General features: G+C 51.1%; 4 protein-coding genes across 5 annotated transcripts; 1 reads left to right on the plus strand and 3 right to left on the minus strand.

Moving 5' to 3' along the window:
* Positions 1 to 777: 777 nt before the first annotated feature.
* LOC136336405 (neutrophil elastase-like) lies at positions 778 to 3,299 on the minus strand. The gene is made up of 5 exons (XM_066278046.1): positions 3,213 to 3,299; positions 2,623 to 2,779; positions 2,156 to 2,297; positions 1,249 to 1,479; positions 778 to 1,085 (listed from the first exon to the last, which is right to left on the minus strand). The coding sequence occupies exons 1-5, from the start codon at positions 3,277 to 3,279 to the stop codon at positions 885 to 887; spliced, it is 798 nt and encodes a 265-aa protein (XP_066134143.1). The 5' UTR covers positions 3,280 to 3,299; the 3' UTR covers positions 778 to 884.
* A 4,484-nt stretch (positions 3,300 to 7,783) lies between these two features.
* LOC136336410 (myeloblastin-like) lies at positions 7,784 to 10,593 on the minus strand. Its single transcript, XM_066278060.1, has 5 exons — positions 10,496 to 10,593; positions 10,049 to 10,205; positions 9,622 to 9,763; positions 8,641 to 8,871; positions 7,784 to 8,060 (listed from the first exon to the last, which is right to left on the minus strand). The coding sequence occupies exons 1-5, from the start codon at positions 10,560 to 10,562 to the stop codon at positions 7,890 to 7,892; spliced, it is 768 nt and encodes a 255-aa protein (XP_066134157.1). The 5' UTR covers positions 10,563 to 10,593; the 3' UTR covers positions 7,784 to 7,889.
* A 16,503-nt stretch (positions 10,594 to 27,096) lies between these two features.
* PLPPR3 (phospholipid phosphatase related 3) lies at positions 27,097 to 32,153 on the plus strand. The gene is made up of 7 exons (XM_066278084.1): positions 27,097 to 27,452; positions 29,196 to 29,381; positions 29,465 to 29,606; positions 29,714 to 29,909; positions 30,005 to 30,062; positions 30,208 to 30,381; positions 30,649 to 32,153. The coding sequence occupies exons 1-7, from the start codon at positions 27,378 to 27,380 to the stop codon at positions 31,990 to 31,992; spliced, it is 2,175 nt and encodes a 724-aa protein (XP_066134181.1). The 5' UTR covers positions 27,097 to 27,377; the 3' UTR covers positions 31,993 to 32,153.
* Positions 32,154 to 33,108: 955 nt separating this feature from the next.
* PTBP1 (polypyrimidine tract binding protein 1) lies at positions 33,109 to 47,840 on the minus strand. Of its 2 annotated transcripts, XM_066278098.1 has the most exons (15): positions 47,698 to 47,840; positions 43,485 to 43,515; positions 40,107 to 40,182; positions 39,669 to 39,841; positions 39,421 to 39,567; positions 39,152 to 39,322; positions 38,966 to 39,076; positions 38,700 to 38,874; positions 38,361 to 38,438; positions 37,522 to 37,670; positions 36,319 to 36,352; positions 35,805 to 35,897; positions 35,505 to 35,721; positions 34,777 to 34,854; positions 33,109 to 34,669 (listed from the first exon to the last, which is right to left on the minus strand). In XM_066278098.1, exons 1-15 carry the CDS (start codon positions 47,703 to 47,705, stop codon positions 34,537 to 34,539), a joined length of 1,674 nt encoding a protein of 557 aa, XP_066134195.1. In that variant the 5' UTR covers positions 47,706 to 47,840; the 3' UTR covers positions 33,109 to 34,536. The 2 variants fall into 2 exon arrangements, with proteins under 2 accessions (XP_066134195.1, XP_066134203.1); XM_066278106.1 differs by lacking the exon at positions 38,361 to 38,438 and having other exon boundaries at positions 47,698 to 47,839.
* Between the last annotated feature and the right edge of the window lie 15,269 nt (positions 47,841 to 63,109).

Consider the following 63,109-nt stretch of genomic DNA (forward strand, 5'->3'; position numbering starts at 1 on the left):
GTCCCTATCTGTCCCTCTCTCTGACTTTCTCTCTGTAAAAAAAAAAAAAAAAAAAAAGAGCTTTAAAAAAAAAGAAAGAAAGAAAGGTGAAGGATCCCATTATGCCTCAGATAAGTGACTTTGTATCAGAGACTTCCTTGTTTGTATATTGGATTAAAGGTTTTGATTTCTACACTATAGAGTGGGGCAGACCAGGAGCTTGTTCTCTTGGTTCCTGAGATTAGCATTAGAGGAGAGAGCAGAGAGGAGAGCAGAGAAAGGTCATGTGGAGGAGGCCAGGAGAAGCAGCCAAGATGGTGGAATGCTGAGGGAGAAGCCAATTTGTGCAGAGATTGTGTAGAGAGAAGGAGATGGGAAATAGAGGTGAATAAGGCTGGTGAGCTAGAAACCTTTAATTCTAGGAAACTCAGATAAGTCAGTGGCTTTGGGAGCCCTGAATGGAAAGGGAAGTGTCTTCCCACTGTGTGTATTGCTTGCCCACCGGGTGCAAGCTAGGATTAGAGCTAATGGCCCACCAGTTCTTGGCTCCGTTGTTTCATTACTGTCTGTCCAAATCTAATGTGAACCTGCACGGGCCAGGCGGCTGTGATGGTGGCTGTGGCTACTGGCTTTACAAATGGCAAATGGCATCCTTTTTGTGGCAGGTGGGGAAGGAACTTCTTACCCTAGTGCCTTGGTTTTGCTGCCACCTGGTGACAGCATACTTGTGAGATGCCCAAGACACTCTCCAGACTATTTACAATCTCTAATTGTATAACCAACAAACACCCAGACATATTCTACAAAGCAGAGAGAGTTTTTATTGTGCCAGATGCTACATAATGCAGCATGGGATGGGCCTAGCCAGGGGCAGGTGAGGTGGGGTGATCAGAGCAGCCTGACTTCTAGCAGGTCCTACTTGCAGGGTCCCTGGGGTGATGACAAGGGTGGTCATCATGGCGGCGGATTATGGAGTTGATCCAGTTTGCGAACTGTGCGACGGGGGCAAAGGCATCTGGGTAGAAGCCAGAGCCACAGCCTCCTCTGATGAAGGAGTCGATTCCATGGATCAGCCCGTTGCAGACCAAGGGCCCACCAGAGTCTCCCTGAGTGCAAAGCCAGGTAAGGTTATGAGGCTGGTCTTCTGGTCTTCCAGGGCCCCCCTACCCACCTCCCTTCAGGGTTGAGAAGTTCTCCCCGGAGTCCGGCTTTGCAGCCTGGTTGCTGCAGCCCAGGTGGGGGGATGTGAGGGGCATCACAGGTACTTACAAAGCAGATGCCAGCCCGCCGGCGTGGCACCAGTGTACACACGTTGGTGCGTGGGCAGAGGGAGGTCACCACAGTCACATTGAGCTCCTGCAGGACTCTGGGAGGTCGCTGGTTGGTGCCCAGCCGGCCCCAGCCCATAGCTAGGCACCTCACCCCATTGCCCACACCTTGGTCCTGCTCAGGCAGCCTGGCCACCTGCACATTGGTGTTGATGGTGGCTGATCCGTTGAGCTGTGATGTGCAGGACAAAGTACCAAAGAGTCACAAGGGGCAGTGAGCACCAATTCTCTCCTCTCTAGACCTGTTTCTTAATCTGAGACCCCTTGGTGGTTTTGGAATTTTATAAGATGCTCCTCACCCTGAGCCTCAGTTTCCCCATCTCTGAAGTAGGAGCAACCACAGTTGCTCAGGGCAACCCTGGACATATCTTGAGTGCAGTAAATAGTAGGTATTCAATACGCCAAACTATGGGCAACACCAATGACAACAAAACCCAAAGTTCCAGAACATTACAGGGAATACTCATAGCTCTGCAAGCATTAGGGAGGTTTCTCCCTCCAGCCTCCCACCACTCTGAATGTGAGGAATTTTGCTCCATTTCACAAAGAGAAGGACTTTCCCTGCCCTCGGGCCATGGGGCACAAATAATCACAACAGTCTGTTGAGGGACAACTACTCTGAGCTTTCTGCATCCTCTTGTTCATTTGCTCAACAAATGGTGGGGCTTATTTCCCCAGGTTACACAGGTAGACTGAGACACAGATGCCCTACCAGTTAGAGGCAGATGTGATCCCCAGTCTATAGCCCCTTCTGTACACTCCCTAAGCCCCAAGCCCCCAGGCCTTTGTACTTGCTTGGCATTCCTTCCCCACCCTGGGCGTCCCTCCCCTGCCCAGCCAGCCCACACCTGCAGAATCGCGATGTCATTCCGCAGCGTCTGGGAGTCAAAGCCATTTGTAAAGACTTGTTGTACGCCAAATAACTGCCGGGTGGGTTCCTGCTGCCTCAGGTTGTGTGCCCCGAGCACCACCTGCACCCTCCGGAAGTTTCTGTGGCAAAGTGTGTGCAGGAGGTGATTTGAGGTGGCTCCAGGGTTTGAGGGTGGCAAAGCAACCCCAGAACTCAGCCAATCCGAGCCCCATACCCACAAAGCGCCTCACCACCCAGGGCTAACCTTTGGGCCCCTTGGCTGAATGCCTGCACTTGGGCCTGATAGAAAAGGTACATTAATGGTGGCCCCCTGGGAGGAACCCAGGTCTTGGTCTCACTCCCCACTCCCCAACTTCTCCCCACACTCCTTCCACCTTCCCTCCACTTTGACAGACGTGGAAAGGGAGGGTCTGAAGAGGGAAGGTGTGCTCCGGCGTCACTCACATGCTATCCACACAATGCGCCGCTGACATGACAAAGTTCGGCGCCACCAAGGTGCCACCACAGAAGTGGCTTCCACGCTGTTGTAGGGACACCATGAAAGGCCATGCATGGGGCTGGGCCTGCCGGCCACCCACGATCTCGAAGGCCAGCACAGGGCCTGAAGACATTCAGGGGTTGGAGGATGAGTACCATGGAGGAGCCCCACCATCTGGGCCAGTTAGTCCTTGAACTGCTACCAAGAACTCATGCGTCAGAGCTCTTCATGTGTTTTTTGCCTAATGAGCAAACTGAAGCACTGAGCAGAAAGGGGGTCCTGTCATCACTGCCTGCCAGGGAACAGCTAGATATGGACTTAATTTGACTTTGGAGTCCTCAGAATGTGCCCAATGATACCCGCCCCCCCGGGTTCCAACTCCGGGCTCCAGGCTCCTCACCACTCTGAACCTCAGTCTCTTCCTCTGGAAATGGATCTCCCCATCCTAGCTGCCCCCTCCCATGAGGATAAGGGGCCACTTGGGTTTAGGGCACAATCAAGAGACAAGATGGATGCCCAGAAACAGCTGGACGGACAGACATGGTGCCCCACTCACCACCCAGCAGCATGGTCAGTATGATGGAGGCAAAGGCAGGGCTGGAGAATCTGCAGCTTTTGCTCATGGTTGGGCGGGGGCTCCAGTGTCTCTGTCCCCTATGCCCACCTGGCCCTCTTATAGCCTGAAGCCCAGGGGCCGTTGCATTGCCCCATGGCAGGACCAGTTGTCCCCACTTCCTTTCTCCACCCCCAGGAATGGATGAGGGTGATGATGGGAAGAACAGCGGGCAGTGTGTGTGCAGGGGTGCAAGAGGCCTGAGTTGGTTCCAGATAAAATTCAGGACACAGATTTGAAAGTCAGAAAAATAATTGTTTTTCTTTTTAATTAAATTTGTTGGGGTGACATTGGTTAATAAAATTATATAGGTTTCACGTCTACAATTTTATGATACATGATCTGTATATTACATTGTGTGCCCACTACCCAAAGCCAAATCTTCTTCTGTCACGATATATTTGACCCCTTTACCTTTTAGTACTTCCCACCCCCTTCCCTTTCGTAATCACCATACTGATGTCTGTGTCTATGAGGTATTTTTTGTTATTTTTTAAACAGAGACAGAGAGTCAGAGAGAGGGATAGATAGGGACAGACAGGAACAGAGAGAGATGAGAAGCATCAATCATCAGTTTTTCATTGCTACACCTTAGTTGTTCATTGATTGCTTTCTCATATGTGCCTTGACCGCGGGCCTTCAGCAGACCAAGTAACCCTTGCTCAGGCCAGCGACCTTGGGTCCAAGCTAGTGAGCTTTGCTCAAACCCGATGAGCCCGCGCTCAAGCTGGCAACCTCTGGGTCTTGAACCTGGGTCCTCTGCATCCCAGTCCAACGCTCTATCCACTGCGCCAGCACCTAGTCAGGCTATGAGTTTTTGTTTGAACATTTTTTAGGTATAACTATGTCCCAAATATTGTACTTATCTAAAAAGTTAATCATTGTTTATCTGATATTCAAATTTAACTGATGTCCTCTATTTTTGCTAAATCCGGCACCCCTGGGCCCAAAGGATGCTGGCTGGGTTCCTGTGCATGCCTCAGTTTACTCAGGGCACTGTAATAATGCCGGTACACCCAGCACTGTCCTGACATTTTACAGTGGTGATGGGGGCTGCTGAGTCTCCTTTGAGATGAGCAAACTGAGGCACAATGAGGCTTCCTCGTGAGTTTCTACATAGCAACATGGTGAGCAAGCTGGGTTTTGAACCTAGGTCGCCACAATTCACACACAGCTGGATGGTGATTTGTTGCACACCTCCCTGAGTCTTAGGTGTTTCTCTCTGGGCCTGGCCTTCTAACTTCCCTTTGGTTGTTGCTCACAATGGGGAACTCATTCCCACCTAGGACTCCATTAGTCTCTGGTCACCAGCAGAGGTTCTGGGAAAGAATCCCTCTTACCCCCAAACCTCGAGCTTCACAGAACCTCCTTCTGGCTTGGGAAAGGGATCCTGCCCAGCTTGGGGGCCGGACCATGCATGTCCATTGACGCTTTTTAAAAAAAACTGAATTTGTTGGGGTGACAAACTGATCAACAAAATTATACAGATTTCAGCCTGACCTGTGGTGGTGCAGTGGATAAAGCGTCAACCTGGAAATGCTGAGGTCGCCGGTTCGAAACCCTGGGCTTGCCTGGTCAAGGCACATATGGGAGTTGATGCTTCCAGCTCCTCCCCACCTTCTCTCTCTGTCTCTCTCTCCTCTCTCTTTCCCTCTCTGTCTCTCTCTCTCCCTTTCTCTCTCCTCTCTAAAATGAATTTAAAAAATTAAAAAAAAAAAGAAATCTTAAAAAAAATTATACAGATTTCAGAAGCACAATTCCACTACACATCATCTACACTGCACTGTGTATTCACCACCCCAATGTCTATTGAAGCCTGAGAGCTGCTGCCTGGGGCTCTGGAAGAACTCAAGCCAAACAATGGAGCAGGGGGCCCCCAGAGCCCAGCCTCCACCCCATGGCCCTGTACCTCTTCCCACCTCCCCCAGAATGCTCCAACTGCAACGGCTGTAGCCAAGGCTGTTGCAAGAAGCAACGTTCTTCTGACCTGGAGCAAGGTTCAGGGGAGGGAACCAACGGACCCATCTGCAGGAACAGGGTGGGGCTACCAAGGACACCCATAGCAAGGGCTGGAGTCCCATTTGTCCCTGGGCCCCCTTTCATGTTTGACTACAGGCAAGTGAACCCTATATCTCATCATTGAGGATGATAAATAACCTTGCTTTCCCAGAGGTTGACACACAGTAGGTGCTCAGTGTCTGCCCTTCATCCCTCCCTTCATCAGATGCACATCAACCAGTCCTGCCCCCTCCTTACTTGGCAAGGCCCCCCCCCCATTGCGTTAAATTTACCAGAGAGCACTTAGTAAGCACATACTGTAGACACAGCCTTGTTTCCAGTCCAAATATTGGAGTGAGTGGAAGAAGCCATGTGTTGGGGGATGTGTGGCTCAGGCAGGGAGACCCCACTTAACCAAAGATGCATTTATTGAACAAAATCTGTATACTAGGTTCACACATCTCAAGGTGGTCAAGCGTATCAACTCTGGGTTCACATCCTGGCCTGGCTACTTGCTCACTACATAACTTTAGGCCACTGACTTAACCTATGCTTCAGTTTCCTAGTGTGTGAAAGGGAAGTTATAATAATAGGCTCCTTCATATAGCACTATCCCAAGGAGTAAATGAATGAACATTTGTAAAGTTCTTAGATAAGAGAGTGATGTTCTGGAGAGCTTATTAACCATTAACCACCTCCAGGAGGTCAGGTGAGTGCCTAGCTGGTACACTCTGGGAGGCAAATGCTAGGCTTCTAATTCACAGAGTAGCGGTGATACTGACGATACCTATGTAATAAGCAATGAATCTTCCAAGTGAGACATGGACACTTTATAGACCTAAGTTACACTGCAGGGACAAAACAATGATTTGCATGTCTTTCTGCACTGCTGGAGGCCAGGAGACCTATGAGCTGTAGGAAGGGGCCCAACCAGCTGAGGCCCCCAGCAGCATAGACGACCCCCCCCCCCCACTTCCCACTGAATCTCTCCCTTCCTGAGGCCTCCCAAATTGCGTGTGCTGATCATTCTGCTTATTATTCCTGTGAGTTTGTCATTTTCTGAATCTGCCCAGAGCCTCCCAGTCCCCGGTCTTCAGCTCCCACTATTGGGTCTGACCTTTGCTGTGCGGAGTTTCCCTAGGTCGTCTTTAACACACAAACCCATAGAAAACAGAAAACACCCCTGGCTGTGTTTCTGTGGGTCTTTCTGTTCCCTAGCAAATCTCTTTTATCCCCAACACTGAGCAGTTTTTATATAAACCACTTCCTTATCTAGATCCCTAGGAAATTCAGGGAATACCCAGCATCTCCTTGACACTTACCAGTGTACATTTCCCAGGATTCAGCCATGTCCCCTGCCTTAGCACACACTTGTTCCTGGTGCTGCTGCTGTAAACCAGTCATAGCACTTCCCCTGGGGTGAGGTGTAAAAGAGTTGCAGAAGTGGGCAGCCCTGGGAGTTCTCACTCTTAGTTGAATTTGTTTGCTGACACCAGGTGGTGGTATAATAAATCAGTAAGGAGCATGACCTGTGGTGGTGCAGTGGTTAAAGCGTCAACCTGGAAATGCTGAGGTCGCCGGTTCGAAACCCTGGGCTTCCCTGGTCAAGGCACATATGGGAGTTGATGCTTCTGGCTCCTCCCCCCCTTCTCTCTCTCTGTCTCTCTCTCCTCTCTCTCTCTCTCTCACTGTCTCTCTCTCTCCTCTCTAAAAATGAATAAATAAATAAAAAATCAATAAATAAATCAGTAAGGAAAGAGCTGCCTTCCAGTTCCAGTATGTCCCATGAACAGTTTGTCTTTCTCTGAGCCTCAGTCCCATGGCTACTCACTCGCTGGCCAATGACCTCTTCTTTGGGGCCGCAGGCTTCTCCTCTAGACCCACCCCAATTTATATCTGTGGCCCCGCATGCTCCAGTCCCACCACATTCCTGAACTTTCCTTCCCCACTCCCTTGACTCTATTCTAGCCACACTGCATACCTTCCTGTTCCTCTATACTCTATGTGCCTCTGAGGGCTCTTCTCCTCATGTTCCTGGTCAGGCATTGCCTTCTTCTCCAGGAAGTCTCCCTAATAGCATTCTGCCTGCCCCTGGCTGGATCAGGAGCCTCACAGACCCTGGGTACTCCATGTTATGACAGCCTATCTTCCAGCATCCCCCGAGCTGGAGACACAGAGCTGGACATAATGACCCCATTGCTTAAGACCAATGTGAGACTCCTTGGTCTGTTTTGGGAAATGTCTGTGGTGGCTCCCTTTTCTAAACGAGGAAACTGAAACACAGATATGGGCATTAGCTTGCCCAGGGCCATATTGGCAGGGCTGGATTAGAACCCACGTTTATGGACACCGGGGTAGTGGGACCTACTGTGACCTGAGACCTTCAATGGCTTCTAGGCTTCTGCTCGAAACTTCATCCAGAGTCTGGGGTCTGAGGACTTGGGTGCTGGAGACTCTTGGCCATTCTCCCCCATGTCTCCCCATATGGGAAGGACAAACAAGAGCCAAAGGAGGGTTTCAATTTTTATTGACATCACCATGAGGCTGGACACCAGCCCCCTTCCCCCCACTAAGGCTTATTCTCTGGTCTCAGCCCTGGACTGGAGATCTGGAGGGAGTGACTCAGGGACTGTCCTCATCCTCCACACTTCTCAGCACAGACTGAATCCAGTCCACATAGAGCGCAACGCGAGCGAAGAAGTCAGGGTATTGGCGGGTGGCACACTCCTGGATCACGAAGGAGTCCACAGCCTGGAGGACACCGTCACAGATCAAGGGCCCTCCAGAGTCCCCCTGGGAAGGGTGAGAACAGGTTAGCAGTCACTCAGGATATGGCTGTCAGAGAAAGGGTAGCTGGTGACAGCTTAATGACATTTACTGGTAAAATGTTTCCTGTCTGGAATTTTTTTTTAGACATATGGATGAGAGAGGGAGATGAAGCCACCTTGGAGGAGAGCAGGCATTTACTGACCTCCTGCTGTATATCTGGACCCCTGGAAAGAGGTTGGGATAGTCACCCACACCTCCCTGGTGTCTAAGAAGGGGATTCAGGGTAGGAAGGTCCCTAGACTCACAAAAGCCACTGGGTATGACATGAGTGCCCCCTCTATGCCTGTGGGAGCTGAGACTATTCCACAAATTACTGCTGAACCCTCACAATGGGTGTGCCTCTCTTCCAGATGGGGAGACCAAAGCACATCCTGCAGCTTCTCAGTGAGGAGGAGGTGGATTTGATCTGCAGCTGTCAACCCACCCTCCCTCCTATGGACAATTCCTGGAGTCCTCTCTGCACCAGGGCAACCCCAGTCTCTCAGGAGGTCCCTTTAGCCATCCAAAGGTAGTTAGGGGCACTGGGAGCCAGACCAGTACATACAAAGCAGATGCCAGCTTTGCGACGGGGAACAAAGGTGCACACATTCTGTGGCCGACACAGGAAGGTGACCACGGTGACATTCAGCTCTTGCAGAAGGCTGGGTGTTGGTTCACTGGTGCCAAGGCGACCCCAGCCCATGGCCAGGCACTGGGTGCCGTGGGCCAGTAGCTGGTCCTGCTGGGGGAGCTGGGCCACTGCGACCTGGGTAGTGAGGTTGGCGGGGTGGTCCAGCTGGGGTAGAGTGAGGTGGGGTAGAGATGGACAGTGAGACCCTGTCTTTACACCCCATAACCACCCTCTTCTCATATTCACTCATGTCTTGACCACCCCAAAGAGCCTCTTTTAGGCCTGTGCTCGGTCCCCTTCCACTCACTCTCAGGTTCTACCTCAGGGGTCACCTCCTCCAGGGATCCTGCTCTGATTGACATTCCAAACCCCACCAGTTTTACATTCTCTGATACCATGTCCCCCCCCTTTGTAGCATTTGTCACTGTGGCATTCATTCACTTACAAAGCATATATTAAGTGCCAACTGTATGTTCGGTCTTCTGCTAAGCCCCAGGGGATACTACCTCTGCCCTCAGGGAGCTAATCTTTCAAGGAGAGGCTGGGAAGAGGACGACAAACATATAGTCAAGGGAATAGATAAGATGGTGAACTGTGAATCGGAAGAGATGGCTGCCTTTCCACTTGAGTGAGAGGATCTCTTGCTGAGAAGGTAAGGTTGGCACTAAGACTGGGGGGTGAAGATGTTGGGTGCATGGGTACTGGGCAGAGGGTACGCTCAGGGCAAAGGAAGGGAGGCAGGTAAGGTAGCCATTGTGGAGCTATAGTCTAAATGGCTCTCTCTTCACCAGGCCTACAGTGTACCAGGCTATGTCCCAGCATGCACTGGGGCCTGGCATACAGTAAGTGCTCAATACATGTTTGCTAAAGATAAATGAAGAGGTCCTACGGGCACTGTGGGCCCCATTCACCCACCTGCAGGAGGAGGATGTCATTGAGCTGCTTCTCTGGGTCATAGTTGTTGGTGAACAGGCGAGTGACGGAGAACCGCTGTTGGCTTGGTTCGGTGTTCTGCAGGTTGTGGGCCCCGAGCACCACCTTCACCAGGGCCAGGGGCCTGAGGGGTCAGGGTGCTTATCGCTTGGCCCCATGTTCAACCACTTCACTGCCTCCATGGGCATCCTGGGGCCCAGAGTGCAGCTTTCTTGGTGACACCCTCCTCAGACCAAAGGCCAGGCTACCTCCCCCCTCAGACCTAGGTTAGGGTCACTTTTCCCCTCAGGCCCAGGGTAAGATCACTTCTTCCTTCAGCTCTAGGGCAGGGTCATCTGCCTGCTCAGATCCATGGCACTATCTTGTTTCCCCCCCCCCAGACCTAGGGAAGGTCCACGTGGGCACTCACATGTTCTGCAAGCAGTGAGCAGCGGTCAGCACGAAGCGTGGGTGGATCAAGGTGCCCCCACAGAAGTGCTCATCTACTATCTGCAGTGATGCCATGTAGGGCCGCGAGTGGGGCTTGGCTTCCCGCCCACCCACGATCTCTGAAGCCCATGCTGTACCTGAGAATATGGGGCATCAGTGGCCATCATCTGTTTCTGCTGCGCCCATTCCCACCCACCTCCGTGGGAGGGAAACACCGGGATTTGTCCATTTTATAGGTGGAGAAACTGAGTCAAGTATCCTCGAGTTCCCCCTCTCTCACTTTGAGGGGTTTGTCCCAAGCAGTAAATGAGTCCTGCCTCAGTCTCCCCATCTGTTCAGTGAGGACAGGGCATTGGGCTAGCCGTTGTGGGTAGATATTTCCCAGAATCATCAGAGCCTAGATGGACAAAGAGATGGTGCCACTCACCTCCCAGAAGCATGGCCAGCAAGACAAGGGCCAGGGCGGGGCCGAAAGGTTGGTGGCTGCAAGTCATGGCTGTGTGGGGGCTCTGGGTCTTCCTGCCTGCCCACCTCCTCTTATAGCCCAATGCCTAGAGGCCGTTGTGGTTGCCCCATGCCTGGACTGGGTCTCCTTACTTCCTCCTTTCAACTTTGGGGCCACAGGAGTTGGGGGAGTCAAACCACACTCAAGGAGTACAGGGAGCACTGGACTCAGGGTCCTGACTCCCCTGCAAGTATGAGAAGCTACCTTTCGCCCACCGCATGCCTGGCTCTCCTGGACAAGGGCCAGCATGACACAGCCTTCAGAGAGGCACACACACCACTCTCCATGCCTCTCCCCAGGGGGTCCCTGTGGCCTGAGCAAAGGGGACTGTGGCCAGCGTGTCCAGGTGCTAGGGTGTCCACTCATGGGGACAGGAAAGGACCGGTAAAGGTGGTAAGGCTCATAAGAATTCACTGTTCCCTTTAAGGCAGAGTTCTTACCCAGGTGATTGATCCCCCAGGGGACACTGCCTAGGGATATCTGTGGTTGTCAGGACTGGGATGCTCCTGGTACAGAGAGTGTGGGGCCGGGGATAACCCTCAACCCCCCACCATGCCCAGGGTGACTCCCATTGAGATGACCTGCTCTACCCACTTCAGTGTAAACGGTGAAGAAACCCTACTTAATTATTTGGGAAAATTTTGAGTTCACTCTCAGTTCACAGTAGACACCAGAATAAATCCGTATAGTCAGACGGTATAAACCAGGGTGACCCCAGCATTTGTGAGTCACTTCCCCTCTCTATCCCATTCAGGCTATATATTTAAATGTGTGCAGCCTTCCAGGACTTCAGTAGTCAGAGCTCACTGAACTCTGTGTCTCCTGAGGTCAATGAATCCCCTGACCCAAGGGGTTAAAAGGAACGAGGCATTGGCACTCACTACAATGTGGATGAACCTTGAAAACAGGATCCCCATGAGAGAAACCAGACACAAAAAGACAAATACTGTGTGAATCCATTTATAAGAAATGTCCAGAACGGGCACATTCATAGACAGGAAGTGGGTTAGTGGTTGCCAGGGGCTGGGAGAATGACTGCTGATGAGGATGGGGGTTTCTTTTTGGAGTGATGGAGTGTTCTGGAACTAGATAGAGGTCGTGGTTACACAACATTGTAAATGCACTAAATGTCACTGAATTGTTAAATAGGCAAGAAGTGTGGTTTATAGAGTACGTTTCAATAAAGCTTAAACCAAAAAAGAAAAAGAAAAAGACACACACACACACACACACACACCCTGTTAGATAACTCACCCACCAAGGGGGAGCCTCCCTAGAGGGACCCAGGGTTGTCCTCTCCAAGTGCTGTGCTCCAGGCGTGTATCACACCACCGAGGGCTGGGGGACAGGCAGGTAAGTGCAGGAGTGGGGGTTACCTGGAGGCAGAGGGAATGGGGGATGGGAAAGCTCTCAGTTGGGGCAAAAGCTGGGACTGTGAGATCCTGGAAGGGTGTAACAGGAGGAACCGCTCTGGGGCCTCTGGGGGTCCAGCTGGCAGGTAGAGGGGAAGTGGGGGCTGGAAACTGTTGCCTTGGCCCCTTCCCATTCCAACTGTGGGTGGCACAACAGGCAACGGCCGCAGGGGCGGGGACCCAGGTCTATTGAGTCACCAGGACCCGAGCATGGAGAAAAAGAGAGGGAGCAGGAGGCCCAGCCTGTAGTGTCTCTATCTTTTTCCTCTCCTCTCCATAGGAAAGAAAAATACGATTTTCTTGAGTGTGTCAGGGTAGGGATCTCTGAACTGGGAAACTGTGTGCCCTTGGACCCCAACATCCCTTGGGCATCAGTTTCCCCATATGAACAATGAGCAGGCAGTCACTTGACCCCTCTAAGCTCTGGCCATGGCCCCTGGACTGAGCTAGGTTCCTGAGCCTCTAACACCCTCTAAGCCTCAATCTTCCCATTTATGAAGTGAGTTAACAGCAACACAAATAAACTTAGTGGTCGGTCAGTCTGGGTGAGTATTGAGGCTCCTGGGAGCAGCAGGCAGTTTTGGGAGGCACCCACGCTTGAGGCAAGGTGCTGTGGGGTCCCACAGAGCCCCCCCATGCAGCTAGATGCCCCATCTGTACTATCTGTACTGACCAAAGGTTCAAGGCCTTTGTGGGCCTGGCACAGATGCCTATCTACAAGCCTGGAACCCAGGGTGATTTGTGGCACTTTCCACGATTGAGGATTACCTCTAGCAATTTGGATTAGCAACATTAATGCTCACCTAAAATGTAGTGCTGAGGCAGGATTGTAAGAAGCTAGGAAAATTCCTGAGTAAGTAGAATGGAGAAACTGAGACAAGATAATTAAATAAGGCCTAACAATTGGACCAACTTATAAGCAGCCAGTGAATCACAAGATGTTATCTTCCCTAACCAAGGACACTTGAGAACAAGTAGTTTATACCTCTTCTCTCTGACCAAAAAATAAATAGCTTAAATCACCCTGGTCAGAGAGATAGAAGACAGAGATCCAGTTAATGCCATTTGTGCCAGCCAAATCCAAGGATGGATGAAGTCAGGGAAATAAATAACAAAAACCCAATTAGAGCCAGACAGACCCAAGATAAAAGTAAAACAGTAAGGCCAACCAAAGAATAATCCCAGACTTCCCTAGACACCCATTTTGGTGAATCAACATGTTGAAGGGTGCACCTGAAAAGCTGATGAATATTTTGCTCAAACCCTCCCCTAAGAATCTCACCTGCAGAAAAGAGATAAAAAACCCTCAAGACAGAGACGCAGTGCAGCCTGCTCTAGAGCACACCCATGCTCCTTCTTGGAAATAAACTTTTTACTTCCTTCCTCCTAAACTCTAAGGGTCCCCATGAGACTTGCAACCAAGGGAGCAGCAGGCAGTGGTAGCTCTTCTTGGGCTTATCCCCTGACCCTGTCTCCAAGGTCCTCTTTTCTGACTTTCCAGTGAGCTAAAGAGCAGCCTCACCTTCACCCCTTTCCTATAACGTTTCTAGGGAGCTAAAGCAGATAACCACCAAGGCTCTCTCCTGTTGTTTCTTCTACCCTAATTCCTTCCTTTGTTTCACTGTCCCCAGCTTTAAGAAATGTACTCTCAAAATCACCTGGACTTGTGTTGTGACATCCTTCCTGTATGAAGTCAAGAACCCACGCCCTGACCTGTGGTTGTACAGTGAATAAAGCATTGACCTGGAGTGCCAAGGTTGGTGGTTTGAAACCCCAGGCTTGCCCACCAAGGCACATACGAGTGGTAACTACTAGTTGATGCTTTCTGCTCTTCCTCCACCCCTTTCTCTTTCTCTTTCTCCTCTCTCTAAAATCAGTAAATAAAATCTTTAAGATAAAGAAAAAAGCAAATAAAAGAACCCACACACTACCGGCTGGCCTGAGGTAGACCTGTTCCTGGCCTGGTCCCCATCTGATAAAAGTGCAACACTCAAAATGGGCTCCCTCTAGCATAAACAGGTATACTGCTTTAACTTACTGTTAATTTTTATTTATTTATTTTTATTTTTTTTAGCGAGAAAGACAGGAATAGAGAGAGATGAGAAGTATCAACTCATAGTTGTGGCACTTTAGTTGTTCATTGATTGCTTCTCATATTTGCCTTGACCAGGGAGCTCCAGCTGAGCCAGTGACCCCTTGCTCAAGCCAGTGACCTTGGGTTTATGCCAGTGACTTTGGGCTCAAGCCAGGGACCATAGGGTTTCAAACCTGGGTCCTCAGCATCCCATGTCAATGCTTCATCCACTGCGCCACCACCTGGTCAGGCAACTTACTGTCTATTTTTATTTTTATTTTATTTTATTTTTTTCAGAGACAGAGAGAGAGTCAGAGAGAGGGATAGACAGGGACAGACAGGAACGGAGAGATGAGAAGCATCAATCATTAGTTTTTCATTGCGCATTTAGTTGTTCATTGATTGCTTTTTCATATGTGCCTTGACCACAGGCCTTAAGCAGACCAAGTAACCCCTTGCTCGAGCCAGCGACCTTGGGTCCAAGCTGTTGAGCTTTGCTCAAACCAGATGAGCCGGCACTCAAGCAAGCGACCTCGGGATCTCAAACCTGGGTCCTCTATATCCCAGTCTGATGCTCTATCCACTGTGCCACCGCCCAGTCAGGCTTACTGTCCATTTTTAGTTTTTTTGTTTGTTTGATTTTTATGTGCCTTGACCACGGGCCTTCAGCAGACCGAGTAACCCCTTGCTTGAGCCAGCGACGTTGGGCTCAAGCTGGTGAGCTTTTTGCTCAAACCAGATGAGCCCTCGCTCAAGCTGGCGACCTCGGGGTCTTGAACCTGGGTCCTCTGCATCCCAGTCCGACGCTCTATCCACTGCGCCACCACCTGGTTAGGCTTACTGTCCATTTTTAAGTTTAACTTCTACCCTTGCATGGTTCAACTATCTATAAGATGTGTAAAAAGTCCCCCCCAGGAAGATTGGAAGGTCTCATTGCATCCTTGGCTCTGCCATACCTAAGTAAACTGACAGATTCTCTTGGGCTTCTCAGTTCTCTGACCAGCAAATGAGAATGTGTCACTCACACATATGCACACATTGTTCTGCCCTTATGTCATCCATGTCTTAACTGTCCTGTGAAGGCCCCATGGGTCTGTGAACAGATGCCTCCACCTTTTAAAGAGCTGTGTAATATTCCCCAGGTGGGTGAACCAGACTTTGTGTATTTTCTGGTCTCCTCCTGAGGACACTGGGTTGTTTTCAGTCTCTTTTCCTTCTAGACATTGTGACAGAAACTATCTATGTACCCTGTCATCTGCATGATGCAAAGTGACAGATGGGGCAAACTCCCAGGGTGGCACTGCCGCCTCTGATGGCCCAGGTCCACTCCTGCTACTGGTGTCCCAGTTATCCACTCACTGAGGCAGACACCCACAGAGTTATCAAACTCCAGGACTTGCACACATCCCATAGGTTGAAAGAAATGGTATCTTTGAGAAAGTTTGTTCATATTTCTAGTATAATGAATGAAGATGAAGATGTTACCAGATCGTCAAGATTCATTTGTGTCTCTTTGCTATGAACTGCCAACATCCTTTACTCATTTTTTTTTTAAAGATTTTATTTATTTATTATAGAGAAGTGGGGGGAGGAGCAGGAAGCATCAACTCCCATATGTGCCTTGACCAGGCAAGCCCAGGGTTTTGAACCGGCAACCTCAGTATTTTCAGGTTGACGCCTTATCCACTGCGCCACCACAGGTCATTTTTTTTATTTATTCATTTTATTTTAGAGAGGAGAGGGAGAGAGAGAGAGAGAGAGAGGAGAGACAGAGAGAGAGAAGGGGAAGGAGCTGGAAGCATCAACTCCCATATGTGCCTTGACCAGGCAAGCCCAGGGTTTCGAACCGGCGACCTCAGCATTTCCAGGTCGACACTTTATCCACTGCACCACCACAGGTCAGGCTACTCATTTTTTTTTAACTACTAGGTTGTTGTTCCTTTCTTTCTTTTCTTTTTTTTTTTTTTTTGTATTTTTCTGAAGTTGGAAACAGGGAGGCAGTCAGACAGTCTCCTGCATGCGCCCGACTGGGATCCACCCAGCATGCCCACCAGGGGGCGATGCTCTGCCTATCTGGGGCGTTGCTCTGTTGTGACCAGAGCCATTCTAACGCCTGAGGCAGAGGCCATGGAGCCATCCTCAGTACCCAGGCCAACTTTGCTCCAGTGGAGCCTTGGCTGCGGGAAGGGAAGAGAGAAACAGAGAGGAAGGAGAGGGGGAGGGGTGGAGAAGCAGATGGGCGCTTCTCCTGTGTGCCCTGGCTGGGAATCGAACCCAGGACTCCTGCACGCCAGGCCGATGCTCTACCACTGAGCCAACCGGCCAGGGCTTGTTCCTTTCTTTTTTTTAAAAAAAATTTTTTACAGAGACAGAGAGAGAGTCAGAGGGATAGTCAGGGACAGACAGACAGGAATGGAGACAGACGAGAAGCATCAATCATTAGTTTTTCGTTGCGTGTTGCGACTTCTTGGTTGTTCATTGATTGCTTTCTCATATGTGCCTTGACTGCGGGCCTTCAGCAGACTGAGTAACCCCTTGCTGGAGCCAGCGACACTGGGTTCAAGCTGGTGAGTTTTTGCTCAAGCCAGATGAGCCCATGCTCAAGCTGGCGACCTCGGGGTCTCGAACCTGGGTCCTTCAACATCCCAGTCCAACGCTCTATCCACTGCGCCACCGCCTGGTCAGGCGCTTGTTCCTTTCTTATTGATGTTAGGTGCTCTTCATATTAGTCATAATTATATTTTATTATATTTAAATATTCAATATATAGTGATATATAATAAATAATGATGAGTTGTTTAATTTTTTTTTTTTTGTATTTTTCTGAAGTGAGAAGCAGAGGGGTGGGGAGGCACACAGACAGACTTCAGCATGTGCCCTACCGGGATCCACCCGGCATACCCACCAGGGGGCGATGCTCGGCCCCTCTGGAGTGTTGCTCCACTGCAATCGGAGCCATTCTAGCACCTGAGGTGGAGGCCATGGAGCCATCCTCAGCGCCGGGGGCCAACTTTGCTCCAGTGGAGCATTGGCTGCGGGAGGAGAAGAGATAGAGAGAAAGGAGAGGGGGTAGGATAGAGAAGCAGATGGGCGCTTCTCTTGTGTGCCCTGGCTAGGAATTGAACCTGGGACTTCCACACACCGGGCTGACACTCTACTGCTGATCCAACCGGCCAGGGCTAAAATTTTATTTTAATAAAAATTTCAGTTTAATAGATTGTTATATAATTCTATTTGTTAATTTTCATATAATTGTATTTATTATTTAATAGTTATATTTTGCTTTTTCTATATAAGGCACATAAGCCTTCTATGAGTCAAGTGACAAACAGTCTTTGGCCAGTGTCTCATGTGCCTTTTGACTTTGCTGCACAATATATTCCAACCAAAATGAGAGGTGGGTAAGGGGGCCTAGAATCTTACAGGTTTGGGTTCATATCCCACACTTGGCTGTGTGACCTCAGATGAGTCAACCAACCTCTCTGAGCCTCACTGCTCCCTCTGTCAGGTGGAGATAATGACAGCCTCTGATTCTCAAGACTGTGAATTTAGTGAGTGGAGGTCACTCAGAGTGAAGGGCCACTCTGCTAGTCAGTGCTCATTACCTCCTTACCCCAGCCCGACAACCTGGCATAGCAGAGATCAGGTGCAGAGGTAACGGGGATGACTTCTTTATTAGAGTCATAACTGTACAAGCTGGGGTGTGTGGAGGGAGACAGGCCCAGAAGTGGGAGGTCACAGGCCCCTCCATGGGCTCATCTGGGGACTTCTCAGGCCAGTGCCAGTCCAGCCAGGGGATTAGAACAGAATTGATCCAGTCTTGGAAGAGTGCCACACGAACAAAGAAGTTAGGGCCCCTGCCACAGGGCTCCATCGAGAAAGAGGCCATACCGCCTGACCTGTGGTGGTGCAGTGGATAAAGCATCGACCTGGAAATGCTGAGGTCGCCGGTTCAAAACCCTGGGCTTGCCTAGTTAAGGCATATATGGGAGTTGATGCTTTCAGCTCCTCCCTCCTTCTGTCTCTCTCTTTTCTCTCTGTCTCTCTCTCTCTCCCTCTCTCTCTCCTCTCTAAAAATGAATGAATGAATGAATAAATAAATAAATAAAAGAGAAAGAGGCCATACCATGTACCAGGTGTGCCAGACCATTACAGATGAGGGTGCCCCCATAACCTTGGATGGGTGGCAGACCAGTCAGGGCACCAGGAGGCCCATCTCCCCACTCTACTCCCCCTGCAGGACCACTGAGCTGGTGGCTGCCCCCACAACATGAGCCTTTTCCCCTCAATCTCCAAACCTCGTTCCAACCCCATATGTTCTTATGCTGCTAAAATGCTCAAATGTTTGATCATCTAGTTCTACTCAACTACAGGATGCTCGTCCTGAACTTGCTCATTCCCACCATGGGGAACTCATTATCTCTCAAAAGCCCTCCACCAGCCATGGAGAGTCCATGCCAGGTTGTACCCAGCCCATACCTGGTAGAAGTCACCCCAGCAGGTAAGGACATCAGTGCACACACTGTTGGGGTGACATTGGTCCAAGGAGGTCACAGTGATGTTGAGGACCTTTGGTAAACTTGGGAGAGTCCCCTATGCCACTGGATCCTCCAGCCTGCTACCAGCAATCTGGTGTCAGCTTCCACCATGGTGTTCTGCTGTGCCAGTGGTACCAGCACCACATTATTGGTAAGGTTGGCCTCACCCCCCAGCTGGGGAGGGAAATCAAGTCAGGACAGGTAAGAACTGAAGAGTGGAGCTTTATGGGACCCAGCTGGGAGCCAGAGTGGCAGCAAAATGAATTATGGCCTATAAAGTGGTTTGGGTTCAAGTTCTAGCTTAGGCAGTAACCTGCTGTGGGATCCTAGCCAAGTCACTTGACCTCTCTGGGCCTCTGGTTCCTGCACCACAGAAAAAGATTAATCAGTAATTCCAACCACAAAGATGGTTGAGAAGATAAAACAAGGCCTTGAAGGTAAAGGGCTTATTGCCCAGGAAATGCAGATAAAATGAGGTACTGCCCCCACCATCACAACTAGCAAAAAAAATTTTTTAAATCATAATACCCAGTGTTAATAAAGCTATGAAGAAAGGGGAAGACTTTTCTTATTGTTGTTCTGGTTTTACTTTTTTTTTTTTTTTTTTTTGTATTTTTCTGAAGCTGGAAACGGGGAGAGACAGTCAGACAGACTCCCGCATGCGCCCGACCGGGATCCACCCGGCACGCCCACCAGGGGCAACGCTCTGCCCACCAGGGAGCGATGCTCTGCCCCTCCAGGGCGTCGCTCTGCCGCGACCAGAGCCACTCTAGCGCCTGGGGCAGAGGCCAAGGAGCCATCCCCAGCGCCCGGGCCATCTTTGCTCCAATGGAGCCTTGGCTGCGGGAGTGGAAGAGAGAGACAGAGAGGAAGGGGGAGGGGGGTGGAGAAGCAAATGGGTGCTTCTCCTATGTGCCCTGGCCAGGAATCGAACCCAGGTCCCCCGCACGCCAGGCCGACGCTCTACTGCTGAGCCAACCGGCCAGGACCTGGTTTTAGTTTTTTTATTTTTTTAGATTTTTCTTTTTTTACAGAGACAGAGAGTGAGTCAGAGAGAGAGACAGACAGGGACAGACAGACAGGAATGAAGAGAGATGAGAAGCATCAATCATTAGTTTTTCATTGCACGTTGCAACACCTTAGTTGTTCATTGATTGCTTTCTCACAAGTGCCTTGACCGCGGGCCTTCAGCAGACCGAGTAACCCCTTGCTCGAGCCAGCGACCTTGGGTTCAAGTTGGTGGGCTTTTGCTCAACTAGATGAGCCCACACTCAAGCTGGCGACCTCAGGGTCTTGAACCTGGGTCCTCTGCATCCCAGTCCGATGCTCTATCCACTGTGCCACCGCCTGGTCAGGCTATTTTTTAGATTTTTATTTATTCATTTTAGAGAGGAGAGGCAGAGAGAGAGAATGGGGGAGGATCAGAAAGCATCAACTCCCATGTACACCTTGACCAGGCAAGGCCAGGGTTTCAAACCGTCAACCTCAGTGTTCCGGGTTGACACTTTGCCACCACAGGTCAGGCTGCTGCTGTTGTTTTTAGAGAGGGGCAGAGGTTTTTGGGGTTTTTTATTCTGTGAGGGGACGGAAGGCAGAGACAGACTCCTGCATGTGCCCCAACTGGCATCCATCTGGCAAGCCCACTAGGGGGCGATGCTTTGCCCATCTGGGGCATTGCTCCATAGCTGAGCTCTTCTTAGTGCCTGAGGTAGAGGCCATGGAGCCATCCTCAGCACCCGAGTCCAACTTGCTTCAATCAAGCCATGACTGCCGGAGGAGGAGAGAGAGAAGCGAGAGGGGGAGAGGTGAAAAAGCAAATGGGTGCTTCTCTTCTGTGCCCTGACTTGGAATTGAACCGGGACATCCACACGCTGGGCCAAACTGGCCAGGGCCTAGATTGGTTTTAAGAAGTAATTTACGCCTGACCTGTGGTAGTGCAGTGGATAAAGTGTCAACCTGGAGACACTGAGGTTGCCAATTCAAAACCCTGGCTTGCCTGGTCAAGGTACATATGGGGGTTGATGCTTGCTGCTCCTCCCCCTTTTCTCTCTCTCTCTCTCTCTCTCTCTCTCTTTCTCTCTCTTCCCCCCCCCAAATGAATGAATGAATAAATAAATAAATAAATAAATAAGAAAATAAAAAGAAGTAATTTACTTGTTTCCTGTCTAGTCATCTGCAAGGATGGTTTTGAGATCACTGACTCTGGGCAGGTTACAATTACGTATTCCCTCTGTCAGCCCATTTAAATCCAGAAGACTCATAAGACCTCAGCTTCTTTTCTGAGCAGCAGCCCCTTAACTCTCCCTCTCTTCTCCAAAGTTGTGGGGTAGCTGTGGGTGAGATAGTTTGAGGTGAGAGAGCTCACTCTGTATCCACAGGCAGGATGAGGTGCTTCTTTTTTCCTTTTCTTTCTTTTTGTTTTAGTGAGAGAGACAGACAGATTGCTTTCTCACATGTGCCTTGACTGGGGACTCTGGCCGAGCCAGTGACCCCTTGCTCAAGCCAGCGACCTCAATGTTTCAAACCTGGGTCCTCCGCATCCCAGGCCTACCTTCTATTCACTGCACTATCACCTGGTCAGGCACGAGGTGCTTAAGTTGTGTCCCCTCCTTAAGAAGTGGCTATCAGTCAGCCTGGGCATAGGCCCCAATGGCTTTGTCAGTCTGCTGACTGGCAAGGGAATGGGCTGACCCAGGCACTTGCCCTAGGTGGAGTAGCCCAGTGTTTTGTCACAGCCAGAGGCAGCCACGTAAGTTTAGGAACAGAATGTTGCACTGGAAGGGAGATAGGTCCAGGGAGGTCACACTGCCCTTAATCTTCCTCTTAATAGATTAGGGTCTGAATTGTAGCTTGTGAGCCAAGCTCTTAAACCAGGCATCTTGGGCCTGTCCTTTGCCTGTCACAGCCCATCTGTGGGACATGGGGGCAAGCCTTGGGGAGGCCTGCTCAGCCCATTTTCTCTAATAGTACAGAAGCCAGAGGGCTGAGAGGAGCAAGTGCCTGTAACTACAGGAGGAAGTGACTGCAAATGTGGGCATCAGCCTCCAGAGAGAAAAGGTGAGGCCTGGTATTGCCTCCTGTGAGCAGCTCTTGATGACATTGCTAACTCGCCTTACTTTTTCCTCATGTTTCATTACAACCTGTGCCCAGAGCTGTTTCCTGTCTTCACTTTGAGTCTTGAGCTCCTAATGTTTCAAACCGTGGACAAGGATTGGAGGAGTCAGTCTGTTAAAGATGGAAACTGGGCCCTGGCCGGTTGGCTCAGCGGTAGAGCATCGGCCTAGCGTGCGGAGGACCCCGGTTCGATTCCGGCCAGGGCACACAGGAGAAGCGCCCATTTGCTTCTCCACCCCTCCGCCGCGCTTTCCTCTCTGTCTCTCTCTTCCCCTCCCGCAGCCAAGGCTCCATTGGAGCAAAGATGGCCCGGGCGCTGGGGATGGCTCTGTGGCCTCTGCCCCAGGTGCTAGAGTGGCTCTGGTCGCAACATGGCGACGCCCAGGATGGGCAGAGCATCGCCCCCTGGTGGGCAGAGCATCGCCCCTGGTGGGCGTGCCGGGTGGATCCCGGTCGGGCGCATGCGGGAGTCTGTCTGACTGTCTCTCCCTGTTTCCAGCTTCAGAAAAATGAAAAAAAAAAAAAAAAAAAAAAAAAGATGGAAACTGGGGGTTCTATAGACCTCAAGTGATCTGCTCAGGGCTTATTCCAGCGTCTACTGGGCAGTAGACTTGGGTGACAAAGAGGGAGCGAGTGACTGTACTTCATCCCTGTATCCCGGGGGGGAATTGTTAGATAGACCAAGGGCCTTAAGGTCTGGGCCACCCTTACTAAATGCTATTCTTGCCAGATGTTAAAATGTAGTACAGTATTTTGTAGCAGCTGTAAACAGGATAAGCATGACAGGAACCCAACCTGATAAGTGTAGCCAACTGCAAAGAAGAAATCAAGGTGTAATGACTATAATAGCAAATATAAGCAATGACTAAGCCTCTCTTTGGGGACGCAGAGCTTTGGATATGAATCAGCTGTCTCTTTTTCTTGCTGCATGTAAATAAAACTAACTTGTGACAACCATGTCTCATTTTTTTCATAGAGCTCCTCAAGTGGCAAACCCCTTGAGTTTAGTAATAAACTGCTTGCTCTGTGCCTCAGTTTCTCCATCTGAACTGCAGCTGTATAGCTGGCTAACTAGGGGATGCTGTGTAACAGGATGTCTGATTATAGAGGGCCTGGAGCTATGCGGGCCTGAACAGCATGGCCTCACATGTTTGACTTTATGTGTACATACACACACACACAGAGTTTGTAATCCCCAGAATGCCGCCTGCTATCATGAGATGGGGTGGGGGGCTTTCCTGTGGTGCACTATCCCAAGATAGCTGATTCAGAAGGCTGTGTCATGCCTGACCAGGCAGTGGCACAGTGAATAGAGCATCAGACTGGGATGCAGAGGAGGTCACCAGCTTGAGCACAGGCTCATCTGGTTTGAGCAAAAAGCCCACTAGCTTGAACCCAAGGTTGCTGGCTCCAGCAAGGGGTTACTCAGTCTGCTGAAGGCCTGCGGTCAAGGCACATGTGAGAAAGCAATCAATGAACAACTAAGGTGTTGCAACATGCAATGAAAAACTAATGATTGAGCCTGACCTGTGGTGGCGCAGTGGATAAAGCATCGACCTGGAAATGCTGAGGTCGCCGGTTCGAAACCCTGGGCTTGCCTGGTCAAGGCACATATGGGAGTTGATGCTTCCAGCTCCTCCCCCTTCTCTCTCTCTGTCTCCCCTCTCTCTCTCTCTCTCTCTCCACTCTAAAATGAATAAAAAAAAAACAAAAACAAAAACTAATGATTGATGCTTCTCATCTCTGTCCATTCCTGTCTGTCTGTCCCTGTCTATCCTTCTCTCTGACTCACTCTCTGTCTCTGTAAAAAAATAAAAATTAAAAATAAATTAAAAAAAAAAAAGAAGGCTGTGTCAGGTCATCCTCCCAGGCTGTCCTGCCTCCCTAGGCAAAGGTTCTTTATGAGGTGCAGCTTTTCACTTGGCCACATAGCAAGCATCTCAGTGCTTAAGAAACTATGGGATGCCTGACCAGGCTGTTGCACAGTGGATAGAGTGTCAGACTGGGATGCAGAAGACTCAGGTTCTAAACCCCGAGGACACTGGCTTGAGCATGGGCTCACCAGCTTGAGCACAGGTTCGCTGGCTTGAGCATGGGATCATAGACATGATCCCATGGTTGCTGGCTTGAGTCCAAAGGTCTGGCTTGAAGCCCAAGGTCGTTGGCTTGAGCAAGGAGTCACTGGCTCTGCTGGAGCCCCCTGGTCAAGGCACATATGAGAAAGCAATCAATGAACAACTAACGTGCTGCAACGAAGAATTGATGCTTCTCATCTCTCTCCCTTCCTGTCTGTCTGTCCCTATCTGTCCTTCTCTTTGTCTCTGTCACAAAATAAATAAAGAAAGAAAAGAAAAGAAGAAGCCATGGAAACCATGGGGCACTGATGGGATATTATGTAGAATGGTCATATCTAGTAGCCCTTCCCTCTGGAATTACTGCACTTCATCCACCGAAATCACCCCTTTGGCATAGTCATATCCTGCTCAGATCCTACCTGTGCTAGGTCCTAGATAATCAACCTAGCAGCTCAAAATTTGCCCTTGCTGGCATCTTTGTCCTTGCTGACACTTTGTTCCATCTTGCTCATTGAATCCCCACCAGATTGTGACTTTGAGTGGCAAGATTTTGATCTCCTTGACTTTGCCCCTGCTTTTGCCTCATCTCTTATGGTGCATATCTTCCCTTAGAGTAATGCTCTTTATGCACTCCTGTTTTCAGGAACACCAGAACCTACAGGATCCCAAGACTTTCATAAGCTAGGCAGCCAGAGAATTTCCCTCCTCTAACTCAAAGACATACTCAGTCCAAAGTTACAGAAATATGACCCTCATCACTATTCCAATAAGCAGTGAAAAATTTCCAGCAGGGAATTGTTAGATAGGCCAAGGGCCTTAAGGTCTGGGCCACCCTTACTAAATATTATTTTTGCTAAATGTTAAAATGTAGCACAGTATTTTGTAGCAGCTGTAAACAAGATAAGATGACAGGAACCCAACCTGTTAAGTGTAGCCAACTGCAAAGAAGAAATCAAGGTGTAATGACCATAATAGCAAATATAAGCAATTGCTAATAAGCCTCTCTTTGGGGACACAGAGCTTTGGATATGAATCAGCTGTCTCTTTTTCTTGCTGCATGTAAATAAAACTAACTTGTGACAACCATGTCTCATTTTTTTCATAGAGCTCCCTAAGTGGCAAACCCCTTGAGTTTGGTAATAAACTACCTGTTCTGTGCCTCAGTTTCCTCATCTGTACAATGGGGACATGAACAGCCCTCCCTTCCCATAAAGCTGTGATATCAAGTGAGTTAACAGAATTATGAGTCTCAGAGCAGCACCTAAAATGCTCAACCCCTCTTGCCTGTTCTAACCTCTCCCGTGGCTCCCTAGTACACCAGACTCAAGTGCAGGCCCCAGCTAGGCAGTGTGCCACCACTATCGGTCTGTCCCATCTTTACCTCCAGGAATTAGATGGGAAAAAGAATGCCCCCTCCACACCCTTGACCTGATATCCCACTTCCAGAATCCTCTCTGGGACCCTCAAGCTATCAACAAGTTCCTCCAGGGCACCTCTTCATGCTTCTGTCCCCCAGGAGGCGCCCAAGAGTGATTGCCCCATCTTCTCCTCCTCCTCCTGCTTCCCAAGGGCTGGCTGTTTGTAGTCATCTCTAAACACTATGTTCCTCAAGCTGGAAAAACTGAGGCTGGTCAGCAGTAGAGGGTCAGCCAGGTGTGTGGAAGTCCAGGATTCAATTCCTGGTTAGGGCACACAGAAGTGACTGTTTCTCCACCACTCCCCTTTCCGTTTTCTCTCTTGAGCGCGCTTTCTCTCTCTCTCTTTCTCTCTCTCCCCCTTTCCCGCAACCATGGCTCATTCGAGCAAGTTGGCCCCAAGTTGGCCCCGGGTGCTGAGGATGGCACCATGGCCTCACCTCAGGCTCTAAAATGCTAGTTGCCCAGCAACAGAGCAAGGGCCCCAGATGGGCATAGCATGCCCCATTTGGGGGCTTGCCGGGTGGATCCTAGTTGAGGCATATGTGAGAGTCTGTCTCTCTGCCTCCCCACTTCTCACTTAATAAACAAAATAAAACAAAAACTGAGGCCGGTCCACCACAAGGCCTGTGGTGGCAGGCAGGCTTGGTCTGCCTGAAGCATTGAACGGCCTTGGTGGAGTGTGAACAGCTGACCAGGAATAAAGACCAGAGGCAAGCTCAATAATGCAGCCCTTACCCTCAACACTTAAGCACAGGGTTGACTGTCCAGGTTTGTCCTGGTTCCCAGGGGTCTCCCCAGTGACTGTTCAGGGCCAGTTATGTAGTATATGTTAAAGAGATGGTGAACAAATGAACTGAATAATATCCTGCCGTCTGGGGTCTGGTGTCCTTGGTCAGTGACTTTTACGTTCCCCGTGCCTCGGTTTCCCCATTTGTAAATGAGGGCTCAGGCAGTCCCCACCCTACAGGGCTGTGTGTGGTAAGGAGGTAATTAATGACTACAAACAGCAAGAACTATCTAATTTCGCGTCAAAAATTCACCGTGAGGGCCCTACCCACCACCCCAGCATCCCGGGGTACTGGGCCCTGAGCCCTGGCCAGCGGTGGACCTAGTTAGGGGCCTAAACCCGCTCATCTGAGCGTGGATCCGAGGAAGAGCAGGGGCAAAGGTGGGTGGGATGGAAGGAGTCCGGGTTGGGGGGAGGGCAGGCCCTGGCCCCGGTCCCGGCCCAGCTTCTTTGTCTCCCGATCGCTCCGAGCCCAGGGAGCTCGCCATGGAAACGCATGCGGGACAGCGGAGGGCACCAGGGAAGGGGGCTGAGACGCGGGGTGGAGGCGTCGGAGGCAGAGAGAGACCCGGAGAGACGCAGAGATAGCGAGACCCAGGAACCCAGACCCTCGCCTCCGTACCCAGCACCTATGGAACTCCCGAGGCCTATCCCGGGAGGGGAGAAGACCGCAGACCTCGGCCTAGCTCTCCCCCACCTGACACTGGGACCCCTAAGACCCAGAGACGGAGGAGGCGGGCGCCTAGGAGGCGGGGACCGCACCCGGAGGCCTGGCCAGGACACCACCGCGCGCGGCGCCCTCGACGCGCCGAAACAAAGAGCCCCCGCCCTTTGCGCCGCATTTAGGCTGCCGCGGGTGCAGGGTCTCGGGGCCGGGCGGGGTCCCCTCCGCCTCCCCCCGCCCCTCTGCTCTCCCTTCTTATCTCCCCTCCGCCCCCACGTAGGAGGGACCGTGCTTTGTGCTCGGCGCTCAGCCGGCTGCCGCGGCAGCCAGCTCCGCCCTCCAAGCACCCGCGCGCCAGGTGAGGGGCCTAAGAGCCGAGGCCCCGGACCCTTCCATATGCCGGAGGCCCCCACACTGGTGCGGAGACGGCCCCGGACTGAGACCCGTTAACCAGGCCGGCCCCGCCCTCCTTCCCAGACCTCTATTTGGGGTGTGGGTGTGCCAGCAGCCGATTGTTTGGCAGGGCCACAGTGCGCGGGGGAGGCCGCCGAGACACCTTTCTCCCCTGGCCTCAGTTTCCTTGGGCGGTTCTTTCTCATCCTTGCCCACCCCAACCCCGCTGTCGCCGGGTACCGGGTCCCCCGGACTCGGTCTGCACCCCCTCCCCCTTCTCCAGTGCAGCTTTATTTCTTCTAACCACGGCCTGTGGCACCCACGACACCATGATCTCGACCAAGGAGAAGAATAAAAGCCCGAAGGACAGCATGACGCTTCTGCCCTGCTTCTACTTCGTTGAGGTGAGGGGGGGCCTGGCAGAGGCCTTAGTTCTAATCGCCCTGGGGACACCCCATGCTGAGGTACAGGAGCAGCACAGCTCGGGTGGGGGCACAGCTAAGGTACTTGGGGGTGGGGCTGTGCCTGGGAGTGGGGCTGTGCCTGGGGATGGGGATCAGAGAAGTTGGGTTCTGCAGGATGAGAAGTTCAAGGGGCAAAAGGGTGTCCTGGGTTTCCAAACAGCTTGGGTAAATGCAGTGTCTTCCTTTAGCACTTTGGCTCTTAAGCCTGAGGATCTGAGCTCAAATCCCACCTGTGCTGATTGTAGAGGCTGGTACACTTTCCCTAACCTCTGAGATAATAGGCCAGACACATAGTGAAAGCTTAATGAGTGTTTAAAAAAGTAAAAGATAATAAGTGCAGCCACCTAGCACACAGGAAGTGCTGATGATGATGGCACAGGTGACCTTTGTTCATCCCTGGAAGTCCGTCACTGACTTTAGCCTCCATGTAGCCCAACTCTCCCCCACTTGACATGCCAACAGGCACTCAATAAATGCTCGTTGGGCATGAGACCTGCTCCTACAAATTCAACTTTGGCATTTCGCTTCTGAGAGCCCTCAGCTGGGTCCCTCCCTCTGTCCCAGTCCTGACCACAAAGCTGTACCCTCTGCAGGGCTGGATGGATGGCTGAGGCCCCTCTTAAGTAAGGCACCATACAAGGCAGGATTTAAGGTGGGAGCTTCTCGTGCACTTCATCTATGCCTCAGTTTCCCTATCTGTAAAATGGAGGTGGGGGCTTCCCGAGGCAGCCAGCCCCCCTTAGACATTTACATACTCTCTAGCCCCCACAGTGCCACCTTTGTCCCCTGTGGGTGTTTGAGATCTTTGGACCAGGATGGGAGGCATTGAACCACTATGAGGGTTTGCTTCCTCAAAAAGATTGCCAGAATCTGTGCTCAGCAGCTATTTGTGGCTCATGTAAAGGAGTGAATGATCTTCCTCTGGGCACCACACCTGCGATGTGATCAAGAACAGCTCAGCTTTCCCAACTTCAGTCTTACTTTCTGTACCTCATGGGTGTCATAAGCATGCAGGACCATCATGTATGCTGTGTACCCAGCTTGTGTGGGACACATGATAAGGTTGTGCAACGGATACGCCTTGTTGCATGAATCAGTGACTCAATGAATTCATTCATTCGTTCATTCATTCAGCACCTGCCATAGGCTAGATGTCCATGTTCTCAGGGCTGAGTGGCAGGTTGGCACGTAGGGTATGAGGCCTAGAGGAAATAAAGCAGTGCAATGAATAGAGAGATGGGTGGTCAGGGAGGGCCTCTCTGAGGAGGACTAGGGCACCAGAGGCATGTTATGGGCATCATTCCATCTTTAAGAGAAAAAGCCCAGAGACAGGAACATTTGCTATTTCTAAGTTGTTAGATGGCAGGAGTGGCTGGAGGGAAGAAATGAGTGGATGAATGAAGTGGGTGGGTGGATGATGGATGGAAAGAAGGAAGCATGGATGAATAATGGATAAATCACAGATTGATGAATGGATTAATGGGTGCAAGAATGGCTATGGTGGATGGATGGACGATGGGTGCTACACAATTGGATGGGTGGGTCACTGCATGATGGATGATCTGATGATTGCATGAACTGCAGCATGGATAGGTGGATGAGTTGGTGAATCAATGGATGGGACTGAACTCAGGGATGGGTAAGTCAGTAAGTGGGTGTGACTAGCCAGCTGTCTCCCTGCAGCTGCCCATTGTGGCATCCTCCATCGTGTCCCTCTACTTCCTGGAGCTGACTGACCTCTTCAAGCCGGCCAAGGTGGGTTTCCAGTGCTATGACCGCACACTTTCCATGCCCTACGTGGAGACGAATGAGGAGCTCATCCCTCTGCTTATGCTGCTCAGCTTGGCCTTTGCTGCCCCTGCGGCCTCGGTAAGTCTCAGAGTCCAGGGGTCTTGGCCATCCTGTTGGCAACCTGGGGCCAGGATCCAGCTAAGCACCACCCCTGTTGGCAGATCATGGTGGGCGAGGGCATGCTGTACTGTCTGCAGTCTCGGCTCTGGGGCCGCGGAGGTGGCCCAGGTGGGGCTGAAGGCAGCATCAATGCGGGCGGCTGCAACTTTAACTCCTTCCTGCGGCGCACTGTACGCTTTGTGGGTGAGTTGCTGGACAGCACCCCCCCCACACCCTCTCCCTGATCTACTCCCAGAGTGGGTGGGTCTGGCCACTAGCTCCTGCACCAGCCCTGACTTTTTCACCTGCAGGCGTCCATGTGTTCGGCCTGTGTGCCACAGCCCTGGTAACCGATGTCATCCAACTGGCCACGGGCTACCACGCCCCCTTCTTCCTGACTGTCTGCAAGCCCAATTACACGCTGCTGGGCACCTCGTGCGATGCCAACCCCTACATCACACAGGATATCTGCTCTGGCCATGACACCCATGCCATCCTGTCTGCAAGGTGAGCAGGCCCCAACCCCTGTCCCATTCAGTATGGAAATTGAGGCACAGGAGGGGTCTTGGATACAGTGGAGCTCACATGGATGCTTCTTACAGGAAGACCTTCCCATCTCAGCATGCCACACTGTCAGCCTTCGCTGCTGTCTACGTGTCGGTGAGTCTCGGGCTCAGTACCTGCCCACCCTACAGTCCACCCTACCCCAAGCTCCGCCCCGCTCACACTGACCAACCCGCCTTTGTCCCTCCCACCTCTGTCCCAGCTGCCCTGGCCCCAGCCCTGACAGCTGCTTTGTCCCCAGATGTACTTCAACTCCGTCATCTCTGACACGACCAAGCTGCTCAAGCCCAGCCTGGTGTTCGCTTTTGCCATCGCAGCGGGTGTCTGCGGTCTCACCCAGATCACACAGTACCGCAGTCACCCTGTGGACGTCTATGCAGGTTTCCTCATCGGTGCTGGCATCGCCGCCTACCTTGTGAGTGTCTGACGCAGGAGACTGGCGGCTGTTAGGTCTGAGGGGGAAGGCTGGCCACCAAGGGGGTCTGAGGTGTGGAGGCACAGGCCCCAAGGCCTGACGCGCTCACAGTTGCCCTTTGTGCAGTGACCTTAGGTGGTAATTTGCTCTACTAAGAGACTTTCCCTTCAGACTACCCCTCTGGGGGCCCTTACACCAAGCCTCTGCCTAGTGGGGACTCCGATCTCCCACCGTGGGCCTCACAGCCACCCTGTATCTCACCCCCAGGCCTGCCACGCTGTGGGCAACTTCCAGGCCCCACCCACAGAGAAGCCCACAGCCCCAACTCCTGCCAAAGATGCGCTGCGGGCACTGACTCAGCGGGGCCATGACTCCGTGTACCAGCAGAACAAGTCCGTAAGCACCGACGAGCTGGGCCCTCCGGGGCGGCTGGAGGGTGTGCCTGGGCCTGTGGCCCGTGAGAAGGCCTCACTGGGCAGCCTGAAGCGGGCTAGTGTGGATGTAGACCTACTGGCCCCACGCAGCCCCATGGGCAAGGAGAACATGGTGACTTTCAGCCACACACTGCCCCGTGTCAGCACGCCCTCACTTGATGATCCTGCCCGCCGCCACATGACCATCCACGTGCCGCTTGATGCCTCACGCTCTAAGCAGCTCATCAGCGAGTGGAAGCAGAAATCACTGGAAGGCTGTGGCATGGGGCTGCCTGATGAGGCCAGCCTGGGGCACATGCTGGTGCCCACAGAGCCCATGGCAGAGGAGGAAGAAGAGGAGGAGGAGGAGGAGGAGGGGGAGGAAGAGGGCCCAGCTCCACCCTCACTCTACCCCACAGTCCAGGCAAGACCAGGCCTTGGGCCTCGGGTCATTCTCCCACCGAGAGCCGGGCCACAGCCCCTAGTGCACATACCAGAGGAGGGGGCACAGGCAGCAGCTGGCCTTTCCCCCAAGGGCAGTGTGGCTGTGCGGGCCAAGTGGCTCATGATGGCTGAGAAGAGTGGGGCCACTGTGGCTACAGCCTCAACCCAGCCCCGCATGGCCAACCCACCCCGGCTACTGCAGGTGATTGCCATGTCCAAGGCACCAGGTGGACCAGGCTCCAAGGTGGCTGAGACAGCCTTGTCCTCCAGCTCCAGTTCTGACTCCTCACAGTACAGGTCACCATCAGACCGCGACTCAGCCAGCATCATCACCATTGATGCACATGCACCCCACCACCCTGTGGTCCACCTGTCTGCTGGTAATGGGCCCTGGGAGTGGAAAGCTGCTGGCAGTGGGACCAAGGGATCAGAGGGTGAGGGTGGTTATGAGCTAGGGGACATAGCTCATGGCTTTCGTGGTGGGCCTAAGCCACTTGGTGTGTCCCCTGGCTCATCTGTAAGTGATGTGGACCCGGAGGAGCAACGGTTCAGTGCTGTAGCCACAGTCAACCTGACCACAGGGGAGGGGCTGCCCCCACTCAGTGCCGCTGATGGGTCTCTGGGACCAGCCAGCCGGGAATCAACACTGCGGCGCAAAGCAGTTGGCCTGGTGCTGGGTGAGGAGGATTCTTGTGAGTCAGAGGCTGAGAGCTATTACCACAAGATGCAGGCAGCCCGCAGATTTAAGGACTGAAAGCACCTAGGGGCTCTGTAGGCTGGGGTGGGGGGGCAACATTATGAAGGTGCTGGGAAATGAGGGCTGCGCAGAAGTGTTTTGCAACCAGACAATAAAAGGTTGACACTGGAATCCCTGCCGTTGTCATTCTGGCCTGAGGATTCCACCACAAAGGTGACCCAGGGATCGTTTGATGGCGGTACAAGCCCATGAGCAAAATAAGTACAGAGAAAATAACAGGTCCTGTCCAGCATGCCTAAAAAGAGGACTGCCGTGCCTGATTAGATGATGGTGCAATGAATAGCATCAACCTGGGATGCCAAGGACCCAGGTTCAAAACCCTGAGGTCACTGGCTTGAGTGTGGGCTTGCCTGCTTGAGTATAGGATCATAGACATGACCACAGGGTCAGTGGCTCAGCTGAAGCCTCTGGTCAAGGTATGTATAAGAAAGCAATTAGCCTGACCAGGTAGTGGATGGAGCACTGGACCGGGATGTGGAGGACCCAGGTTTAAAACCCCAAGGTCGCCTGACCTGTGGTGGCGCAGTGGATAAAGCATCGACCTGGAAATGCTGAGGTCGCCGGTTTGAAACCCTGGGCTTGCCTGGTCAAGGCACATATGGGAGTTGATGCTTCCAGCTCCTCCCCCCCCCCCCCCCCCCGCTCTCTCTCCTCTCAAAATGAGTAAAATTAAAAAACAAAACAAAAACCCCAAGGTCCCTGGCTTGAGCAAGGGGTCTGTTATAGCCCCCTGGTCGATACACAAGAGAAAGCAATGAACTAAAGTGCAAGAATTGATGCTTCTCATCTCTCTCCCTGTCTGTCCCTATCACCAAAAAAAAGGGGGGGGGGGGCAAGGAAAGGCGCCACCACTGAGTTCATGCTTCTAATCTCTCTTCCTTCCCATCTGTTCCCCTCTTGCTTAGTTGGCCTATTCCAGACACATGCAGACTTCCCAAAGAAAGCGACCCCACTTGCACAGGGAAAGGTGGGACTCCCATGTAGGGCTTTTTGGTCCACAAAACTTGATGCCAATGCTCATGGGACTTGCACTGGCCTACAGCCCCCACCATCTGGAGATTACCCAGAAGAGAAAACAGCAGTGAAGACAAGCAAGCCCAATAAAGAGGGAAATGAGTGCAGGATACAGAATTTATTCCAAGTCCAGTACAGACTGGCCAAACTGCCTTCTACAATGTGAACAGAAAGCCTGTGGAAAAGGCAGAGTTGTTATAAAAATTGCTTTAATTCAGTTCTCTCCACATTACAAGCCATCAGGCAGGGAGTGGAATGTGCCATGCTCCACATTACAATACTGAGCCTGTAATTGCTGGTATCAAAATATACATCTGTGTCACCATAAAAAACTGCCTTTGCTGCCTCTCATGTCTTATAACAGGTATAAAAAATTATAAATATTTAAACCCTTGTCCCTACCCCAATACAAACACTCAGTGGTCCAGGCCTGTGCACAGGGAAGCCCCTTGGACCCCTGAGTGCAGGACTACACAAGGTAAAGGATAGTTAAGACTCGAGGGCTGTTGTCCCACCTTAAGAGGTCCCAGCATTAGAGGCAGACAAAAAACAAAAAAACTTTGGTCCGAATTTGCAGGAAATAAAGAAACCCTGAAAGTTTTAAGAGCCCTTGTCCTCCCAGACAGAGAACAGGTTAAGTGTAAGGCATCTGGAGGTCTCAGGCCTGGGCTTTTGAGGAAGAACCCAGGTTCCTCAGTGGCCCCCACTGTGTCTGCCCTGGAAAACTAGATCCTGCCCTGCAACTTAATTACAAGCAATAAAATAAAAAGTACAGTATACAAGGTCATATAAGGAAGAAATTTAGATTACACTCATACCATTTTTATCATCTTGCTATATAAAAGGTTACTTAAAACTATTTCTTTTGCATATAAATGAAGATTAGAATATTTGGTCAACTGGAAATATTGCTAGGCACAGATATCTGCAACTGCATCAAAGCACAATACAGAGATTTACATTTAAACAAAGCTCCAAGCTGAAGAAGCGCCAGGAACGCACCCTTAGGGGGTCTTGCCCTATTAGGGGCACCTCAAGCCAGGGGTGGGGAAAAATCACACACTTGATTAAATGAAGGATTGGGGCATCAGCAGACCCTGCAGCTGGCAGCCTCCTGCCACACACATGATCCCTGTGGGAGGCTGTCCCCTCAGTCCCCAAATCCCTATGCATTTGCTACCACAAGAAGGCCCTGCCAGAGCAGTGGGTTTTAAGGCACAAAGAAGCCAAGTGGAGGTTAGGGAACGCCCACCCTGCAGAAGGCACAGGCAAGGGACCAGGGAGGAGAGTAGGCATATGCTGTCCATGTGTCACCAGGAGCCCAAGGGTGGCACCCGAGCATCTCCTGAAGGTGAGCAAGGTAAATTAGATTTAATTTTTTTAAAAACAGGTAAACTGATTTCTCTTTAAAAAAATAAAATCTCTGGTCTTTTAAGGTCACTTCAGCTGCTTTTAAAGTGGCTATTTTCTGGAATGATGGAAGTTGTTGCCGGGATCTCCCGGCAGGCTGGTCCTTGGTGGCTGGGCCTAAATGGTGGACTTGGAGAAGGACACCCGCAGGTGGTGGTTTTCACCCAGATCATGGTTGTGCAGGTCGATAAGAGCCTGGATGGCCTCTTCCACTGAACCCATCTGGATCAGCGCCATCTTGCGGTCCTTCCTATGGGATGTGGAGACAGGAACAATATGAAGTAGAGGAGAAAAGAGGAAATGAGGGGTGGGTGGGTGGGGAAAGGAAGATGGGTGTGGAGAGGGTTTTATGCTCACTGGAAGAACTTGAACCCCTTGACAACTCCGCCATTGCTAGAAAAAAGGATCTTGAGGTCTTCCTCAGATATGGAGGGCCTGCAAGGAGAGAAGACATCTGAGCCACAGGTCCTCTAGTGGAAGGCCAAGACCACAGCCACTCCCTTGAGGACAGTCATTTTGAGAGGTAGTGAAGGCCCAAGGTCTTTTAGAAACTCAGTTATAGGGTACTTAACTGTATTTCAAGTCTACAGAATCACAAAAAAACTCCACATGGCTCTGAAAACTGATGCCTAACAGGTGTGTAAAAAATGCCTTCCCCCGCCCTGGCTGGTTGGCTCAGCGGTAGAGCGTCGGCCTGGCGTGCGGGGACCCGGGTTCGATTCCTGGCCAGGGCACATAGGGGAAGCGCCCATTTGCTTCTCCACCCCCCCCCCTTCCTCTCTGTCTCTCTATTCCTCTCCCGCAGCCAAGGCTCCATTGGAGCAAAGATGGCCCGGGCGCTGGGGATGGCTCCTTGGCCTCTGCCCCAGGTGGGCGTGCCCGGTGGATCCTGGTCCGGCGCATGCGGGAGTCTGATTGTCTCTCCCCGTTTCCAGCTTAAGAAAAAAAAAAAAAATGCCTTCCCCCTTCCCCTCCTTTGGTTCACAAGTCTCAGGAAGGACTGATGCAGCTTATAGAAGGACAACCTATTAAAAGCCTAGGGTTCCAAGGAGGCCCCCACCCTGACCCATCCATGTGACACATACGGGATGTTGGAGAGGTGGAGGGTGGCTGAAGGCGGGAAAATGTTTTGGAAATTCTTGGAGCCTGGTTTTTTGAAGCGGTGCAAGGGTGAGTTCCCATAGTCCTTGGTAAGGCCCTGGTCCTCTTGGCCCTCACGGGGCAGCTGCACGTTCTGGTGCTTGGAGAGTGTGATGCGCACTGGCTTCCCATGCAGCTTGTGCCCGTTGAGGTGGCTCATGGCTAGAAATGGGGGACCCATGTGACCCAAGGCCCTAAGGCACACACCTGGTTCCCCACCCCCATCCCAGGCCAACACCCCTTACCCAGCTGGGCTTGGCTCCCGTCTGCCATCTGCACCAGGGCATTCTCCTTCTTATTGAACAAAATCTTCACCCGCTGCACATCGCCATACACGCCTTCAAAAGCGTGGGTACAGGGTCCTGAGCCTGGGATCTGCTGCCGCCTCCCCCACCAGCCCCCATGACCCACACACCCTCACAGGGCTGGCTCTTCCCGAAGGTTTGCTATTCTGCCTCTGGGAACCTGCGTCTAGTCACAGGGATGTTACCAGGAGAACTACCTTCAGCAAAAAAGTCATAAAATCCAGGAAAGGTCAATTGCCAAAAAGCCATCACTTTACATGCTACCAACACGCTTAACTCTGCGAAAGCATGCAGGGCAATAAACCATGCGTGTCTACGAAATCCAAATAAATACACAAAAACCGAAGGCAAACCAGTAATGAGGCAGAACTGCAAACTCATAGTACATCTTAGGGTGTCAAAATAACCTCAATTAAATGAAAACAAGATAATAAAAGTGTGAATGATAACATACCGAAAAGAATAAAGAGGCTTTGGGGTGTGACTCTCTTTAGAGGACAGCAGAGCAAGGCAGCGGAGGGACAGGGAAAGGGAGAGGTCAAGGAGCGAGTTGCCATCGTCCACCACGAGGAGGCAGCCCCGCAGGCGTGCAGGTTGATGGATGATGAAGTTGTCAGGATGTTAATATTCAAGGGCAGGTTGGTTTCCGGAGAGCAGGGTTTGAGGGGGAATTTTGTTTTTATTTATTTATGGTTTTGTTTTGTTTCAAGCAACAACAGGAAGCAGAAGTACCGTGCAGTCAGTTGGCAAAGAAATTCCGGATCAGAAAAAAAATTGGGAAAGGGGAAGGGGAGAAAAGAAAAAAAGTAGCAAAAAACACAGGTCAGTAAATACATAAGAAAATCCGCAGTGTTCCATCAGTCAGATCTACACACATTACTAGTCACAGGTCCACCTCGTGGAGCAGGCAGGAAAGCACCTGTCCGCACAGTGAGCAGGAGACGTTGCTGCCCCTGGGCCTTGCCCTGCTCCTGCTGAGCCCCTTGCTGGGTTCAGTTCCCCTGGAACCTGTCTCCTGCTGACTGCTGCAGGGAAAGTATAAACGCTCACACAAGCACGAGGGGTGGAGTCTGTTAGTGAGGCTTCTAGAGCATCTAACTCAGACAAGGCACCGGCCGCCCCAGGCCAAGAGATCACAGGAGTGGTCAGACAGATGAGAAAAGTCTGAAAATGCTAATTGAACATTAATCCCATCTTTCAAGAGTTAAATATTTTGAACCTTGATCTCACCCAAGTTCTCTCTGAGCCAAACTTAGCCCAGAGACAAGTGTAGGTTGGCTATTCCAGATACTGGTACTCGGACTTGTGGGGGCAGCACAGACCATGGCCCTCCTGAGCAGAGGTGTCCAGAGACCTCTTTAGACAGAGGAGTGTTTGGTTTGAAATTTTATGATTGCTTTCATGTATCGAAAACTATTTCAACTCTGAACACTATAGAATTGGACATGTAAACCAGGACATTAGGGGACAGAGCTCCCAGCATAGTGGGAAGGGAGGGGAGGGTGCAGCGAGCGCAGAGTGCGGCTGTAAAAGGACTAGCCTGTGTACGAGCTCCAGGAGTTACAAGAGCGCAACCTGCTGACAGTCTGCACTAAGACCTGAGAGCACAACTTTCCTGCTTGAGCCTCCGGAAGAACAACCTGGAAGAGCCACGTACCTCGGGGTTGAGGTTGCTGACCAGCAGGACAGAATTCCCAGCCCCTCCCAGGCCTGGAATAGCAATTCGGCCCGCTGCGGCTGCTGCTGCTGCTGCTGATGGAATGGCCAGAGGAGCCAGTGCTCCATGCACATTGGGAACAGAGAGGCCTGTAGAAAGAGAGGTGGTAAAGAGATAAGCAACAGTGCCATCTCCACCAAGAGGGGAGCGAAATCCTGCCCATCTTCATGCAAAAGGACACACACAGGAGGCTCCTGCACTCAGCCTATCCTGGCCATGTTGCCTGCTGGCTCCCTCATCCTCCTCACAGCAGACTGCACTGGGATTGGACCCGGCTACATGCGCCCAGCCCATACAGCACAAAAGCTCCAGCTCCATGAATGCAGAATTGAGCCTTGACCTTGTGTGCATGCAGGTGCCCATCACCATGCAGATGGCACACTTGGCAGGACACAGCAGGCTCATGACTGTCACATGGTCAGGCGCCCAGCCCCCAGGAGGGACGCTCAGGTGTGCCCGCCCAGCTCATGCCACTCTGCTTACCAGGACACTTAAATTCACCTACTAGGGACTCAGCCCTCCAACCACTGTGTGCACACGTCCTTGCCCGGGAGGTGCTTGAAGGAATCAGACCAGAGACTGTGCGGTTAGAGGATTCTCTGTGTGGCCCTGTCCTACGACTACCCTGTCCAGGATCCTCAGGGAACCCAGAGGCCCGCGCCCAGGAAGGTGGGCTCCCCCCATGACTGCGCCCTTCAGCTCGTGTGTCAGCAGAGCTACTGAAAGGTGTGTGGACATGCACAGTCAGCTGTGGGGACCAAGACCAAGTGTTTGAATACCTGCAGCTTGAGGAATGGCAAAGGTGGGAGGGAAACCAGCTCCTGCATACGGAGAGGCTGACATTATACCAGGTGCACCTAGAAACAAATGAGACACTAATCATCGCACCCACAACCTCCGCCACCAGAGCCGAGTGAGCCGAGCCGGCGCACCCCACACCCAGCAGGCAGGTCCAATGTCCACCTGTGTTGGGTGCTATTGCCATGTAAGGAGTGACGGGAGCCAACCTCCCTGGGCGCAGGGCGGGCATCATGGTACTCCTAGGGCCTGGGCACTGAGACTGAGCTACGCATCCTTGCCTACCACAGCAATACTGGGCACCTTGCCGGACATCTTACCAAAAGCCGCAGCCATGGTCTGGTCCAGTGAAGGCTGGCTGTCACCAGAAGGCAGGTCAGGACGGGTGTAGTCTCGGCTCTTGTCGTTGTTATACTTAACGTTGAGGCTGGTAAGCTTGGAAAAGTCAATGCGGAGTGTGCAGCAAGCGTTGTAGATGTTCTGTCCGTCCAGTGACTGCAGGGAAAGGCTGTGAGTGGCTGGGGTCCTGAGGCTTGCAGGGGGAGGGGTGGGCAGCCCAGGCAGGCATCCTTAGGGACCCACTCACCAGCTTGGCGTGCTGGGCGCTCACGGGTTCGGCATACTGCAGCAGTGCCTGGAACTGGTTGTTCTTGGTGAAAGTGATGATTTTAAGAACTGTGCCAAACTTGGAGAATATCTGCCAGAAAAAGGAAAGTCAGCCTCTGTCCAGGGCTGGATGAAAAATTGGGTACCCTGGATCATCCCACTTCACCTGGTGAAGCACGTCCAGGGTGACTGGGTAGAAAAGGTTCTCCACAATGATCCTGAGCACCGGGCTCTGGCCAGCCATCGCCATCCCAGCATCCACAGCAGCAGCCGAGGCAGCCAGCGCCAGGTTCCCTGACTGAACTGAGTTCACTGCCTGCAAGGCTGCCTGGGCCCGCTGTGGGGAAAGGGGAGGGGACAGCTGTCAGTCCCACTGCCCCCAGGCCCACACCAAGGGCCCTGCCCCACTCCAGAGGGGTCAAGGGGATAACGCACGGCCTGATTAGGTGAGCTGTCGGTCTTAAGCTCCTTGTGATTGGAAAACTGGATGTAGATGGGCTGGCCACGAAGCACAGGTGTCACTGAAGTGTAATAGTTCACCATGGTGTTGGCTGCTTCCTCTGTGTTCATCTCAATGAAGGCCTGGCAGGGGTGGGGAGGTAAGCCAGGCCCAGGCCCCTGGATAAGCCCTACATCCCACCCCTGTTGCAGCCCAGAGCCCTTCCTAGAATGGGCTCACACACCTGGTTTTTCCCTTTCAGCATCAAGAGGTTGGTGACCTTCCCAAAGGGCAGGCCCAGGGAAATGACCTCGCCCTCAGTGACATCGCTGGGGAGCTTCCGGATGTGGATTACTCTGGAGGGCACACCTGTACTTCTGTTGTCACCTTTGAACTTCTTGCTGTCATTTCCGTTTGCTGAGAAGAGGGGTGGTTTGTCAGAGCACCTTCCAGGTTCCCACACAGGAAAACTCACCCTCCCAGGTGGCCCCAAGCAGAGTGATCTCCACATCTAGTATGTCCTACCCCATGCCAACTCCCAGGAAGTGTGGTTGTTTGTGAACGGGGGCTCTAAATACAGCCAAAATCAGTTCACCCAGTGTCCTGTAGCATAGAGCACACTTGGGCACAAAGAGGAAACCCCCAGGGCAGGCAGGCACAAACGCCTCTGGTCAGCAGTTACCTGCGGAGGCTGAGTTGCTGCTCATGATAAAGGGTCCGTTTGTAACACAGGCAGAGAAGAGCTCGTCCGATCCCCGCTGGAAGAGAGGGCGCACTAGAACGGGGCTGGAAGTGGCCTGGCACATGGCTCTAGACCCTTTCCTCCCAGAATATCCCGCTGCTCAGACTTGAAGAGACTGCCCTGCACTGTGCCTGTCCCGCCTCAAGATGGCCTCGTGGACTTCCTGAATCCCCAGATGTGGCTGCTTTTCCAAAGTGGAGGCTGTCACCAAAGGAGACTTGCAAATCACTCTCATCTCCTGGTAATGGGGGACCCTTCTGGGGTCTGTGAACAGGCCTCAGGTCAGGTGCTCCAATGGCAGAACCAGCTAGCCACCCTGAGACTGGTGGACAGTCTTCAGCTATCACAAAGCTACTTGCAAACTTGAGAACAAAGTCCCCTTGTCACACTGCAGCTACTCCCTTGGCCTATTTTCCAGCTGTGTAAGGACACCTGAGCTGCAGCCTCATCCCTCACTGACTAGAAACTCTACCTCTCCGTCAGTCGGTGACATTCTCCAGTGACTGCACAATGACCAAGAAAATGGGGGCTGAGAACAGCTCAAGCACTGCATGTCTGCAGGTGGGTTCCTGTCACTTCTGACCTGTTTTTTTCCCCAAAAAACAATTTGATTACTTCTATGGGGTAGACAGAGCTATGGCAGGGCTTCACCAATAAGACCAGGACCAAAACTGGCAACCAGGGCAGACTGTCCCGGGCCCTCAACCTCAGCTCCTGTCAAGCCAACAGCAGACACAAGAGACCAGCTCACCTGGGCCTTTACAACCTTGCCCTCTTTTTCAAACCGCGTTTCCCAAGTACACCTTATCTCTGCCCTGCCTCCAAACTGCCAATTTAGTTGTTACTCGAACAAGTACAACCATCACAGGACTACCATGTGGCCACCAGTCTTCCCCCAGCAGAGCTGAGGTGCCCTAGAAGCCCTCAGAACCTTTGCCCTGCCACAGGTGGCTGTCAAGACCTACTAAAGGGAGCCAGGGAGGTATACAAACTGCTCTTTGAGGAGATCAGGAATGGCTATACCACCACTAGCTCCCTGTTGTGGGCATGTGTCCCCCTCATTCTGAATCTGTGGTTGGGCCAGCACCCACAATTACAATGCAGACCCAGGCCCATAGCGCATGGCTTATAATGGAGGCTGCTCAAACCCAGTGCTTCAAGGGAAGAAATAAGTGGTTAGACTGCTGGTCTCTGAGGGCTGGGGTCTAATACAAAGTGAAATGTCTTGCGGCTGACTCAGTTGTCTCCCTGAGTGGACACCTGGTGCTTCAGAGCTCAGCACTATAGGCACACAAGACTTGGTGTGGACAAAGCCACCAAGCAGAGTACACCCCAGGCCCAGAATATCCCGCTGACACCAAAGGTAGGTGAATTCCACCTGTATAAGACACAGGATAGTCGCTTCCTATTTCTAACCGGGAACTCTGACCCATGCCCGTCCCCCTTTAGGCTCATAAAGGTGCCTCCCCCAGCGCTGGACACAAGCCAGGTACCATGTGGCTTCCATGTGCTGACTGCACAACCATAAAAAAGGGCATCTTGACTGCTCAGACCAGCGCCAGGCAGGGCTTTTGAGTGGCAGCATTCTTGGCTCTCATTGCGTTCCCATGGGAGATGGCCTGTTGCTCCCACATCATCTATGAGGCAAACTGTGATTACTTGTCTATGCACTTCTCCAAGCCCTTTCCCTCCCGAATACAGGCCTGGTCAGCTAAGTAGCCCCTCCCCAGAAAGCACAGGGACACCCTGGTGCAGGCAGTGACCAAGCAGCTCAGAAGGGGACTGCCCACTGGGGCAGAAACCCTTAAGGGCAAAACTGTGGAGGGACACAGGCCAGATCAGATGCTGAGATTTCCCAAAGGCCTTCTGACTTGGGCACAGCCATAGTGAGGTCATGACCAGAGTGAAACTAAGAGAACAATCCAACTGCCTTTAGAGAGACAATCCAGCGGATGGTTCTTTTTAGAGTAGACACTTGGGGAGATCCCATAGTGCTTTTCAATTGAGCATCTACTAGAAAAGCCCAAGCTGTGTGCTTCCTGCGGGGAACAAGGAATGCCTGCTCCCGACAAACGGCGTGTAGGGGGAACCGTTGCTTTTTAAGCAATAGCTTAGCATCATTAACCTCTGGACACCTCTAACTTAAGGCACAGTTTGTTCTCAAGCTGGGGTGATTGTCAGTGGTGCCCGGAACCCAACTGTGCTGCCCTCCTGGTGGGCTGGGGTACAGGTACTAGGCTGTGGTGGTAGAGCCAAGTGGTGCCTCCCTGAGAGCGTAGGGGTTTATCCTGTGCAGGTCTGAGTCTGAAAGCAAGTCCCCTGGGGCCAGTCAGGTGGAGTTAGCCAGAGGGGCCACTTCAAGGACAGCCCCAGGCAGAGCTGCTCCAGCTAGAAATGGGCAAAGTCAGGCCAGACATTTTCTGTGGTTAAAAAACGCTTCAGATGAAAGTCTCTTTCCCTCCTCCCACCACTGAATAAACAGGTTTTATCTGCAAGAAGATCAGGACAGAGGGAGTGGAGACAAGATTTCGGAAAAACCGAAACCGGCCCACTGACCAAGCCACCTGCAGTGGACTCCCCAGGTCCCAGTCTCCACCAGGGCACCAGGCCCTCCATGGAGGCCTCCTTTTTGAGGTTCACACAAGCCTGGTCCTCACCTGAAGGGAGGGGAAGACTACCATGGCCCCAACACCCTGTGGAGGTAGCAGCTGCCAACTCTGCCCTTTCTACAGCTTAAATGTCCAAGTACTAGGTAGGAAGAGCACATAAAGGAATTGTAACGCCTCTATTTTCCTTTATCTTAAAAGAAAAAAACCACTGGGGTTTTCAACCCCAAAAGTATTTGAACCGTGATGGCATCAAAGGTAGCCCCTCTGCACCCTCCTACCCCACCAGCCACCCCACGAACTGCTTGTAGTACAATTAGATTTCGACTTTTTCTATATCAAACCAAGAGTACTTATACTTAGAACACTGGGCAGATATCCTCAGTCCCAATCACACATCCTAGGACTCTCTCCAGGGCAAGGAGGAAGCGTCCCAAACTAAAGCCCAACATGCATTTACCATTGAAGGACCACCCAACCCACATTGCTGGAAATGCAGACACTCTAATGGACTGGATGCAAGTAGGACAAAGGAAAAGTGTCTGAAGAATAACAACCAGCCTGCAATCCTTTTGCCCCTTGCAAACTGTAGACCACAAGAGCACTGCTGTTTGAAGGAAGCCCTAGTATTCAGAGAAGGAGGGAAGGGCCCACATAGCACCAGATCAGAGGCCACAACAACTAACAGGATAGCAGAGTCGGCAATGCCTACCTTTGTACCAACTGCTATGTCTGGGACAATGCTGTAAAGAGAGAGAGAAAGGAGACCGTTAGCAGGTGTACTACAGCAGCTGGGCTCCCAGAACAGACCCGCCAGTGAAGGGCCTCTCTAGCTACACATTTCTCCCCACCCCTGGCCCCATTTGAGGTCCTCGGTTAACTAATAAGCTTGGGGCAGGGAACTGAGCTGTCATCCATTTAATCTCAACTTGAAAAGGAGCCATCATTGTCCTCCAGCTCCCCTCCCTCCCAGCAGGACCCCAGACAAAGACACCCCCTCCAAAAGCCCCAGGAGGGACACTTGATGCTTGTTGTTAAAGGCTGAAGTGCTGTTGTCTGCTTTCTAAAAACTAGAATCGCCTGGAGAACGATTTTTTCAAGCTGGGAAGGAAGGCCAGTGAGAAGGCAACTCACAAGGCCCTGAGGTCAGCTTCACAAGGGGACTCAACAAGGGAACTCTGTTCAAAGAATAGCAGACTGGCTCAGAGCAAGGAGACAACAGAGAGACAAATAATCAGATGAAATTAACACAAGTGGCCCTGGCCAGTTGGCTCAGTGGTAGAGTATCAGCCTGGCGTGCGGGAGTCCTGGGTTCGATTCTCAGCCAGGGCACACAGGAGAAGCGCCCATCTGCTTCTCCACCCCTCCCCCTCTCCTTCCTCTCTGTCTCTCTTCCCCTCCGGCAGCCAAGGCTCAATTGGGGCAAAGTTTGCCCGAGCGCTGAGGATGGCACTATGGCCTCTGCCTCAGGCGCTAGAATGGCTCTGGTTGCAACAAAGCGATGCCCCAGAAGGGCAGAGCATCGCCCTGTGGTGGATCCTGGTCAGGTGCATGCAGGAGTCTGTCTGACTGCCTTCCCATTTCCAGCTTCAGAAAAATACAAAAATAAATAAATAAATAACACAAGTTACTCATCAACCTGCCTCAGTGTGACTGGACTTTCTCCCTGCCCCAGGCCCAGCTCAGGAAGGCCAGGAGAAACCTTGACTACTAAGGTTCCAGCAGTCTCTTAGTAAAGCAGGAGTGTTCAGTCAGGCCCAAGGCACCAGGCCTCCATGGAGGCCTCCTTCTTGGGGTGCACACAAGCCTGGTCCTCACTTGAGATGAGGGGCTGAGAGTCTGCAGGCCTCAACTACAGATTCAGTACAAACAAAAAAATCCTCCAAGGGCTTCTACATAGCAAATGTAAACAGTCCTCAATGACTCATGGAGAGGAACTTAGCAACGCCCCCCCCTACCAGGTAACCTGGCTTAGAGGTCTGTGACCAGAGCTTCCCATGATGTCACACAAAGATGTTCCCCTCACCCAGACATGGAAAGGATGGTCTCAGAATGGGTAAAAGGCCCTGGAGCAGCACCCTACACCAGTGGTCCCCAACCCCTGGGCCGGGGACCAGTACCGGTCCGTGGGCCATAGAGACAGAATAAATAACTTACATTATTGCCATTTTATTTATATTTAAGTCTGAACGTTGTTGTTGTTTTTTATGACCAGATTCCCTCTGTTACATCCGTCTAAGACTCACTCTTGACGCCTGTCTCATAAGTTCGACAATTATATTTTAAAATACCACAGTTTTTACACTGGTTGCATAATTTTATTTTGTGCATTTATCCGTCCCACCCTAAAGGCCGGTCCGTGAAAATATTTTCTGACATTAAACCGGTCCGTGGCCCAAAAAAGGTTGAGGACCACTGACCTACACCATTACCCCTTTGCTTCTGCCCTCAGAAAAGTTCAAGGCACTGACTCCCACCTTCGACACAGCATGACTCCAAGAGCTATATTATAGTCCTACCATCTGCAGTGCTCAATGGCTCATTCTAACCCATTACACCTCTACTGAAAGGCCTTCATCTCTTCACTGTAAGAAAAGATTATGGGCTAACATCAAAAAGTTTTTAAAACCTATGAAGCCAAGGAAAAACTCAAAAACAAACAAAAAACCCAAAAACCAAAAGAATGAAAAACATGCAGCTTCCCCTCTGCTAACCCAAGACAACTCACTGCTTCCTACTCCTTGGGAGGGCTGCTCAGGAGCAGGAAGTTTTACATAAAATGTCCCTTCTTGGTCCTGGCAGCCCAGTTGGTTAGAAAGTCCTCTGGTTGCAGGTTCCATCCCCTGGGAGGGAACATACCAGAAGCAACCAATGAGCGCACAACTAAGTAAAACAATGAATGAATGCTTTTCTTTTGTCTCTGTCTCTCTAAAACCAATCAGTATGGCCAGTGGTGGCATAGTAGACAAGAGTGTCGACCTGGAACGCTGAGGTCAGTTTAAAAACTCTGGTCTTACCTAGTCAAAGCATATACAACAAGCAACAAGGCAAACAATGAACAACTAAAGTGAAGCAAGCTCTTGTGATACTCTTGCAAGCTCTCTGTAAAATCAATAAAAATAAAGTCTTTAAAATAAATTAATTAATTAATTAAATTTCTTTAATGGCCTCTCTTAAAAAGGTTCCCAAACCTTCCAAAGAACAGGTTTGGCCTGGCTGCCTAGGTAACACCACGTCATCCAAAAGAGGCTGCAAATGGAATCAAGCCCCCAAGCCACACTTAAGAGGGTGAAACATTGAAACACTCCCTCAACAGTCATCCCTTTAGGGAAGCAAAACAGGAGCACTGGTCTAGACAATGGAGAAAAGGCTTTTGCCCACTTTCCATCGATATTTCCTTGAAGGGCTCCCTTCCATACACAAACACTAAGATTTCCCCACAGGGCCCCTAAGTACCCACTAGTTTGCATCCACAACCCAGGCCCAGTGGCTTGGTAAGGGATTCTCTGGGAGAGCCATCCCAACCCGGAGGTGGACTTGATACTGTATTCCTCATGCCCCAGCAGTTTTTCTTAAAGACTGAAAAAAAACCTATCATTTTAAAACCCAAGGCATAGAGGCAGAGAGTGACCCTCTAGGCATTTCGACCAGCCTCCCTCCAGACCTAGGGAAGGAGAGCTTTCCAAGCTACATATGAAAAGTTAACCAAGACTGTCTATAGAATTTTCAGGCTTTTTAAAAATCAAAACCTAGCCCTCCCAAGGGGAAATGAAAACTAGGCTAACTCGCAGGAGGAAAAAACAGTTTAAAGTTAGTTTCATTTTTAACATTCTATTATTTTTCCCCAGACCAAAAACGTTTGCAAGTGTCTCCACACTGGGCAAACTCATGTCTCTGGCTAACAAAACACAGCTTTGTGCGTTGGCACTCTACCTCAATGTTAAAATAATTAAGTCTCTGTAGTTTAAAATCTACTTAACAAGACTGCGGGGATAGCTCAATTCGAAAAGTGGATTATCCCACCTCCCCTCGCCCCAGTTCTCTCGCCTCCGTCCCGGAGCCGATTGCCCGTACACCCAGGGCCCCTTCCCTCTTTCAAAGTGGCCGGCCAGCCGACTACACTGCCCGAAGGCTCAGGGTCCGGTCGTTCCGACCCACGTGGGTCGCTCCGCGGGATCTAGGGCTTGGAGTTCCACGACCCGGGTGAACCAGTGCATGTTAAAGTACTCCCGGACAGAATCCTGGGCTAGCGTTAACAAAGAAGACGCGAGGGTCGCTCCTCGGCATCCCAGGCCCTGGGGCTGGGACTGGACTGGAATTGCGGCCGGTCTTTGTGGGAAGCCCGGGGAGGGGCCAGTGGAAGGCGGGGGAGGGCCCGCGCCCTTCCGGGAAGGAGGGCGGCGTCTCCCGGCCGCGCCCGGGACGGCCTTGGGCGGGGGAGGCCCAGAGCGGAGTCGGCACGGCGGGAAAGGCCGCGCACGCGCACTGGAGCAGGAGAAAGCGTGAGAAAAGCTGCGCACGCGCGCGTGGGGGGCAGAACGGGGAGCGGAAAGGGCCACACAGGGAGCGAAAGGGGTACGGGTAGCCGGAAGGGCCATATGAAGAGAGAAAAGGTGGCGCGGGCGGGGGACCGACGGGAAGGGCCGCGCGGCCGCCGCGTGCGTTCGGTACCAGTGACGGAGACCAAAAACAAGCATGGCGGAGGGAAAGGCTGGTCTCGGCCGACCCTGGCCCAGAAGATGTGGGCAGTCTCATGCCTCTAGCAGCTTTCCCCGCGACCGAGAGAAGGGGAGGGAACCCGTAGTTGCCCGTAGGCCTGGGGTGGAACGACAGGCTGGTCGTCGTTCCGACGAGGCCCAGGCGGCTGCAAGAGGAAAGCTGGAGCGCGAGAAGGCAAGCGGGAAGCCCGAGCAAGCACGACTCACCCGTCCATTGCACACACAGGAGACCCGCGGGGGACGGAGTGGAGGCGCCGGAATAGCAGGAACCAACCCAACGGCTCCGAGTTATAGACTCACAAAATGGCGGAGACGCCTGAACACGTCCCTCGCGCGCGCTGCCCATTGGCTCCCGCTGCTCAGGGGGGCGGGGAGATAGCTGCTGGCCCCCGCCAGCGCCTCTCGATGGCTAGGAGGCGCTCGAGGGGGTGGAGCCTAGGGGAATGGCTGGCAACCATTGGAGGAAATGGCCGTCCGTCAGAGCTCAAGGCGGAAATGGCTCTTGGCATGGGGAAAAGCAGAAAAGGGGGGATCACGTGACAAAGCCTGAGCTAGTGATCGAACCGCCTTCAAGCGTGGGGACTTTGCGGAAGAAGACATCTTGAGAGTGGGTACGTGGCGAGTCAGGAGGCGGGAAAACGTGCTTCCCCCAGGCTGCCGCCATCTTGCAAACGGGCAGCGGGCAGTATTCGTCCACCTCCCGCGTGAGAGTAAAGGAAGATGCGTTGCCATCTTGGAGTCGGGCAGGACTCCTATGAGGTTCCATCTTGTTTGTGGGCACGTGGCAGAAAAGTCTTATTCAAATTAAGATATTATTCCTAGGTTAGCATTGGGGGAGGTGGGGGTCTTGGCAAGGGACGCTTAACACGTCCCAGAAGCGCCGGTGCTCAATTCCCACTGCTTGGTCAGTGAGTCTGCAGACGCGATGTGGTCAGGGATCGCCCGACCGTCCTTTGTCTCAGAGTTGGGAAGGCTGAGTGCAGTCGACTCCTTGGCAGGAGAGATGGGGAAACTGAGGCCCAGGGTGCACGGGGGACCTCTCTCGCCCTCCACATGAGGAATCTGAGTCCCAGGACACAGAAGGGATGCCGCCCACCTAGCACACTAGGAAAATGACGCCGGGGTGAGGCGCACTGGAGACGTCATCCACCCTGTACACGGGGAAACAGTCCAGGGCGCAGAGAGCAGAATCCTATCATCATGGGACATTCAGAACCGGGTGTGTCTACATCCCAGCAGCAGGAAAACGCCCTAAACGTTTTCCAAGGAACGCTGATTCCAAGAGTTGAACAAGGTTGTGGTAACAGCATTGCCCCTTGGAGAGGTGAAGGAAAACCAGGGCCAGCTGGATGGAGGGGTGGTTCACTTGAGATCTGAAAGACCAGAGCCAGAAAAGACTGCGTGTAGGTTGAGTCCCCCAGCTCTTTGCTGGAAGCACCAAGAGCCAGTGGGCATTGCAGGCTCTGTAAGATTCCCATTGCGGAGTAGAAGTTCAATGAACAGAGGAAGCTGTTGTGATTATAGTTTGCTATATTGTGTCTGTGCTGAAAAAAGGGATTTTTAATTGGAACCAGCCTAGAGAGGGGAAAGCAATACATTTCTCTTTTCCGTGCCTCTCGGGTTAGTTTCATTTCATCAGCAAGTGCCGTAGTCCTGGCAACAGTACTATCAGGGCCTGGCAGCCCTGGACACGGCCCAGGAGTCTTGGATCCGGAGGGCTGCTACAGATTAGGGACAGCCGCTGATTTTTGCAGAGCCTCTTTCTCTATGGTCCTTGGTCCTCTTCCCACTCGGGGATATCTGAAGCCCCAGAATCACTAATCAGCACTGTCCAGGTGGATTCGTGGATTTGCTCCCTCCTGGACTCCCATCCAAGGTCTGATTTAGGTACCATCAGGACCAGCTGCTCATCTGTTGGTGACCAGTGCCAGGGTAGCCCACCTCTCCCACTTTTGACATCAGGTGGGAGGGAAGGAGACATGTGAGTGTCACAGCCCCAGGGAGAAGAGGGGCAGCTGACATTGGTGGAGGTCTATACCATCAGAATTGTATTATAACCCACTTCTGAGCATGGCCTTCCTAAAGCACCTGTCTTGCTCAGAGACCAAGCCCAAGTCAACCTTGCAGCCTCACAGGCCCCACACCACTGGCCACTTTTCTGGTTTCTGACCTCTTTTACACAGGCCTCCTTTGTGTGGCTGATCTCTTCTGGGAGGTTCCCCAAGCCTATATAACTCCCTCATATTCTGAAGGCTTCTGAAATCAAGGTGTCAACAGGGCCATGTGCCCTCCAGAGGCTCCAGGGAAGGAGCCTTATACTGCCTCCAGCAGTTTCTAGGGGCTCTAAGTCTCAGTTGTAGGCACATCACTGAATTTGTGATCACATGCCATTTTCTCCCTTATCCTCTCTGTCCCTTTTCTGTGTGTCTCTAAAAGGGACATTTATTGGAGTTAAGTCCTACGAGGAAGATCTCGCTTCAAACCCTTAACACCTGCAAAAACCCTTTTTCTAAATAAGGTCGTACTTACAGGCTCAGGAATTAGGAATGTGAATATAATGTTTTGGGGCCCCCCAGTCAGCCCATGACGCCATCTGAAACTTGGACAAAAGACAAAAGGCTGCTGGCAAGGCCTTCATGATTGCAGCAGGCTCCCCAGGGGCTTCATGGTCAACAAGGCTTAGAGCTCGGTATTGACAGATCCTTGCCCCTCATTTATTTAGGGACAGGCCAGCCTCCTGGTTTTGTCTTCCTTTTTCTTCTCCTGCTTTCTCCCATCCTAATCTTGCCTGCCAGCTGCTTCCCTCATGAATGATTCAGGATGAGAGCGCCTGCCCACGTGCTCACCTTGCAATTGTTTGATAATTTTGAAAATGATACTCCATGGCAGGAGCAAGGGAGGTGGGTGGGAGCCAGATGAGGGTGGAGGGCTGGTATCCTGGGCTCTGGTGGGAGGGACCTTCAGGGCCTCAGTCCTCTCCTCACATCAGATGGGATTTGGGGGGATAGTGCCTCAGTTTATCCCTTTGTCAAACAGGGACAGGTCTAGGCCGATCCTTCTTTTCCTCCCATGGACTTACCTTCCTGTGAATGGAGATAGCTTAATAGTTTTGGATCTAGTCACGTTTGTTTATTCATTGCCTTGATTACAAAAGCCATGTGAGGTGGTTCCAGGCCTTGGACAAGTAACTCCACACCTCCCCTCCTTTTAAAGGCTTTACATTATCTTTGACCTTTTTTCCACATTTCTTTTAGCTGAGCTGGAGAGTTGGGAGGTGGGATCAAAGAGGCTACTCCCAGCCCCTCCACACTGAAGCCCCTTCCCCCACCCCAGCTGGGTGGCCTGGAGCCACTCCTGGACTTTCTGAAACTCCCTCTGGCCTAAGAATATTCTGAATCTGCCTCTAGCCTAGGTCCATCATGGAATAGCAGACTCCAGACTTTGATTCAGTCCCCATCCTCCAGTTAGCCCCAGGCCTCTTCCTCTACCATCCCTGCCAGGCACTGTCCAGCCAGCAGGACCCTGTCTGGGGAGGAGGATCCTCAAGGTGCTTCCCTTGAATTGTCATGGTCACCTCTAAGGGTCTTATCCTAGACCAGGGGTCCCCAAACTTTTTACACAGGGGGCCAGTTCACTGTCACTCAGACCATTGGAGGGCCGGACTATAAAAAAAACTATGAACAAATCCCTATGCACACTGCACATATCTTATTTTAAAGTAAAAAAACAAAATGGGAACAAATACAATATTTAAAATAAAGAACAAATTTAAATCAACAAACTGACCAGTATTTCAATGGGGACTCTGCTCCTCTCACTGACCACCAATGAAAGAGGTGCCCCTTCCGGAAGAGCGGTGGGGGCCGGATAAATGGCCTCAGGGGGCCGCATGCGGCCCGCGGGCCGTAGTTTGGGGACCCCTGTCCTAGACCCTACATCCTGGGCTCAGCCTTTCCCCTCGCCCAGCCCTAGGCCCTCAGGCCATCTACAAACTCACTAGCCCTTATCCACGCAAACCAGCCTGGCTTGCCCCTCCCCCCAGGAACCCACCCTCTCCCTGGGCCCTGTCCCTGAGCTAGAGCTGGTTTCCACCTCTAATGCCACCCCACCCCCAGCCTGATCCAGGCCTGCTGGGAGCTCAGCTAGTGTTGGGAGTCTCCCAGTTTTTTTTTTTAACTTTTTTATTTTTTTAATTTTATTTATTCATTTTAGAAAGGAGAGAGAGAGGGAGAGAGAGAGAGAAACAGAGAGAGAGAAGGGGGGAGCAGGAAGCATCAACTCCCATATGTGCCTTGACCAGGGAAGCCCAGGGTTTCGAACCAGCGACCTCAGCATTTCCAGGTCAACACTTTATCCACTGCGCCACCACAGGTCAGGCACGAGTCTCCCAGTTTTAACTCTTTAATCCTCTGAGTGTAAAGTACTATTATTTTCTTTTTCCCAGCCCAGAGAGGTTGAGTCCACTGCCTGAGCCTCTCAGCCTGTAGGATGCCCGCAGGGTTTGACTCAGGCTGCTCTGCTTTCCTGGGGGCTATTAATCTGACTTGTCCAACAAAGGGTTCATGTAGAGTGACCGTCTGACCAAGTGAGACTTCTCCTAGGTATGTGCTCAAGAGAAATAAAACTCACATTCACACAAACACTTGTACAAGCATGTTCACAGCAGCCCAAAAGTGGAAAGAACCTGAGTGGGGACGGATGAATGAACAAGCACAATGTGGTCCATCCTCACAGTGGAATATTACTTGGACATGAGAAAGAATGAAGCACTGACACTTACCATAAAGTCTTCAGGGCCCTTGTCCCTATGATTCCTCAGGGCTGACACTGACCCTGATCCCCTGGCCACTATGCTGATCAGCCTTCTCCACTGGGAAGTCCCTAGCCGAACTGTTCTCTTAGGAGGGGGTTGCCATGTGCAGCCTATGAAGAGCGGTGGGCCAGGGGTGTTTCAAGTGGTCGTAGTGGAGACACAGACCATGGGCCCAAATGGCCCAAGGTCATGTTAGGGCTCCTGCTGGGCACTGGGCTGGGCTTCAGAAAGCCTGGGCCTCAGGGAAGATGGATAATAAACATAAAACTGAGGGCAGCAAACATCAGCAGGCGACTGCAATGGGCCCTGCAGGAAATGGCCAGAGAGAAAAGTAGAAAGGGGCTGGGACGGATTAGGGCAGCCTTGCTGAAGAGCTTCATTTAATTTGAGGGGGGCGGGCCGGCCACTGGAGAGCTAAGCCAAGCGTGGAGGAGAGAACCACAAGGGCCCTGTCATGGGTTGAGTCAGGTCCCAAAGGACATGTCCGTGTTCTGACTCCCAGCATCCATGTGAGTGGGACCTTGCTTGGAAATAGGGTCTGTGCAGGTGTAATTAGTTAAGATGGGGTCACACTGGAGTTGGGTGGCCCTAATGACTGGTGTCCTTATAAGAAGAGGGAAATTTGCACACAAATGGGGAGATCACATGACAAGGGAGGCAGAGGCTGGAGTGATGAGGTCACCCACCCAGGACACCGAGGTTACCAGCAACACTAGCAAGATACCCACTCACAACTCCAGAAAGAACCAGCCTGCTACCACCTTGGTCCCAGATTTCTGGCCTGAACATGGAGAGAGTAAATGTATATTATTTTAAGTCACCCAATTCATAGTTCTTAGTCATGGCAGCCATAGGAAACTCATTCTGCTTTCAAGAAGTGTGGCCAGGTGGGTAGACAGTGGTTGTCCCGCCCGGGCTGGCAGCTTCCCCTGTTGACAGGAAAGTTGGCTTGCTTCCATGGCCCTTGCAAAATTTATGAAAAGGAAGATGTCTTGATAGGGAGAGGGAACGTGAGCTGAGCTGTAAATGATCCCATGACCATCTGTTCACTCAACTGCCTGCCTGTCCACAGGGTCATGGGGCCATGAACACTGGCCAAGATGGGGCCAAGCAGGGGCTCTGGGCTACCCAGTGTGTCCTGACCAGGGCAGGTGCACAGACCCCAGTCCTCACTCACCAGGGAGTAGGGACCCTAGCCCCATCTCGGTCACTGCAGCGGAGCCTTTACTACATACAATAAAGCAACTGTTCTCACTGGGAGATTCTTTTTGCCCTGTTGGATACTGGGCAATGTCTGAGGACATCTGTGTTTGTCACACTGGAGGGTGCTCTGGCACGGATTGGGTGGGCACCAGGGATGCTACTCAACATCCCACAATGCCTAGGATGGCCACCCACAGAGAGTGACTGGCCCAGTGTCAGCTGAGTTTAAAACCCTCAGTTCTCTGCAGATGACCCCCCAGAAATTAGACCACACCGTGGGAGAACCTGGAATCCTGGTTAGAAGCTAATTCTGGAAAGATCCAGGCACAGAGGAAAGAATGTGTCACCGGCAGGGAAATAAGACTTCAAGACGTAAGGAAGGAGCAGCCTTGCTTTTCATAACAGATAACATATGAAACCCAAGATAGCCAGCCTCATGGTGGTGAGATTGCTGGCATCAATAGTTTATAACAGGAACAGACACTTAATCTCAAGTCTCAGTCAGCCGGTTTGGATGGCCTCAGAGCCACCTGCCATGTTGAGGCTCCTGACAATCCACCTGGGGTCAGTCCTCATCCCAGTCTGAACACACAAGCATTTGGTGCGCTGGCTCCACAGAAACCACCTTTTCCCGGAATGGAGACACTGTGTCATCAATTTGTTCTTGTTTTGATGGGCCAAGGGGTGGAGGCTGCTTAGGTGCTAATCCAAAAGGAGTTTCTGCTCATAGCAGCCTGGGAGGGTAGGAGGAAGGATAAGGGGCTGTGGCCACTGGCTCCAAGTTCCTTTGTAGTTCTGAATAGACATTTCTGCAGAGAAGGTGGACAAATGACCTACAGGACCATGAGGAGATGCTCAGTACCATGAGCCATGGAGAAAATGCTGGCCAAACCCACAGTGATATGGCACCTTATACCCATAGAATAGCCACTGTTCGCATGTTGGTCATAGGGGTGGACAAAGATTTGGAGAGGTTGAATCCCTAGTCCACAGCTGCTGGGCTGGGAAACTGTTTTCCACAATGGCAGTTCCTCCAAAGGGTAAACATGTAGTTCACTGTCTAACCAGCAATTTCATCTTCCAAGAGAAATCAAAACACACATCCACATAAAACTACCCAAACGTTCACAACAGCATGGTTCACAACAGCCACAAGGTGAGAACAATGGATGTCTATCAATGGATGAATGTGGTCAGTCCATGGATTGGAATATTACTTGGCTGTGAAAAAGAGTGAAGTACATACACTCCAACATAGATGAACCTTGAAAACAAGGCAGTGAGAGATAGCAGACACAAAAGGCCACACAGTATTTGATTCCCTTTATGTGACATGTCCAGAACAGGCAATCCCACAGAGAAAGGAAGTGGATAAGTGGTTGTTGGGGCCTGGGGAGGGGCATGGGTGACTGCTGTTGGGGATAGAGATCTTTCTGAAGGAGGACTTTTTAAAAAATTATTATTGATTTGAGAGAGAGAGAGAGATAGAAAGAAACATTGATTTGTTGTTCCACTGATTTATGCATTCCTTGGTTTTTTGGTGTTTTTTTTTACAGAGACAGAGAGAGGGATAGATAGGGACAGACAGACAGGAACAGAGAGAGATGAGAAGCATCAATCATCAGTTTTTCCTTGCAACGCCTTAGTTGTTCATTGATTGTTTTCTCATATGTGCCTTGACTGTGGGCCTTCAGCAGACCGAGTAACCCCTTACTCGAGCCAGCGACCTTAGGTCCAAGCTGGTGAGCTTTGCTCAAACCAGATGAGCCCGTGCTCAAGCTGGCAAGCTCGGAGTCTCGAACCTGGGTCCTCTGCATCCCAGTCCGACGCTCTATCCACTGCGCCACCACCTGGTCAGGCTCCTTGGTTGATTTTTGTATCTGACCTTACCGGGGATGGAACCCACGACCTTGGTGTATGGGGACAATTCTCTAACTAACTGAGCTATCAGGCCAGGGTAGAAGATTTCTTTTTGTTCCTGAGGCATTTCTACATATTTTTCTTACTGAGTTTAAAATGTATGTATGCTAAATTCCCATTGTACACAATTAGATAACTAAATAAAACTAAAAATTACCTGTAAACTCTGCCCCCTGCAAGTCAACAATAACCACCTTTAATATCAGAGGCCTTCCTTTTATATTTCCTATGTCTATTTATCTTGTGTGGAAAATGAGTGGACATGTAAATGTAGGTATGTGTATATGTACATGTCTGTCTATATATGTATACCATATACATATTTATATATACACATTTAACTTTTTTTTGGTATTTTTTTCTGAAGTAAGAAGCGGAAAGGCAGTCAGACAGACTCCCACATACGCCCGATCAGGATCCACCCGGCATGCCCACCAGGGGGTGATGCTCTGCCCATCTGGGGCATTGCTCTGTTGCGGCTGGAGCCATTCTAGCACCTCAGGCAAGGCCACGGAGCCATCCTCAGCGCCTGGGCCAACTTTGCTCCAGTGGAGCTTTGGCTGTAGGAGGGGAAGAGAGAAACAGAGAGGAAGGAGAGGGAGAAGGTTGGAGAAGCAGATGGGCACTTCTCCTGTGTGTCCTGACTGGGAATCACACGCTGGGCCAATGTTCTACCGCTGGGCCAACCAGCCAGGGTCTACACATTTAACTTTTTAAAAAATTTAATTCATTGATTTTAGAACAAGAGGAAGGTAGAGAAAGAGAGACAGAAACATTGACCTGTTCCGATATGTGCCCTGACGAGCATTGAACCCACAACCTTTGTGTCTCAGGATTTTTTTTTTTTTTTTTTTTACAGGAACAGAGTCAGAGAGAGGGATAGATAGGGACAGACGGACAGGAACAAAGAGAAATGAGAAGCATCCATCATCAGTTTTTCCTTGCGACACCTTAGTTGTTCACTGATTGCTTTCTCATATGTGCCTTGACCGTGGGCCTTCAGCGGACTGAGTAACCCCTTGCTCAAGCCAGCGACCTTGAGTCCAAGCTGGTGAGCTTTTTAAAAATTTTTTACAGAGACAGAGAGAGTCAGAGAAAAGGATAGATAGGGACAGACAGACAGGAACAGAGAGAAATGAGAAGCATCAATCATTAGTTTTTCACTGTGACACCTTAGTTGTTCATTGATTGCTTTCTCATATGTGCCTTGACTGCAGGCCTTCAGCAGACCAAGTAACCCCTTGCTCAAGCCAGCGACCTTGGGTCCTAGCTGGTAAGCTTTTTGCTCAAGCCGGATGAGCCCTCGCTCAAGCTGGCGACCTCGGGGTCTTGAACCTTGGTCCTCTGCATCCCAGTTCGACGCTCTATCCACTGCGCCACTGCCTGGTCAGGCTGTGTCTCAGGATTTCAGGTTTGGTTTTTTTTGGATTTCAAGTTTTGTTTGTTGGTTCGTTATTGATTTTTTTTAGAAAGCGGGGAAGGAGAGAGAGAGAAGAGAAAGGAAGAGAGGCGTGGGAAGCATCAATTCATAGTAGTTGCTTCTTTTTTTTTTTTTTTTAGTAGTTGCTTCTTGTATGCGCCTTGACCAGGCAAGCCCAGGGTTTTGAACCAGCAACCTCAGCATTCCAGGTTAATTTTTTATCCAGTGTGCCACCACAGGCATGTCTGGATATTATGTTCCAAACAACCGAGCTATCTGGCCAGGGATATATATATACACATATATAATACCAATGCTAATAATTTTTAAACATTGGTTAAAAACTTAGTATCATTGTAACCAATTCATGCACCCCTGGAAGAATATAAAATGAACATGCAAAGCTAGCTCCTCAGCCCTATTTCTTGCATATTCCTGCTGTTCCAAGTTCATGCTGTTTGCTCCCAGAAGTTTCCAGGCCTATTTTCCACAACTGAAGTGCATGGGGAGGGTGGAGGGGGTGGGGATTGGGGGGGGTACATTTTTATGTTTTGTAAGGTGGCTCCCAACTGCTATGCATCTTTTATCCTTTGAGTTTTAAATGGTTCTCAGTCCTTTTGTATTCATTTTTCCATGATGTATTTTGCATTTAACAACCAACTTAGTTTCCCACATTAGTATAGCAAAACATTTAAAAACAGAGCTGAAGAGGAAACAAATGTCCCCAATAATCCAGAGGGAACGAACAAGTGTTAGTGTGTTAGAGGGTGTTACATTGAGCAGGAACTTTGAATTTTATTTTGTAAATTTATTCTGTTCACCAAACTGAGACGGGGTAGCCAGGCCAAGTTAGAGCATCTTTCTGATACGCCAAGGTTGTGGATTTGATCCCTGGTCAGGGCACACACAAGAGTCAACCAATGAGCCTAACCAGGCAATGGCGCAGCGGATAGAGTGTCAGACTGGGACACAGAGGACCCAGGTTCAAAACCTCGAGGTTGCCGGCTTGAGCATCCAGCTTGAGCACGGGCTCACCAGCCTGAGTGAGGGGTCGCTGGCTTGAGTCCAAATGTCACTGACTTGAGCAAGGGGTCACTCGCTCTTCTGTAGCCCCCTGGTCAAGGCACATATGAGAAAGCAGTCACTGAACAACTAAGGAGCTGCAACGAAGAATTGATGCTTCTCATCTCTCTCCCTCCCTGTCTGTCTGTCCCTATCTGTCCCTCTCTCTGACTCTCTCTGTATCTGTCAAAAATAAATAAATACATAAAAATTTTAAAAGACTTGCTTCCTTGTTAAGTAGGTTTTCTTTTCTCCCCTTATTTTATATTTTGAAACTTTCCAGATGATATTAGTATTTCTTATGAAACATTATTTTTTAAAATTGTAAAATATTTTTTAAATTAGTTAAGAAAGAAAGAAAGAAAGAAAGAAAGAAAGAAAGAAAGAAAGAAAGAAAAGCCTGACCAGGCGGTGGCGCAGTGGATAGAGCGTCAGACTGGGATGTGGACGACCCAGGTTCAAGGCCCCAAGGTCGCTGGCTTGAGTGTGGGCTCATCTGATTTGAGCAAAGCTCACCAGCTTGGACCCAAGGTCGCTGGCTCGAGCAAGGGGTTACTCGGTCTGCTGAAGCCCCACGGTCAAGGCACATATGAGAAATCAATCAATGAACAACTAAGGAATTGCAACAAAGAATTGATGTTTCTCACCTCTCTCCATTCCTATCTGTTCCTATTTGTCCCTCTGACTCTCTCTGTCTCTTCCACACACACAAAAAAAAGAAAGAAAAAACAAGACAAGAAATAACCTAAAAATAAAATTATAAAATATACATAACATAAAATTAACCTTTTTCACCATTTTCAATCAGACAGGTCAGTGGCTTTAAGTACATTCACGTTGTGCAACTGTCACCAACATCCATCCCCAGAATTTTCTCATCTTCCCAAACTGAAATTCTGGAAACATCTTCAACATGTGCGGTATTGTTGGTGCTGACAGCCTGCAATGAGGGAGCCACTTCTCCACCCCTTGTCCACCATCTCCTTTCTGGGTCCCTGACCTGGGTTTTTGTTTTTTTTTTTAGTATTTATTTATTTATTTATTTACAGAGACAGAGAGTAAGTCAAAGAGAGGGATAGACAGGGACAGACAGACAGGAACAGAGAGAGATGAGAAGCGTCAATCATTAGTTTTTCATTGCGCGTTGCAACACCTTAGTTGTTCATTGATTGCTTTCTCATATGTGCCTTGACCGCGGGCCTTCAGCAGACCGAGTAACCCCTTGGTGGAGCCAGCGACCTTGGGTTCAAGCTGGTGGGCTTTTCCTCAAAGAAGATGAGCCCGCACTCAAGCTGGCGACCTCGGGGTCTCGAACCTGGGTCCTCTGTATCCCAGTCCAACGCTCTCCACTGCGCCACCGCCTGGTCAGGCATAACTGACCTGGTTTTTTTGAACTCAGGATGTGCTAGGGACACACAGACATACCCAGTCCCAGTCAAGAAGGACAGGGGGCCTGACCAGGCAGTGGCACAGTGGATAGAGCACCAGACTGAGACACAGAGGACACAGGTTCAAAACCCTGAGGTCACCGGCTTGAGCGCGGGGTCACTGGCTTGAGCATGGGATCATAGACATGACCCCGTGGTCGCTTAGCGTGAGTGGTCACTAACTTGAGCACAAAGATCGCTGGCTTGAGCAAGGGGGTCACTCAATCTGTTATAGCCCCCCATCCCCATCAAGGCACATATGAGAAAGCAGTCAATGAATAACTAAGGAACTGCAACGAAGAATTGACGCTTCTTATCTCTCTCCCTTCCTGTCTGTCTGTCCCTATCTGCCCCTCTTTCTATCCCTGTCTCTGTCACATACACAAAAAAAGGACAGGGTCAGGCACAACATTCTGGCAGCCCCACCTCACATTCCAGAGGAGGTAGGAGTCCTCCCTAAACCAGGTGACCTGGAACCTGCCACCTTGCGCCCTTTGGAGTCTCCAGAACCCGGACCTCTGACCAGCCCAATGCCCAGGGGTCTCCCTGTCAGAACAGCAAAGTTCAACGAATAATAAGAAAAACCCGGAAAGACTTAAGCTGACAACAACCCTTCCCTAAAATCTGCATCTTTATTTTTTGAAGAAAGCCACATTCACTGCCCTAGCTTCTCTGATCAGCTAACAGAGTTTAAATTTCTGGGCATGATCTTGGAAGAAAATTCTAGAATTAGTTGGGCAAGCACAGGCTCCTTCCTTTTTTGCTGAAGATAAAACAGGTCCAAACATAAAAACAAACATACCAAATGCTGGTGTTTATCTCCAAAGCATGGAATGTTGTGTCATTTCCAGACATTGTATAGAGTTCCGGGAGAGGGGCCGACATAATCAGGCCAACGCTTAAAAATACTGCTCTTAAAATGCTTGTTTTCCACCCTGTGAAACTTTTGTCTCTGAAACCTTCCACAAGTTCTTTCATATCCAAGAATTCAAACCCAGAGGGGCTCCCCACGCAGACCCCCAGATTCCCCTTACAGCAAAGTTGCAGGAGAAAACAATCTCGAGGCCAGTAAAGACAGAAAAATTCCTTAGTGTTAATCATTTTCTTTGCTCCCTCCCACAGAGCAGGGCGGCTGCGGCCTGCAGCAGAGAGCTGGGTGGCCTCAGGTCCCATAGGGTCAGCCATACAGGAAGCGGACCTGGCCACATTCCGAGCGTTCCTTCCTTTGTACTCACTTGTTTGTTTGCTTGTTTTAAATTAGATGCTCCAGGAACTCCTTTTTGTTTTCTGCTGCCACCAGCATTTGGGGACTTTGCATGTCCTTGAACCACCAGCTGGCCCAGCCTTAAGACATGCTAGCACCCTCCCAGACTGTACTCCACAGACACCACACTGAGGTTATTGCTCTAAGTGTGTGCAGTTGGCCTACATGACCCCAGGCCCAAACACCCTGTCAACCACTGGCCACTACAGACCTAGCCACCCATGGCTGACTTGCCTCAGGCTACTTCCCTCCATCAAAACTGTCCACCCTCCAGCCAAGAGAGCTGTGCTTCCCCTACTTTGCTGTTGTGGGGAAGGAGGTCGAAAGAGATTTCTGCCCCTTGCAGGCCAGACTGGATGATGCTTGTAAAGCCAGTAGCCACGGCCACCATTACAGCCGTCTGGCCCATGCAGGTTCGCATTTGATTCAAACAGATGGTAATGAAACAACGGAGCCAAGAACTGTTGGGCCATTAGCTTTAATCCTAGCTTGCACCCAGCGGGCAAGAAATACACACAGTGGGAAAACACTTCCCTTTCCATTCAGGGCTCCCAAAGCCACTGACTTATCTGAGTTTCCTAGAATTAAAGCTCTCTAGCTCACCAGCCTTATTCACCTGTGTTCCCCATCTCCTTCCTTCTCTCTGCACAAACTGGCTTCTCCCTCAGCACTCCGCAATCTTGCCTGCTTCTCCTCTCCTCCATGTGGCCTTTCTCTGCTCTCCTCTAGAATGGGCTTCTCTGCCCCACTTTATAGTATAGAAATCAAAACCTTTAATCCAATATACAGACAAGGAAGTCTCTGATACAAAGTCACTTATCTGAGGCATAATGGGATTCCTCATGAAAGTGCACTACCCCACATCATGCAACAGTCAAGGGTATGGGGAAAAGCTTAGTTTTAAAACTAAACCTTAGGCGCCTGACCTGTGGTGGTGCAGTGGATAAAGCCTTGACCTGGAATGCTGAGGTCACTGGTTTGAAACCCTGGGCTTGCCTGGTCAAGGCACATATGGGAGTTGATGCTTCCTGCTTCTCCCCACCTTCTCTCTCTCTCTCTCTCTCTCTCTCTCTCTCTTCTCTGAAATGAATAAATAAAAACAAACAAAAAAACTAAACCTTAGGCTGTAAGGACCCTGATTGCTTACAGCCTGTCCCCCATACCCAGTGTAAACTATAAGCGAGCAAACATATATATCATATTTACAAACTTATTTGACCAACAGTGCTGGACACCGATGCCTGGATTCAGGGGAGGTGACAGAATTTCAGATACTGGTTTGGCAATGGCCAGCTCTGGAGGCAGACCAAATTCCTGGTGGAAACTGAGGCAGAGGTTAAACTCACTTTCCCAGGTCCTCAGCTGGATCCACCCCATACTGAGTGTATATTTATGTCCCAAGAGCCTGGTGCACACTGGGCTTCTCAGAGAGGGACAGACTGGCCTGGGTCAGGTCTGGGGGTGGCAGGCAATTTTAGGAGCTGTTTGACCACCCTAAGCCTCAATAGTATCTCTAAAGGAGGGACCAGGGTCACCTCGTGTGGAACTTAGATGCCTGGTCTGCTGAGAGTCCTCAACCCCTAAAAAAGGATACCCCCTTCTTTTTTTTTTTCTTTTTTTTTTGTATTTTTGTATTTTTCTGAAGCTAGAAACGGGGAGAGACAGTCAGACAGACTCCTGCATGCGCCCGACCGGGATCCACCCGGCACGCCCACCAGGGGGCGACGCTCTGCCCCTCTGGGGCGTCGCTCTTTCGGGACCAGAGCCACTCTAGTGACTGGGGCAGAGGCCAAGGAGCCATCCCCAGCACCCGGGCCATCTTTGCTCCAATGGAGCCTCACTGTGGGAGGAGAAGAGAGAGAGACAGAGAGGAAGGAGAGGGGGAGGGGTGGAGAAGCAGATGGGCGCTTCTCCTGTGTACCCTGGTTGGGAATCGAACCCTGGACTTCTGCACGCCAGGCCGACGCTCTACCACTGAGCAAACTGGCCAGGGCAGGATACCCTCTTCTTATTTTTATTTTATTTATTCATTTTTAGAGAGGATAGAGACAGAGAGGGAGAGAGAGGAGAGAGAGACAGAGAGAGAGAAGGGGGGGGAGCTGGAAGCATCAACTGCCATATGTGCCTTGACCAGGCAAGCCCAGGGTTTCGAACCGGCGACCTCAGCATTTCCAGGTCAACGCTTTATCCACCGCGCCACCACAGGTCAGGCGGATACCTCCTTATATGACCGTGCTCTCCTCCAGGAAGGAAAGCAGAATAGAACCAGATAACATAGGTCAGTCCTCAGCATGGTCCTGGGCATTCAGGTGGGCTTCAGTTGTTCAAATGAAACTGTTCTCAGGAAACTGGAGAATTAGGGTCTGGTTCAGCCCCAGCAGGTGCTACATTTGGGCCTTTATTGTTACCCAGGTTCATAACTGTTGCCAGCACAAAGCAAGTGCATGATGGATTATCATAAGGTCTGAACAATCTGAGAGTAAAGTTGCTTTGAGGCCTGGCAGAGTAGC

The sequence above is a fragment of the Saccopteryx bilineata genome, chromosome 1 (genome assembly GCF_036850765.1).
Source record: "Saccopteryx bilineata isolate mSacBil1 chromosome 1, mSacBil1_pri_phased_curated, whole genome shotgun sequence".
NCBI lineage: Eukaryota > Metazoa > Chordata > Mammalia > Chiroptera > Emballonuridae > Saccopteryx > Saccopteryx bilineata.

Coding starts and splice junctions, on each gene's coding strand:
- LOC136336405 (XM_066278046.1), bottom strand. CDS start 3,279: ATGAGCAAAAGCTGCAGATTCTCCAGCCCTGCCTTTGCCTCCATCATA. Junction 2,780..3,212: donor ACTGACCATGCTGCTGGGTG/GTGAGTGGGGCA, acceptor GAATGTCTTCAG/GCCCTGTGCTGGCCTTCGAG. Junction 1,480..2,155: donor ATGACATCGCGATTCTGCAG/GTGTGGGCTGGC, acceptor TGCACATCACAG/CTCAACGGATCAGCCACCAT.
- LOC136336410 (XM_066278060.1), bottom strand. CDS start 10,562: ATGACTTGCAGCCACCAACCTTTCGGCCCCGCCCTGGCCCTTGTCTTG. Junction 9,764..10,048: donor GCTCACTGCTTGCAGAACAT/GTGAGTGCCCAC, acceptor CTGACCCCTCAG/GCCCCTGGCCCTGGTGAAGG. Junction 8,872..9,621: donor ATGACATCCTCCTCCTGCAG/GTGGGTGAATGG, acceptor ACTCTACCCCAG/CTGGACCACCCCGCCAACCT.
- PLPPR3 (XM_066278084.1), top strand. CDS start 27,378: ATGATCTCGACCAAGGAGAAGAATAAAAGCCCGAAGGACAGCATGACG. Junction 29,382..29,464: donor TTGCTGCCCCTGCGGCCTCG/GTAAGTCTCAGA, acceptor CCCTGTTGGCAG/ATCATGGTGGGCGAGGGCAT. Junction 29,910..30,004: donor CATGCCATCCTGTCTGCAAG/GTGAGCAGGCCC, acceptor TGCTTCTTACAG/GAAGACCTTCCCATCTCAGC.
- PTBP1 (XM_066278098.1), bottom strand. Junction 39,323..39,420: donor ACAGCTCACCTAATCAGGCC/GTGCGTTATCCC, acceptor CTTTCCCCACAG/CGGGCCCAGGCAGCCTTGCA. Junction 34,855..35,504: donor CTCCACCTCTCCAACATCCC/GTATGTGTCACA, acceptor CTCTCCTTGCAG/GCCCTCCATATCTGAGGAAG.